The 60948-nt window shown below is 44.3% G+C and overlaps 3 protein-coding genes across 6 annotated transcripts in view; 1 reads left to right on the top strand and 2 right to left on the bottom strand.

The window, feature by feature from the left end:
• Positions 1-2104: 2104 nt before the first annotated feature.
• On the bottom strand, positions 2105-35709 carry NFS1 (NFS1 cysteine desulfurase). Its single transcript, XM_034786866.1, has 13 exons — positions 35557-35709; positions 34168-34235; positions 32511-32627; positions 30609-30692; positions 28849-29001; positions 24684-24777; positions 22605-22739; positions 16713-16870; positions 12740-12845; positions 11270-11351; positions 4855-4938; positions 4629-4718; positions 2105-3993 (listed from the first exon to the last, which is right to left on the bottom strand). The coding sequence occupies exons 1-13, from the start codon at positions 35654-35656 to the stop codon at positions 3930-3932; spliced, it is 1335 nt and encodes a 444-aa protein (XP_034642757.1). The 5' UTR covers positions 35657-35709; the 3' UTR covers positions 2105-3929.
• On the top strand, positions 35636-44395 carry ROMO1 (reactive oxygen species modulator 1). 2 transcript variants are annotated; one of them, XM_034786867.1, is made up of 3 exons: positions 35636-35781; positions 42661-42791; positions 44195-44395. In XM_034786867.1, exons 2-3 carry the CDS (start codon positions 42661-42663, stop codon positions 44301-44303), a joined length of 240 nt encoding a protein of 79 aa, XP_034642758.1. In that variant the 5' UTR covers positions 35636-35781; the 3' UTR covers positions 44304-44395. The 2 variants fall into 2 exon arrangements, with proteins under 2 accessions (XP_034642758.1, XP_034642759.1); XM_034786868.1 differs by having other exon boundaries at positions 35654-35788.
• Positions 44396-52799: 8404 nt separating this feature from the next.
• The window catches only part of RBM39 (RNA binding motif protein 39), a 48978-nt gene continuing 40829 nt past the window's right edge, over positions 52800-60948 (bottom strand). For all 3 annotated transcript variants that reach the window (XM_034787570.1, XM_034787569.1, XM_034787571.1), the window contains 2 exons: positions 53892-53970; positions 52800-53811 (listed from right to left, as the gene is read on the bottom strand). In XM_034787570.1, the coding sequence (XP_034643461.1) occupies positions 53711-53811; positions 53892-53970 (180 nt within the window). In that variant the 3' untranslated portion in view covers positions 52800-53710. The remainder of the gene's footprint in view (positions 53812-53891; positions 53971-60948) is intronic.

The following is a 60948-nucleotide window of genomic DNA, read 5'->3' as shown; positions in this document are numbered from 1 at the left end:
ATCCCTTTTTCACTTGTATATTGCTTTTATTTATTTCTAATTGCTACCTTAACTTCACCACAAAAGCAGGACGGGCTTTTAACCAAACCTGTCTTCTTCCTTGATTTTGGGATAGTAGCTTTTTGGCCATCCCATACTCTCTTCTTCAGGGGTTCCCACTTTCATTTACATTTCTAAGATTTCCCTCCCAACCAATTATACTCAATTTTCATCAGTGTTAGGAAATTAACCCTTTTGACGCACCAAGTACATAACTTGCTAGGAGTGTATTTTATTTGGCCATGATCACTGGTCCCTAAGCACCCATCAGCTTCCAGTCCAGTGATGAATTCATCTTTATCAGTCATAATGATGTCCAAAACAATTAACAAAATTATTGCTCCTGATGTGAGGTAAATTACCATCTATAATTTTTAGAAACCCTAATGATGATTTACTAGTGGCTGCAAGAGAGCTTTAAGCATTTGTCTCCCAAACTGAAGTCCACACATTATAGACAGGTGCTTATGAAATAACTGATCCTGTTCTCTGGTTTGATTCAGGGATCTGTAACAGACCCCTGCCAGCACCCCCCATCTGGGCTTTGTTAATTAGTACATTGATCCATATGCATTCAAGAGTTTGTGGTTCTGAGTTATCAATAACTCAAACAGGTAACGGTGTCTAATGTAGAGTGCCATGCTCCCTACTTTTCCTAAACAGGTTATAACTAGTGATTTTAGCATTCTAAACATGCAAATCATCCCTCTAGATTTCAGTAATGCCAATTATATCAGATTTCTTCTTGCCAGTAAGAATTTCTAATTCTTCTTTCTTGGCACCCAGACACCTTAGCACTATAAGCAATTAATAGTTTTCCTTTTTTCACTTTGTCACATTGGTTCAATTTGTTCAGAATCCATGGAACGCTATTTGAGCGTGTACCTTTTTAGCATCCTCCCCCCGCCCCCCTTGTTAGTTTAATGCCTTCCTAGTTACTGCAGCTAGTCTCCAACTGAGCAAGTTAGCTCATCTACCTGTGAGATGCAGGCCAGCCCATTCAGCTACCCCCTCCCCCGCCAAATCTGACTGTAGCCCCATGCTCCACAAAACTTTCAGCTTCACCCCAGTTGAGCAGCCAATGGCTCACCTCCACTACTTTGTTTTCTTCCTTCTTTCACTTGTGTGACTGGAAGGATCACGATCATTTCTTTTTTCCCCCCATCTGGACTCATACATTGTCATTATTTGCAACAAGGTGGGTGATGTATTGTCTTTTAGTGGACCACCTTCAGGACCTGAAGAAGAGCTCTGTGTAAGTTCCAAAGCTTGTCTCTCTCAAACAGAAGTTGGTCCAAAAAAAGATAGTACTTTACCAATCTTGTCTCTCTAATATCATGGCTACAACAACACTGCAAACATTATTATTTAACACTTTGAAACATACATCCGTGAATGGAGGGTCTCTTGTTGCCCAAACCATTTCATGCAGTACTAAAGTCTCAATCTTCTTACTTCAGATGTTACTCACGTTCAAGTCGTCAGGGCTCTTTTCAAATGATCAAGGATCCAAACCATCTGGTATTAAATCAGAGCAGGTATATTAAGTTTGAAGAGTCTGTTTGACGTCTAATCAAACTCTAAGACATCTAGAAAGGAGACAGAGCTCACAAAAGCCTTTGACTAAGCTTTGGGAGTTTTATTATTCTAGATCCTTAATGGCAGAGTAGGTGGTGGTTTACTAACCTAAGTGTCTTTATAAGTCCTCCACCTGCATAATCTGTTCACAATATTGTATGTGGGCTATTTTATGTATGTAATTTTATTGGGAGTGGTACTGTTTCTGACTGAAAAATCTAAGGGCAAAGTACAGCACATATCCATTGTCTATACTATATGTAGAGCGGCACTTGTCACCAGAGAGTGACATTCATGGAACAAATGCAGATTATTCAGAGACTTGCAGGGAGTTTCCAAGAGGAGAAATCTGAGCACATCCCCTTCAGAATAGGCTTACTCTGTTTTAAGTTGTTCATCCAAAATTTTGGATCCCAAACACAGGCCTATAGAATAATTAACACCCCATTTTATATCGGGTTTCCTCCAAATGTATAACTGAAAACAATCAAGTTTAAATCTTATTTATATTTACAATGCAGGAAGCAGAACAATTTCAGAGAAATGTTTTTATAACATGCTGGGAAGTGTTACTACATGGTTACTCAGACCTATATGCACAAGATATATATTACAACTCTTTTGAAAGCCACTTATACATCAAGACTTTAAAATTTTTTGAAGTCATTACAAATTCCCATCCCAACAAAATTAGTATCTGCACTCATTATGAAAGGGCAAATCTATTCTCCTCAGTGCAACTGATACAACACAAGCCTTCCTGATCAGAGTTTGCAGGGCTCTGCAAGGCACGCCACCTTGCAAAGTGAGATTTAAGTTCTAGGAGACAGCATTCATGTTTGGGTTCATCCTCGAGGTAGCCAGGAGATGTCCCTCTGCTGCCCCCAACAGGAGATATGCATTGTCAGTAGGATGCCTAGGATCCAGTGGCTAGCACAGCATTCATCTGTGAACCAGCTACCTTCTGAGGAGTAGTCTGCATACAAAGCTGGGTAAGACAAGGGCGCTTCATAATGTAGGGTTAAATTCCCTATCTGAACAACTTAAAAGAAGGCAAGAAACCAAACACTGAAATTTAATTCATCTTAGCCAGACCCATTTTAATGGACATTTTTCCCAATGTCTAAATAGAATGGATGCTGTTCCCATGACCATCTCTAGTAACAAAAAGGGGTAAACCTGGAGTGTCAAGAACTCTCCTCAGAGCTCATCTATTCCTACCTCCTACCTACAGAACTGGTTTGGCAGACTAGACTATGGGGAAGGCAACAGGCCCCATAAAGAAATTAGGATGCTATTGCCCATAGTCATATTCTTGATGGGTAGTGGAGAAAGGTTCCGTCACCAAGAAAAGAGCAAACAGCATTTAAAGCATTTCCATGCATTAGAGCTGGTGTCTTTTCTGTCTCACCACTCCTACCAAACTAAAAGCTTCCAAGTCCACTGAAGCCAATGTATCCTGCTCCCTCTTCCCCCTCCCACCCCCAGAAATACATTCTATTACATACAACTTTTCCTTTCTTTACTTGCAAATAGACAGACTGCATGGAAAGAAACAACTGATACAGACAGCAAAGTGCATCATCCTATCCTAGATTCTGGAAAGGTGGAAGAATGCTTTGGGTTAACACACATTGGCCTGTATGAGGATCAGGAGAGAAACAAATGTAAGAAGGTAGAACTGCAAAAATCAAACTAAACCTAACTGGAAGAGGCAAAAATCTTTTGTTCAATTGGGAAAGCGGCTCTTTAACTGCAGATATGAATGAGCCTGGAACATACAATTAACACAAGTATACACAATTCTAGAACCATAAACTAAGATTTCTGTTTCCTTTAGAGGTGCCTTATATAAGTAGAACTATCTGAACACAGAAAGCAGGTTGCTGTTTGAGACTGATGTCACTGAATCAAATCAAAATCACTAGAGTAAGTGAAACAAGGCTCTTGGCAATAAAGCTTTACCACAAACAGAACTGCTGCAGCATGTGATATGCCAAGAAAGGCGAACCTCCTAACAGAGGGACTCTTCTGCAGCAAGAGAAATCAGGGTTAAAGGGCCCAGTTTCACTCTTGCATCAGAAAATGGAATTCCAAGGAAGCTAGGTCACAGTGCAAGTTATCTTGTGCGTAAATAAGTGTGCGAGATTCAGCTTCACCTCAGTTCTGGTTTCTTAGATTCTGTGTTTAGACCCCTACCACCAGACTGACTATGTAAAAAAGCAAATGCCACATGACTTTCCTCAGGAATGTACAGAAAATGCACTTTAATCCACATCCATCTAGTCCAAGGTTACAACTCAACTGCTTTCCTAGTGCTGGGTCCATTTAATACTTTTGAGGTCAACTCCATCCTGCACCATTTCCCACAGTGGACTGTAAATAGAAAAAAATTAGATGTCAGCTGGAATGCCAAGGATAATGGTATCACAAATAAGATGCTTCTGTATCTGTCCAAGGAATCTGATGAGCAGTAAAAAAAAATTTGCACTCCCCCACAGCCCAGGCTAACTCAGTGACTGGGATCTGTGGGAGCGACATCGGGTATCAATGGTGGCAGGATTATTTCCTATACATTCACTCTCCTCCCCTCACAGCTCCCACCCTCCTGCTCTTCCTCAGTCTCGATTTCCCCTGCTCTCTCCTGGCTCCAGGCCCTCGTGTCTCACCTCAGCAGTGGGAGAGATTATTATTTTGGCATAAGGGTTCCGTTCAAGTAATATTTCTTCTCTATTTTCTCTAGTGTCCTTCAGGTGATAGCAACCCACTTGGGTGCCAGAGGAGGCCCAGGATTAACCCTGGTATTTACCCAGAGAACTGGGAAAGTAACTTTTTGCATGGATTTTTACCCCCCCCCCCTTTTTTTTTTTTTTCTGTAAAACACTCCAATTCCCACAATTTTAAACATAAGAAAAAAAAACAGAAATCAAGGGCCTTACACATTCCACAAAAGCTTAGAGGAAATGTGCAGTAATTCATTGTCTTTTAAGCTCAGTAAGGAAATGGCTCACCTCATCTCCCTCAGCCTTTTGACATGCTGTATGCACTTCTGCACTGTGTAATCTACTTCTTCTTCTGTAGTGAAACGACCAATGCCAAACCTAAAACAAAACAAAGATGTACTGTGTAGGTGCTAACATAGTGCACACATGGGAAGGTAGAACAGGAGAACAGAGTCTGCTCTGAGTGTAGGAGAGGAAACAATTTGGAAAAGACAGCAAGGGTCATATCACTGACCTTATGGATGAGTGAGCCAAGTCTTCATCAGTCCCAATTGCTCGTAACACATAGGATGGCTCCAGAGAGGCAGATGTGCAAGCACTGAGGAAAAAGGGCGAGAAAAAATTGTGCCCTTTTTTCACATAGAGCTCTTATACTAATGACATTTAACATTCTGTACTATCAGTAATTTCTACTGAAGAATATCTGATTTCTAGACTCTAAGCATCACCATAGGTCTCCATGGCTCTTTACAAAACATATAATTACCCTAGGTCCCTGGGGAGAGAGTCAGTGAAAACAAGATGGTGCAGGAAACTAATTGGGAACTGTGGCAAGACCGGGGATTCCAGAAGCAGCAGAAGAGAAGGATGGGCAGAGGGGAAGCAGTAGCTGGGAACAAGGTTAGTGAGACAGCAGTTTGAGGAAAGAGAAGAGTGCAAATATGCATATGGAGACCTCCAAGTCTGACAAAGAAATCAGCTGGAGAGGACTGCAGTAGCACCACCAGGGAAGGAGGAAATGGCTCCTTCACAGGGAGAAATCTGGTTGCTAGTTAGTTCTGGCAGCAGGCAGTTCTCCACTCTGGCTCCCAGCCATAGAGATGACAAACCAGTATTCTGCCCTGTCAATAAAGGATGAGGAATCCCCCGCAAAAGTGAAGGAGGCCAAGGCTGCAAGGATCACAGCCACTACTCCCAAGAGGCATCGAAGGGTGGTGATGGTCAGTGATTGCCTTCTAAGGGGACAGAGGCATCCATCTGCTGGCCTGACCTGGCATCCCGGGAGGTGTGCTGCCTGCCAGGAGCCCGTACCGGAGACATTACAGAGGGATTGCTGAGGATCATCCGGCCCTCTGATTACTAACCTCAGCTGCTCATCCATGTGGGCACTAACAATACTGCCAGGTCTGACCCAGAGCAGATGCAGAGTGATTACAGGGAGGGAGGGTGAAGGACTTTGGGGCGCATATGGTGTTCTCATCTATCCTTCTGGTCAAGGGCAGGGGCCTGGGCAGAGACAGACATGTTCTGGAGGTAAATACATGGCTGAGCGGATGGTGTCACCAGGAAGGCTTCGGCTTCCTCAACCATAGGATCCTGATCTGAGAAGGACTGCTGAGCCCAGATGGAGTTCACCTATCCAGGAAGAGGAAGAGTATCTTCGGATAAAGACTGGCTAACCTGGTAGATGGGCTTTAAGCTAGATTCGACAGGGGCAGGAGAAAAAAGCCCATGGGCAAGTCCAGAACATGGAGATGTGGGTGAAGGGTTGGAATCTGGGGGAAACATGGACAATCGTAGAGGAGCAAAGGACAGATAAGAAGAGATACTGAGGAGAAATCTAATGAACATCTGAGAAGTCTGTATCCTAATGCAAGAACTATGGAGAATAAACTGCAATATAAATATAAACCAGAAATACTAGTGAATACTCACTATTACGACATAACTGGCAACAGAGACTTGGTGGGATAACTCCCATGACTGGAATGCTGGTATAGAAGGGTACAGCTTGTTCAGGAAGGACAGGCAGAGAAAAGGGGGAGATGGTGTTGCCTTGTATATCCAAGATATATATATATTTGCACTCAGTTGAGATAGAAGTGGGAGGCAGACCTGTTAAGTGCCTAGGTAAGGATAAAAGGCATAAAAAAACCAAGGGTGATGTCATTGTGTCTGTCTACAACAGACCACCAAACCAGGAAGAAGAGGTGGCTGAGGCTTTTTATAAAAAACTAACAAAATCATCCAAAACACAGGACTTGGTAGTGATGGTGGACCAGACATCGGTTGATGGTGGACCAGACATCGGTTGGGAAAATAGTGCAGCAGGGCACAGATCATCCAACAAGTTCATGGAATGCAATGGAGACCACCTTTTATTACAGAAGGTGGAGAAAGTGAGAAGGGGAGGGGCTATTCTCAATTTGATTCTGACAAATGAGGAGGAACTAGATGAGAATTTGAAGGTGAAAGGCAGCTTGGGTGAAAGTCATCAGGAAATGACACAGTTCATGATTCTAAGGAATGGTAGGAGAGAAAACAGCAGAATAAAAAGACAATGGACTTCAAGAAAGTAGACCAGCAAACTCAGAGAAGTGGTAGATAAGATTCCCTGGGAAGCAAGTCTAAGGGAAAAAGTTCAGGAGAGTTGTCAGTTTTTTAAAGAGACTTTAATAAGGGCACAAGAGCAAACTATCTCAATGGGTAGGAAAGATGGGAAGTGAGGTAAGAGTCACACAACAAGCAGAAAGTAGGTCAAATTACAAAAGGACAAATATAAAAATGCAATACAAGCATGTAGGGACAAAATTAGAAAGACCAAGGCACAAAACTATATTAAACTAGATTATAGAAAGGGTAACAAAGCATTTTACAAATAACTGAGAAGCAAGAGGAAGATCAAGGACAGGGTAGGCCTGTTACTCAATGAGGGGGAAAGACAACAACAGAAAATGCAGCAATGGCCAATGTTAAATGCCTTTTTTGTTTGTTTTTAAAAAACATAGCAGTGATTGGACCACTAATCTAGTGAACATCAGTGTAAATGGGGTAGGATCTGAGGCTAAAATAGGAAGAGAACAACTTAAGAATTACTTAGACAAGTTACAGTTCTTCAAGTCAGGAGGGCCTGATGAAATACATCCTAGAATACTTAAGGAACTGGCTGAAGAGACCTCCGAGACATTGGTGATCATCTTTGAGAACTTGTGGAGGATGAGAGAGATACCAGAGGACTGGAAGATGGCATTATATTTGCCCATCTATACAAAGGGGAATAAGGACAACCCGGGGAATTACAGACCAGTCATCTTAACATTGGTATCCGAAATGATAACTGATTATTTGGTCCAACAATCACTATGTAAGCACCTAGAGGAAAATAAAGTAACAACAGTCAACATGGATTTTTCAAGAACAAATCATGTCAAACCAACATATTGTCTTTCTTTGACACGGTTATAAGCCTTGTGGATAGGGTGGAAGCGTATACTTTAGTAAGACTTTTTGACCCAGCCTCACATGACCGTCTCAGAAACAAACTAGAGAAATACAGCCTAGATTAACCTATTATAAGGTGGGTGCATAACTGGCTGGAAAACCATACTCAGAGTAGATATCAATTAAGCTGGAAGGACATATTGAGTGGTGTCCTACACAAAACTGTTTTGAGTCCAGTTCTATTGAATATCTTCAACAGTACACTTGCCTGTGGACGATACCAATCTGGGATGGGTTACGAGTGCTTTGGAGGACAGGATTAGAATTCAGAATCTTGAAAAACTGGAGAAATGGTCTGAATTAAATAGGATGAAATTCAATATGGACAAATGCAAAGTACTCCACTTAGGAAGGAATAATCAATTACACAAATACAAAATTGGAAATGACTGCCTAGGAATGAGTACTGCAGAAAAGGATCTGGAGTTATAGTGGATCACAAACTAAATGAGTCAACAATGTAATACTGTTGCAAAGAAAGCAAATGTAATTCTGGGATGTATTACTAGGAGTGCTGTAAGCAAGAGGAGAACTAATTCTTCCACTCTGCTTGGCATTGATAAGGCCTCAACTGGAGAATTGTGTCCGGTTCTGGGGACCAGGAAAGATAGATATAGACAAAGTCCATAGAAAGTCCAGAGGAGAGAAACAAAAAATAATTAAAGGTCTAGAAAACATGACATATGAGGAAAGATTGAAAAAATTGGGTTTGTTTAGTCTGGAGAAGAGAAGATTAAGGGGGAAGAGAAGGGGGAGGGGAGGCATGATAAGTCTTTAAGAACAAGAAAGGGTATTATAAACAGGAGGGTGTTAAAGTGTTCTCCTTAACCACTTTGGAGAGGACAAGTAGTAATGAGCTTAAATTGCAGAAAGGGAGATTTTAGGTTAGATATTAGAAAAAACTTCCTCTCAGGATAGTTAAGCACTGGAACAAATTAACTAAGGAGGTTGCTGTATTTCTGTCATTGGAGGTTTCTAAGATCAGGTTAAATAAACACCTGTCAGGGATGGCCTCGATAATACTTAGCCCTGCCTCAGTGCAGGGGACTGGACTAGATGACCTCTTGAGGTCCCTTCCACTCCTATGATTCTATAACCCTGCCCTCCTTGTGTTAGGTCAGATGTTGCCAGCAGTGAGACACAGAAAGAGGCAGATGAAAAATGAAGATTTAGGAGAACAGAGGGGGAGTAGAAAAGGAAGAGCAGAAGAAGAATTCTTCAGAGCAGATCAGGACAGAGGATGGCAATGCACCAAGGGACACATTTCTATAAACCAAAGATCAAACATGGCTTTGAAAACCACCTTTTGACCCCTTAAGTACTAAGAGAATCTGAAAAGTGACAAATATAAAGGCCTGTGTAGTGGGGCGGCTGCCCCACTCCCTGAGAATTTAGGCTGCAGCAAACCAGTGGGCCTACACAGACGCACAGCCAATAAGAGAAGGGCTTATTGGGAGCTAATCAGAGCCCAAATTGGAGGCAGCCAATCAGGGCCAGGCTCTGCCCTATAAAAAGGCTGCTCACTGAGGGAGCAGGCAGTCTGTCCCAGGCCTTTGAGAAGGGAAGGTCTGTCTCCAGAGGTGGGAGACTAGCACCTGGGACAGCGCAGTGCTGGGCAGGCCCAGGGGAGCAGAAGGGAACTCCAACCTGGTGTCTCCCAGGCTACAGCCCCTGAGGGGAAGGGCCTAGCCGGTGCGAGGGGCTGAAGGGGAAGTAGCCCAGGGACGTGGACAGATGGAGGGAGAGAAGGAGGACAGGACGGCTGCCACTAAAGGGTCCCTGGGTTGGGACCCAGAGTAGTGGGTGGGCCTGGGTCTCCCCCTTGCCGTACACCTGGCTGATGGGAGTGGCCGTCTTGGGCTGCACCAACTCCCTGCCAGGGGGGTGACTTTGGGGGTGCAGTTGCTCACATTGGCTGGGGCGCAGAGGGACAGCTGATTGATCCCCCCCGGAAGGCGGTGAGGATAGACTAAGGGGCACTGCCGGAGGACAGTGGCTCGAAGAGGACGCCACGAGTTGGGAGCAATGCGGGTCCACATGCCAACCCGAAGGTGAGACGATGGACGGGACACCACCAGGAGGGGACGCTCCACTGGACTGAGCTAATTTCTGAGGATGACCAGCAGGGGGCGCTGGGTGGTGAGTCCTAACACCTTTACAGCCTGGAATCCTGAGTGAGACTATACTCAGCACTGCCGCAGCTTACATCACAAAGGACATCAAAAGTGGGTAAATATCATTACCCCCATTTTACAGAGGGGAAACCTGAGGCACAGAACATGCACAAAATCCAACATGTACAAAAGAAGCTATTTCTAAGTACTAACAAAGCAAAATCTAAGTACTGAAAAGGATTCTAATATAGTAAAAATGGTCCATGTCTGTTTAAAAATAAAAAGGGGGGGGGGGAGAACCCAAATCCACATGAAGTTTGTGGTCCTTCAAGGGCGGGAAGGACTCCTAGAGTTAGCCACAGTTAGATATTGTACAGGCAGCTCCTTGGCTAACCTGCAGCCCCTGGATACAGCCAACACACCTCTCCCTTAACCTGCAACACACCCAGCACGGGTAGAGCAGGGGTTCATGTGAACAAGTTCCCACGCTAATCACCTGCTCAGTAGTTTTGCAACATGCACAAATGGAAAGATGTGGACTAAGATGACAGCTCTAACTGCAGGGCCTCTTGACAGGGTTGTATTTAGTTTCAGATGGTTTTGGAAAGTCTCTTCCTTTCGAACTGCTCTGCTTATTAGAACCAACACATTTCTGGTTGATAAATTTGCAGCTCAGACCATTATCTTTGAAAAGCAAAGTAAAAATGGCACCTTTGTATTCTGCAGACTTGCTCTCCATGTGCATCAGATCTGCTGATGTTAATGATAAAAAGATTTTACTACTGTCAGCCCTGCAGAGTCAACAGAGCTCTGAGAAAGTGCACTGGATTCTCTTACAGCTTGTGCATCAAACACAGGAATTGTTAACTACTTTCCTTAGTGGGTTTGCATATGCACTCCTACAATCTACAAATGATGCTCACCATTATTCCTGTGAAATTCTACTGAAGGCCATGAGGTTACACAGACGCAACTGAGGACAGCATTTTGCTGGAGAATCATCATTACCAGAGGTGATGAGCATAAAAAAAAAAAAAAGTCCAGCTTGACTCTCAGATTCCAGGTGGAGTCTGCAAGGCTGGCAGTTAGAAAAATCCACTTTTACTTGTAAACTGAACAGATCTGATGTGGTGACCCAAGGAACCATTTTTAGAGAGTCCCATCTCAGAGTACAGCTGCATTTCAAACTTACGGAGCGAATAAAGGGCATGGAGGTGCCTACTCCCAGATGTGCGATTCCATCAGCAGACAGCATTCCCTCTCAAGAGTGCTTTAGCAAAAGCTTCCTTTTCTGCCCCAATTTTCCACACTTACCTTCCTGAAGACAGAGCCACGTCTTTCAGAGCCATCAGCAGACTCTCTCCTTCCACATACGCAAAAGATAAATTGATGCAGCCTGCATAGTTTAAAAAAAAGAGTGTCAGCTGAACTCCACGGAAAGTCCTAATCCACATCAAAGGGGGGCACCATTCTACTGTACCAGGTTGAGCCAAGTTCCACTGGGCTCCCTGCATGCAGACTCAGGTTCAAGGCGGGGCAGGCGGAGGTCAGAGGGCCTGTAGGACTGGCCATCAAGGCTGTGGAGTCCTGCAGGATTTCTCTTCCCTTGAGCTCTGCATAGTGACTGTCCTAATCCCTATTTCAGTCACTTAGTCTGAGTCCTGGAACAGGCTATAGACCAAAGGGAAGCAGGCCAAGGACTCTGCAGCTTACTGGAACTAAACCCCATCATTCCTGAAGTGCACTGACATACCTGCAGCAGCTGCTGGGTTTATATTAACTAGGAGTTTTTACTGAATTAATAACGAAAAAGTCTGTGCCCCCGGTTATTCATTCTGGTACTAAATCCAACACATACTTCAGCTTTGGCATTTAAACTTTTTTTTTGCCTCCAAATTTTCAAACTGTCTCAGTCTTTTATACTGATAGGGTGTAATTGCACAGGGGAAGCTGTTACAAGAGAACAGAATGCTTCCATAAAAGCATCAAGGACAACAAGATGTCTGGCAAAGCCAGAGGGATCACCAGAGCTAGTCTGACCTCTTGTAGATCACAGGCCACCAACACCACCCCCACACTAAACCCAACAACAAAAATGAGACCAAAGTATGCCCACCCATAGAAGCCTAGACTAGTATGTGCCACAGGCAGAGAACAGGAGGGACCGCGGTGCCCCAGTGCCAGGGCCCCTCCAAAGGAGAGCATTAAGTGAGATATACTCAGATAATCCTGACACGTGACCCGCACCCACACGTTGCAGAGGAAGGTGAAAAAAATCCAAGTGACTGCCAGTCTGACCAGGGACAAATTCCTTCCTGACCCCACATATAGCGATGAGTTAGACCCTGAGCATGTGAGCAAAAACCAGCCATCCAAGGACCTGAGAGACAGAACAGGGTCATGGCTTCACTAACCATTCACAAAGCAACCAGTCACCCCATCCCATATCGCCACCACTGCATCCAGACAACTAGCCAGATGTGTCTGTTAAAATGAGCAGCAGTGAAAGTTTCAACCTTTACTTTTAAGGTGCTATTATTAGGGCTGAGCATCAACACATCGTTGAGATGAGTGGGGCAGTTCGTAGCTCTCAGACATACAGCATGAGGCTGCCTGCAATCTCAGGAAGTCATCACCATATTGGTTCACATTAAGGGATCTTCTAGAACGTTTTCATCTCAACCAGAAGGGTTAAAAACTTTTATTTATAAAATAACAGAAAAAGCAGAGTTTGCAGGAAGGGGTGGATTCTGTAACAAGAGAAATATGAGATTCTGCTAATACCTGGATAGTGATGCTCTGGGTCTCCATTCATAACCACATCTGGAATTTCAGTCATTATTTTTGTAATGAGTCGGTCCGCCAATACAGAGATTCGCTTATAGTCATACTAACAAAAGAAAGAGAGAGATTGATCAGTCTAATAAATGGTTGATGGGTTCAACTCTCCCTCCTTTACCAACCACACACAATTACCACCCTGGACATGGACATCAGTACTTGGAGTTGGTTGGACTATGGCAAGACAGACATTAAAGACTTATTTTTTAAAAAGCCTCATCTCTGGTACCCTTTTAAAAATAACTCTGAGTTAGTAGTTTGGTATTTGCCAGCTCAGCCTGCTGCCCAAAACAAACCAAATTATAGGTTAAGAAAACTTTACCCATAAGAACTATCAAGTGAACTTTCATATAAACACAAAAAGTTTGAGTTTCAATATTAGCACTCTTTAGATAATGGTTAAAGTGATAAAGTAGTTTGCAGTGTGACAGAGCGCTCCTGTTTTGCTACGCTCAGAAATGCCCATTACATAACGGAGATGTCCGCCTCACTATGGCAACTAGGAGGCTATCCACACTGAATTATGTGCACCCAGTTCTCTTTCTGAAGAGACGCCTGCTGGATTCAGTAATAAGAGAATTGCTGATTGTCTAGATACTACAATATGACTGGAAGGACCAAGGCCCCCCAAGGCATATCCCCTGCAATTTCAGGAAACTGACCATGTGGGATATATGCAAAGATGATTTCCTCTGCCCTTCAACTTCACCATAATTAACTGTGACAGGATGGCAATGGCCCTTTAATAGAGAAGAGGCCAGTGCACTTGACACATCAGCTGCCTCCTAATTGGGTTTATGCACTGGCACCTGGGGCACACCAAGATTCAATTCAGGCAGGTGGGAGCTGCCATAGATATAGGCTATAGTGGTTCCTGGGAGAAGACTGAAGAGTAGCAGTGGGGTTTGCCTGCTGATCTTCCCCAAGTCAGAGAGCTGAAGCTGAGGGCCAGAGAGGGCTGAAGGCAGGGGAGCAGTGGGGGTTTACCTGTTTAGTCTCCATACTGGAGGGAGAGATAGCTGAGGGCCAGCAGGAGTGAGGGATGACCTCTCAACAGAGGGGCTCTGGGGGATCCCCCTGGGAAAATCAGGGCTGCAGTCCATCTGGAAGGGCTGGGGTGGCTGTCCTGGTAAAAGGGCAGAAGAGGCCCAGAGAAGAGCCTGGGTGTGATAGAAGATGCTGGAGAATGGTATCTGCTATGTTGATGGATTAGAGGATATGAGATACTTAGGACTACATGCCTAGAGGTGATAAATGGACTATGTTTGGGGACCTTTTTTATGGGCTATTTTGTACTATGCTTATAATAAACTTGCCCCAAACAGGGTATTAGTGAGTCAAGAAAATGTCCCATGGAGTTCTGGGGACTCTGAAGAAGAGAAACTGAGACAGGCACATCTATCATGCTGCAGCCTGCTGCAGGAGGGCGCTCTAGGCAGGGCTTTGTTATGATATCAATCCACCCAACATTTCTTACATGTGTTCCTCTGACAGAAAAGATTTTCCTCTGAGCAGCATGTGGGTAATCTAACAAGCTGTTGGTCAGGTAAAACAATTTGAAACTATTAAGTGTTTAATTTTTGAAAAGTATTCCTAGGTTTTTTTTTTTTTTTTTGGAACGTCTACCTTAAAAATGGCTTGGCACAGAAACTCCAAAATTAGTCTACCTTGTTGTCCTCACTGAGGACTGGGCCTTTTGATTATTTCTGGAAAATGTGACTGATTGTCAGTGCAATCTAAATTCTCTAACTCTGTAATCAGACAACCCTATTATAGACAGTTGTATACTATGGATTTTCCTTCCAGACCTTGGAGAATTTTACCGACTCTCTCCAGTTCTCTGGCAATGACTCACATAGGGTTTATAATCTCTGAAGAAGCAGATCCTTCCACCAGATGTGGATAGCATGAGCCGCCTATTGGTTATTTTGAACCAGAGATGTACACTGGGAGGAGGAAGGAGAACTCTGGTTCTGGCAAAGCCTATCCGCACCACAGGCAGACCTCTCAAGCACTCCACATTAGGTGGCTCCCTCTGCATTCAGGGCAGATGGCTTCTGCTGTTCTACTTCAATCACAAACTTTGCACTTGTTTGGCCCCTCTTCCTCTACCACCCGCCAATCCCTCCTATAAAGGAGCAGAGGGAGAGACCAAGTGGTGCAGAAGCTAACTGTTTTTGATGGAGCAGAGTGGAGTCTATATATGTCCCCCAGGGAGAGGAAGGAGTGGAGCAGGCCCTGAGCTGCCCTGCTCTTCACAGGCAGAACAAAGGATTGGGGACCACTCCACGCCCACCTCCCCTCTTGCGAAAATATCAGTTCAAGCTGCTCTTGGGTCTCTCCCCCAGAGGCCTCTCTCTGCTCCTTGAAATGGGGTGAACTAAAGTAGCAGCAGCTAGGAGCGTTCTGGATGCCAGAATGGCACCAGCAGCAACAAAGGAGCCAGCAAAGGCAGAGGCCAGGATACATTTCATTTCATTTAGTTGAGGACAGCATTACTTTGTGCCAGGAGGGGCAGTCTTAGCTTGTTGGGGAAAATCCCCTCCAGGGAGAAGGGCAAACGTTCCCCCGAGGGGCAAGGGCAGGGAGTAATTCCACACTTTGTCATTTGTCCCACATTTGGGTGGCTTGTGCTGTACATTGGCAGGCTTGAATATTGAGAGGTTTGACTGCAGGTTCTGGTAGGCACGCCCTGGGCATGTGGTGATTGCTCTTCCTAGTTCTGCAGAATGTATAATCAGAGCTGAGACTGCAGAACATACAAATTCTGCAGGAGTGTAGCCTCCAACAGAGCTTCCGTAGACTACAGAGCTTAGTCGATTCAAACTTTTTTATATGGTTTAGGCATTAGAATGGGACAGATGGCCACACTGTTAGCATGGCTTACACAAGCCAATATGACTTGATTCCCATACCAGGTTTTCTCGTGTTAACTTTGATTTGTAATAAGCTCAGATATTACATGCATTGTAAGAACTGAGACAGGCTGAGCAGACAGATGAGTACAGTAAACACACATACCCACTTGATATTTCACTAACTTGGGTATAAACAGTTTTGAGACTCATACCCCCTATCACCACCACACTGGCTGACAGATACCCCCACCCCGCCACCCATGGCCCCCCACTAGTTGATCTTCAATGCAACCAGGATTTTTCCAAGGGGCGAGATGAACAGAGTGGGGTGAATATTTGAGAGTGGAGTCGTATTTTAATGCAGACACGATAGGTAACGTTTTCAAAAGCACCCCAGTGACTTAGAAGCACAAGTCCCATTGACTTACAGTGAGGCTTAGACTCTTAACTGCCTATAGCACGTAATGGAATTTAGGTACATATGACAGGGTACAGTTATGTCTACTTTGTATTACTCTGTAATAAAATACTGAATTGTTTATGCACAAAGAGCCCCTTTTACTATCAGTGAAGGTATAAGGCACATAACTTCATGCATGGGGCACATTCACACTTCTTTGGGGATGCTGTGCTCACATACATATTGTCTAAAAATGTAAAAGGAAACAAGGTTCTTCCAGATTTTGGGGGGGGGAGGGGGTGTCTGCAAAACTGTTGCAGAAAACCAATAGATTGAAACCAGTCTAAAGCAGAAGTGGTTTCAAGATCACCTTCCAATCCCCCAGAAATGTCTGCAGGGAAGACTTCAAGGGGCTCACTCAAATCTACATCAGGAGAATCACTTTAATACTCAGTCTCAACAGTGAGAATCAGAATCCAGCCTGCCAATATTGCAGGTGTACATGCTGGAAAAGGACTTCTTTGGAGTGAATTTTGGTCCCATTAAAGGGGTCAATGGAAAGATTCATTACAGCCCATGCATAATGGGCAGGAAAGAATCTAAGAACATGTCATGTACTATTATATAGGAAAATGAGACAAAATTGATCTCCATATACCTCCATCTCTTGTTGAGACACTTCACACGCTGCCCCAAGGCCAACTGCTAAAGGTGTAGGCACAGTCCCAGATCGCATTCCTCTCTCCTGGCCTCCCCCACTCTGTAAGGGTTCCAACCTCACCCGGGGCCGACGGCGAATATAGATAGCACCAACCCCTTGAAAACAAACAAAGAAGCTGGGCATGTTCAGTTCATATATACTTTTGAAATTACCACAAAGGATACCAGCACTGAAAGAGACCACCTCCTTCTCCTTCAAGAACTGCTCATCTGGATCCCTGTCAGGGATCTGGGGGGAGGAGAGAGAGAAGCACCCACAGGTGCATGAACTCAGAATCTTCCAGAAACCAGTGTGCACTGAAGCTGTTCCTCCTCTGGACAACTGTCCCCTCCTTCATGGTTCTGAGTGTCTGAGAGAGAGAGAGGCCTCAACCTCTCCCCAGTTTGCTTTGGCAACAAAAGGTTCAGTGTGCTCAGAGCACAACATCCCCAGTGCTACCCTAATCATTTCCCCACTTTTGGATGTTACTGCCTGTATATGGTTAACTAGAAGTATTTTGTTGCCCATGCTGTTGTGGGCACAGTCTGCTTCGGCTGCTTTCCCAAAAGTGGTCTTGCTAGACTGATTTTTGTGTGTAGATATTCTTACTTCCTTAGCTCCATCATCCAATCCTTTCCGTCCCAAGGCAGAACTCTCTGACTCTGCAGGCCAGGAATCTTTCCAGAGGGTCTCTCACTTTCTGTTTCTGGGGGCAGTTCATCAGATGAGCTGCGCTTCAAGGAGCTAATTTGACAGTTTTGAAAGACACTTTTGCACCTCAAGCCACCCTTCCCTCGTTGAATCAACTTCTAGTCTCACACAGGGGAGACTGGTGCATTTCCCACCATTGTGTTTCCATGGCACCAAACATTGCCACCAAAAGCACAGCGGTAGTGACAATTTTTCCTCAGAGGCAGTGGCATACACATCTGCCATCTAATTGGTTCTATCTGTTTATTGAAAATATTTGTCCAGCCGACAATGCTGTAGTGTTTGAACACCTTACAATCTTTAACATATTTACCTTTCAAACACCCTGCGAGGTGGGGCAGTGTTATCTGCATTTTACAGATGAGGAGCTACGCACATAGAGGTTAACTCCCCTGCCCAAGGTCAATTATTATCTCACCTACCTTGTGTTTCTATCTTTTATTGCACCGACATCTGTTGGTGAGAGAGACAAGCTTTCAAGCTACACAGAACTGAAGAAGTTGGTCCAATAAAAGATATTACCTCATCCCCTTTGTCTTGCTAATATCCTGGGACTGACAGCTACAACAACTCTGTGTTGCTTGACGTTACACAGGAAGGCCATTGCCGAGCAAGGAACAGAATCTATGTGCCTTCCACCCCTAATCTAGTACCCTATGCACTGGCCCAAGCTTTTTCTGAATAGACCACATTTGCCCCACGGTGTGTCTTCAGTCCTCAGGAAAGCGTGCTCATCAAAAGGCAATGTCTTGGCAGACTTCTTGAGCAGAGTTTACAATCAACAGAATGAGTGGCCCCTCAAAGATTCAACTTTTCATCACCCATTCCAAGGGTGATGGGCAAGCCACACCTAGATCTCAATGCCACCAAGAAAGCATCAGGTGTCTCCAGTTCTGCTGTAGGGACAGGACCCAGTATCACCAGTCACTTTTTCTTCTGGACTGGGGTCAAGAGTCCTATGTACATTTACAGAGTTAGGCAGGATGGGTCCAGGATGCTGCTGGTAGCCTTGGTAGTTTTCGTTTTCTGACCCTCCTGGGACTGCGGTAAGAATCACAAGCCCTGGACCCCAATCAATCAGGTCTCTTCTCTCCGGATTGGTGATATTCTCCACCCAAATCTAAATGCTCTCTGACTAACAGCTTGGCTTCTGGATTTCTGGGATCACTATAATAGTCTGCTAGTGTTTAAAAGATGCTATTGGAAAGCAGGAAGCCTTTAGACCACACAGACCTACTCACTAATAAAGAGGAAGACATTCTCTATCTGGGCAACTCATGAGGGAGCAGATCTGATATGGTCCTCCATCGCTTTTGTCTTGGAGTGTACTTGAAGAAAATTCAGACTGTTTGAAGTATATGTGGCTACATCTCATCTCTCTTCCCCCACCCATCCAAAGGCACAAATTGACAATCTTCATTCCCCTTACAATACCCAAATTTCTGAAAGGCTTCCCCCATATATTTCCTCCAGCACACAAACAACCTCTGCTATGGGATCAGCATCTTGTTCTCATAAAGCTTGTGGGACTGTTGTACAAATATTTTTAAAACTGTTGTCTGTACCATCTCTCTGAAGACAGCATTCCTCATAACACCAGCCAGAGCTATCGAGATACAGATTTGATGGCAGATCCTCCCTACATCACATTGCATAAGGATAAAATAGTCCTGCACTCTAACCCCAAATTCCCATCTAAAATGGTCTCTGGTTTCTGTTCAAACAGGCTATTAGCCCATCTGAATTTTTCCTCAAGCTTTTCATTCATACCCAGGGAGGTCAGGCTCCACCCTGTAGCCATCCAGAGGCTCAAATTATACATTAGAAGCAAGAGGAAGACTAAGGACAAGGTAGGTCCATTGCTCAATGAGGGGGGAAATGGCAGATGTGCTAAATGTCATTTTTGTTTCAGTTTTCCCCAAAAAGGTTAGTAGCGATTGGACATCTAATGTAGTGAATGCCAGTGAAAGAGAGGCAGGATCAGAGGCTAAAATAGGGAAAGAACAAGTTAAAAATTACTGACAAGTTAGATGTCTTCAAGTCACTAGGGCCTGATGAAATCCATCCTAGAATACTCAAGGAGCTGCCTGAGGAGATACCTGAGCCATTGGCGATTCTCTTCAAAAAGTCATGGAAGATGGAAGAGATTCCAGAGGACTAGAAAAGGGCAAATAAAGTGCCCATCTATAAAAAGGGGAATAAGGACAACCCGGGGAATTACAGACCAGTCAGCTTATCTTCTGTACCTGGCAAGATTATGGAGCAAATAATTAAGCAATCAATTTGCAAACACCTAGAAGATAATAAGGTGATAAGTAACAGTCAGCATGGATTTGTCAAAAACAAACTGTGTTAAAGCAACCTAATAGCTTTCTTTGATGGGTTAACAAGCTTTGTGGATGGGGGGGAAGAAGCGGTAGATGTGATATATTTTGACTTTAAGGCTTTTGATACTGTCTCACATGACCTTCTCATAAACAAACTAGGGAAATACAACATAGATGGAGCTACTATAAGGTGGGTTCATAACTTGTTGAAAAACCGTTCCCAGAGGTTCACAATCTACCCGGAAGGGCATATTGAATGGGGTCCTGCAGGGCTCAGTTCTGGGTCTGATTCTGTTCAATATCTTAATCAATGATTTAGATAATGGCATAGAGTGTACACCTATAAAGTTGGCGGACGATACCAAGCTGGGAGGGGTTGCAAGTGCTTTGGAGGATACAATTAATATTCAAAATGATCTGGACAAACTGGAGAAATGGTCTGACGTAAATAGGATCAAGTTCAATAAGGACAAATGCAAAGTACTCCACGTAGGAAGGAACAATCAGTTGCACACATACAAAATGAGAAATGACTGCCTAGAAAGGAGTACTGCAGAAAGGGATTGGGGGTCATAGTGGACCACAAACTAAATATGAGTCAACAGTGTAACACTGTAGCAAAAAAAGCAAACATTCTGGGATGTATTAGCAGGCATCTTGTAAGCAAGACACGAGAAGGAATTCTGCTCTACTCTGCGTTGATTAGGTCTCAATGGGAGTATTGTGTCAGTTCTGGGCGCCACATTTCAGGAAAAATATGGACAAATTGGAGAAAGTCCAGAGAAGAGCAACAAAAATGATTAAAGGTCTTGAAAACATGATCTATGGGGGAAGACTGAAAAAATTGGGTTTGTTTAGTCTGGAAAAGAGAAGACTGGGGGGCACGATAACAGTCTTCAAGTACATAAAAGATTGTTACAAGGAGGTCTGAGGAAAAATTGTTCTTCTTAACCTCTGCTTCTTTCCTATCCTCAATAGGGTTAAATTGCAGCAAGAGCAGTTAAGATTGGACATTAGGAAAAACTTCCTAACTGTCAGGGTGGTTAAGCACTGGAATAAATTGCCTAGGGAAGTTGTGGAATTTCCATCATTGGGGATTTTGAAGAGCAAGTTAGACGAACACCTGTCCGGGATGGTCTAGATAATACTTAGTCCTGCCATGATTGCAGGGGACTGGACTAAGTAACCTCTCGAGGTCCCTTCCTGTTCTACAATTGCATCGTCTCCATTCCTGGACTATGCAAGGCCAGTATTTAGCGTTCTACACGCACTTATACACAGCTTTACTCCTTTAAATTTGCCTTCTAGACTGCTCTCCTGAATTGGGTGTTCCATGCTGTAATCACTTTTCACCAATGCTCCTCAGCTTCACCTTCTGGAGGGTCAATACAGCTTGTTCCACTCCAAAGAGTGGGGATCCACATGGACAATTGCCAAATGAGAAAAATTAAACACACGGTTCTCAGAGATGATCACCTTCTACACTCCCTCCCTATTTCAAGGATTTGAGTTAAGGATTTCTAAATCAGTGGAAGGAATGGCATACTTGTGTTCTCTTGGATTGCTGACACTGGCCCTATCACATTGTGGCTTTACAGCAACACTGTCAACATCAGAGCTACTTCACACCTATCTAAAGTCTCCTTCTAAGTCACTCAAGTGGGGCCACTGGCTGCAAACCTAAATTTGTGTGTCTGACCTTCTCCCCCAAATCCATTCACCCCCTAAAATCCTTCTCCCCCAAATCCATTCACCCCCTGATGGCGGCAGGGATCCAGTCCCAGCGGCGTGGGGGAGAAGTAGTAAGGTGTTCAGAAATAGTGCACGTATTAGTGGAGGAAGCTGTGGAATAAGCAACAAAATATTTCCTGTGAAACAAGAGGAGGGGTAGAACCTGAACCAGATCCCTCCCAGGGCAACAGTGATGGAGCAAAGCACTTTGAGTCTCCAGGGGGCTCCAGTTACCTTAGAGCTCTCAGTCAACACAACACAGCCCTGTCTGGACCTTTACCTCATGTGGAACATGAGCAGCTAACACTACATGAGCCTTGCAGCCTGTCCACATGCTTGATGGTGGGCAGGCACAATCCAGATGCCCACTGCAGGTTTGGCAGCACAGCCTGAATGGGCCCTTCATGACATTTCTGTCAGAGGAATTCACTTTCTACAGCCCAAGTAATGCAAAGATCACTAGAACAGTAGGGTTGGAGAAAACTGTTTCTGCTTTGTTTTATGTTGGGCACTTCGTGTTTAGTTAGTTCCACTGTTTAACCTGTATATTCGGACAGCCTCCCATTTATGGGAGGGGAGAGAAACATTTTAATAAATAGGAAAATATGATTGTCAGAGCACAAGAACTGACAGACTATGGGAAAGGTGTAGCACCGAACTTTTAATTCTGTCTAGCTGTTGAGTGAGTCACTACTATCAGCTAAAAGAGCACTCTGAAGAGGTACTGTGCACTGATGGAACCTGTTTGCTTCCCAACAGCAGAAAGAGAGTATGGATTAAGGCTGTGGCAGAAAGGAGACACACAGGCCTTAGCACACATGTGCTCTGTCAGAGACTTCATGCTAGTCACAGGGCCCTTTGGAAAATTTTGCCTCTTTTTCATTTAAAAAAATACTAGACTATATCATCCAAGTATGCTATGATTGGTTAAATGATTACTGATAAACTCTATTCATTCAAGAAGAGTATGACGGGTTTATAAGTTATCTGAACAATTCACAGAATGCATGCTGAAACAAAGTGACCCCAAGACAAGCTTGGAAACATCAATCCCTTAGAAAAACAATCAATCAATCAATACCTTTTGGACCATAGATTTTATGGCCACTGATGCTCATTAGATCAATTTTCATATCATTGACATCCATAGGGATTTTACCAACTGCCTGTGCAGCATCGGTGTGGAAGAAAACCTTACGAGAGCTGCAGATCTGACCTGGGATAAGAACACCACAACAGCAAAAAACAAGACAGTTAGTTACTTATCTCATTAAATGCATTAACGTACCTGAAAAGTGTCACCTTGCAGGGAGCAGGAGCAGTTTTGTGGGGAAAAGGGAGAAGAAAGGAGTATTCTTAGGTTGTTCTAATTTTTTAGTCAGTTGTCTATGGACTGTTTTGCAGCTATTCCAGCGGACACCCAAGCTTAGTTGTACACGGCTCGAGGCTAGAACTAGCTGAAATTTAGAGGCAACAGAAAGGCTACAAGTTGCTTCCTTATCATAGAAGTTAGAGACAAAAATGTCATCTTGTCAAATGCAGGACTGTCCCCTATGGAACTACAGTGCATGGCTGAGTTTATTCTTTTGTCTTAAGCGATGAGGGCTTCTATCACTTCCCTTGGAAAAGTCTACTCACAACCTGGCAGATCTGCCTTTAGAAGTTCTCCTGGTAGTCCACCTAGATTTTTCCACTTCTCAATTCCCTTTTATCTTAAGAATATCCCATTCATCAGGCTAATATAATTTCTCTCCTTCATTGGTGTTCATACTCATCAAGTATCTGTATGCTTATGATCCATTCCCCACTGTGTTGTCACTTAGCCACCTTCTGCAAATTTAGCTTTTAATCTTTACTCAAAAAACAGAAGCAATACTCTCAGTTCCCACCTCACTGTGGTTGCTCTTCTCTGAACTTTCTTCAGACTCACAGTAATTTTCTGGTGCCCAGAAGTGAGCAATATTCCAATTGTAGCTGCACCATATCCGCAGAGAGAGAAACTATTACCACCCTATGACATGATGGGCCTCCGGGCAGAGTGACCAACAGTGATCTTTTTTTCTTGCCAGATCAGTGTAAACTCTCATTTGATCCGCAGCTGACTCATTTCTAGGTCTCATTTTGCACGACTGTTCCCTAGAATTCTCCAACACACAATGTGTGTGTATTTCAGATTATTGTGAACAAGTAGTAATTTTGGCTGCCAATAGCAAAGCTTTGCTTTAAATTGCAAAAGCCAGGTAGGAGCAGAAAACAGTGCACCTCACTCTCATTATAAGGCTACGTGACTGTAACAACTCCCCATTAAAAATATCAGAGGCAGTTTTAGTTTACATTTTTAAGCGATTTAAGAACATAGTTTGAGACAGCAAAACCATCATCAAAACAGTCTCAGACAAGACAGGCCAATGGATTGCTTCTGATCCTTCAAAACAATGTAGCTTCCTTAGGGCCCAGTTTCATTACACCTGATATTACACCAATATGCCTTTTTAGTACTATTAGCCAAAATATATTTCATATACATACTGCACGTTATTGATATGTATTACACATCAGATCAACATTATATAATCTTAACTTTAAGTTGTATTATGCTCACTCACATCAAGAGATCCCCCCAACACCCTGCAAAGTTAAATATAACATCTGGCATTAGTGAATATAAACCCTATCAAAATCAAGATACATGAGTGTTCTATCCTGGTACTAAGTTGGGAGTGCCTTCATGGCCCAAGTGGTTTGGAATACTGTGTTCAAAAGCAAGAGATAAAGGATACACTGGTACCAAAAAAAGAAGCTAAAAGCTAATTGATTGGTGAATTTTAGCCTTGGGTGACATACAGAGTGGTTTTAACTTGTAAACAAGTAACTATAAATACAGCTAGCTTGTGGGGCATATTTTGGGGAGCATACCTTCTATATAAGGTCATTTGGCATGCTGTGAGAAACAGCTTCCCAGAATGATTGGTAATGTAGTGACTCTTTTTCCTGTACTGTCAGCCAATTTTATTGCTAAAACTGGGTAAGTTTGGTTATTTGGTCTCCTGAACATTTTTCATAATGAACCACATGTGTAGTAGTATATACAAAGCAGAGGATACCGTTTTTCAAGTCAGAGTTATTTATATTAGGTTGCTGGAAGACACTGCCTACTTACCAATGTCACTAATTGGCTGCTTTACACCTATTTCATTGTTCACAGTCATTATGGACACCAAGCTTGTGTCTGGTTGGAGCGCATCCTCCAGTTCCTGGTGAAAACATTGAAAAGACACAGATGTAGTGCCCAACGTAACTAAAAGTACAAGCAAAAGCCGCCTACAGTTTAGTGTTGGGATGCTGTTAAAATTGACTAAAACCCAAGGCCTAAAAACCAGAACATCTAAAATATTTAACAGGAAAAACACTGATATGATTTGGCTATCCAAAAGTACCAAGTTTTTGGACTTTGAGTAAAATAAAAACCCTGACAAATTTGTGTTTACAGTAGATAAGAAATGTTGATATTGAACTAAAGAATCACATAGTGTACTTTCTGAAATTCCCCTTTTAACAGATTAAGAGGGAGGATAATATACTATGATAAACACATACTGATCTAACATTGAAATGAAGGATCGCTAATAATAAAATAAGATTAATTGTTAGCTATATATTTAATAAATTGTAATTATGGATATAGAGGAAGTATTAGACAAGGCAATACACAGGCCAAGGCTTTGCCTGGCACGAGGGTATTTTTTGTTAATTTCTCTTTTATATAATTTGCTGATTTGTTTAAAATGATACTGTTGGCAAGATAAGTAATGTATCATGCTGGAAGAAGTAAGTAAGAGGTACGAACATGCACTGATAAACACAAACTCCCTTTTTCTGGGACCGAGGGCAACATGATCCCAAAACTGCAAATTCAGCAAGAAAATTATAGACATTAGGTGATTAATGCTTGGACATGAATATGTATGGGTTATGTACAATTCAATGGATATGTGTTGAATGCAGACTGGAGGAAAATTATGTAATGGAGCATGTGAAAACGTATCAGAATACATGTAAAAATGAACCCAAGGCTGGAGAAACGCCATATCAGAAACTAATGAACAAAACTGAAGGACCAGACCAAGAGATCAGGGGAGGTGATGACCACCCTGGAAGGAGGGACTTTTTGGTGCCCCAAAATGTGCAACTTTGGCCCATTTAACTATTCCATGTATATCCAGACACAATAAGTATTGACAATAATTCTGTCTGAAATTGTATTAAAATAAAGGCAAAACTAATAAAGCCTCAATTGGGTGGATGTGTGACTCCGTTTCCCATCGTACAGACCCAACACTTAGCTTCAGTGTTGATAGCAAAATTACATTCGGTTAAGAAAAAGTTCCTGTAGTTCTTTGGAACTACAAATGAAAATTATGGAAGTGTTGGAATAAATCCTGATTCAATTTACTGACAGACGTTCTAAAAGGAGATAGAGCAGGCTCAGGCATAACACCACCAATCACCAACCAGCACATCTATCAGTTAAAAAAGACCCCATTTTCACAATTAGCAGTAATACTAGTTATACATAAATAAAAGCAGCATGACGGTTTAATTTCTAGATCATTTAATATCCACATGAACAACAATGTATGACTAGGTCACAGCCATGAAATCTTTGCTACGCTTGTCACGGTTACTTTCATGCCAGCTTGTTTCTAGTGTATTTTATTAATTAAAAAAAAAAACCAACAAAAACACAGATATAACACGTCTAAAGAAATGGCAAGTCCTCCGAATTCAAGAAAATTATTGCAATACACAAGGAAGGAGAAGGGGGGGAAAGGAAGATTACTGTCAGCAAAGTTATCTGAGAGCAGGAGTAACAATTATGCATTACATGCAAAAGAATATGAAAGTCATCACTCAAAGCTGGGTATCTGGCCCAGAGGTAAAGTTGACAGCCCTGTGTAGCAGAATACACCCCAAGTATTAATGGGTATCCGGTGGCCCGAAACCCAAGCATTGCAGCCTGAGGCTGGGAGGGATGAATTCATAGATTAATAAATGTTTAAGGCCAGAAGAAACCATTCATATAATCTAGTCTGATGTCTTGCATTGCACAGGCCACAGAATCTCACCAATAATTCATACATCATGGCCAACTGCACCCCACTGTATGCCATTTACTTAGGTTTTGTGTAAGATGGGAAATGGCCTGATTGGAGTGTGTACAACTGAATGGGAGGTGATGGGTGGTGGAACACAAAGCCCAGCATAGATGCTTATCATTCAGGTTCAGAGGGGGAAGCCTAGGAGAACCAACACAAAAGATTTAATCGCCTGTACTGATGCTGTGGAGGGGAACCATCGTTAGAAAGCAGCAGCCATACAAGCCAAGAGTCCATTACAAGAGGATTTTAGGCAGTTCATAAAAACAAAAGAACAGCCCTACTGGGTCAGACCAATGATCCATCTAGCCCAGTATCATGTCTTCCAACAGTGGCTCGTGCCTCGATTCTTCAGAAGGAATGAACAGAACAGAGCAATTTATAGAGTGATTCATTCCCTGTCGTCCAGTCCCAGCTTCTGGCACTCAGAGGTTTAGGGACACCCAGAGCATGGGGTTGCATCCATGAACATCCTGGCTAATAGCCCTTGACGGACCTAGCCTCCATGAACTTGTCTCATTCTTTTTTGAACCCAGTTGTACTTTTGGTCTTCACAACATCCCATGGCTATGAGTTCCACAGTTTGACAGTGCGCTGTGTAAAGAAGTAAATCCTTTTGTTTGTTTTAAACCTGCTGCCTATTAATTTAATCAGGTGAGCGCTGGTTCTGGTGTTATGTGAAGGAGTAAATAACACTTCTCTCAGCTCTCTCTTTGAAACTCCTGGCAGCTTCCCTGTTACTTGAGCAATAACACAGCAAAAGAACAGAACCTTGAGAGGAAAGAATGATGTATGTGAAAGGTAGAAACTCCTTCATGCTCAGTTAGAAAAAAGGAACCAATACTGCGCGAGCGTGCGCGCGCACACACACACACTTTCAATACATGAAGAACATTAGAGGGCAACTGAGCCATATTGTGTTAGCATGGGTTACAACTGCACCTTCTGAATTCCTCTAGTACCACAGTAAGCATTCGGTGTTGTACCCTGCTTCATCCTAAACCCTCTGTCATTGCATCAACATAACTTTTATGCTGCCACCATGGCTTATGTTATTAGTAACATTTTGTGTCAATTGTGTCTGGTTTTAAGATTAAGTTAGATAGATTTATGGAGGGAATGGTTTAATGGTAAAACATAGTAGTCGAGGAAAACCAAGCAATGGTAGGTAAATTGTACAATGGCTGACAGGGGTCAGGCTGGAGACTCTTGCCTATATGCTCGGGGTCTTACTGATCGCCATATTTGGGGTCGGGAAGGAATTTTCCTCCAGGGCAGATTGGCTGAGCCTCTGGAGGTTTTTCGCCTTCCTCCGCAGCATGGGGCAGGGATCTCTAGCAGGAGGGTTTCTGCCGATTGTAGCCACCTAAAACAGGATTGGGGACTTCAACAGCAGAGTCCAGGGAAGGGGTAGGGACGGTTTTGTGGCCTGCAGCATGCAGGGGGTCAGACCAGATGATCATAATGGTCCCTTCTGACCTTAAAGTCTAAATTAAAAAAAAACTCTATGACAACACTCAAACATTACTATTTTAAACCTTAATCATCATTCATACAAAACAGGTTGCTATTTTAACATTTTCATAACTACTCAAAGCAAAGAGCCACATGCATTTAATTTCAGACTGCTCTAATATGTGTTCAAAAGAAATCCAAAACAAATGTTAGACACTGGAAATGTTTTGATCACATGGTCCTTTTCTGAAAGTTATAGCTAACTTCATACATTAGGTTTTTTTCCCTTCAAAATTCCCTAAAAATTTCAAGCAATTCATAAACTACAATAAGCATCTCAAACTCATCCTTTAAATCAAAACAAAGATTTAAAGAATGTTTCCTTTCCAATTAAAATGAAAATCTATTGTGGGACTACCATTCCACCACAATATCATTCTGTCCTCTGTCTTTTAATGACATTCATTCTCTTACTATAGATATTAAAGAAATAAATCAGAAAGGCAGAGAAACAGTTTTCTCCAAAGTGGCACGCTGCTCTTAAAAACTTGGCTGGTATGATTTCCATTCTTTTGTCTTTTGATAATTAGGAACAGATCATCAATAAAATTGTTTTTAGTGTAACAGCAATGCTTCAGCAAAAGTGATGCTGAGGCCTCTAAGGTGATAGTGCTATGTGGAGAATTTGTACGTGTTTGATAACAAGCAACTTACCTTTAAATCTATGAGCCCATTTCTTTTAACAGGCAAGTACGTGACACGAAAGCCTTCAGCCTCCAGATAACGGCAAGAGTCCAGTACACACTTGTGCTCTGTCTGAGTTGTAATTATATGCTTCTTTCTGGATTTATAGAATCTTGCAACACCCTGGCGTTCACATTAAATGAAAAATAAAACTGCTATGAAATTGCTTAAAAGATAGCGATTTACATAAATTCAAAGGGGCAGGACATCAAGCAAAAGGAAGTTTCTCCCAAGGTCACTCAGCATGGCAGTCTGAAAGGGCTATTATGAACAGGGCCCTACCAAATTCGCAGTCCATTTTGGTCAATTCCACAGTCACAGGATTTTAAAAATAATAAATTTCATGATTTCAGATATTTAAATCTGAAATTTCAGTGTTGTAATTGTAGGGGTCCTGACCATTAAAAGAGTTGGGGGGGGGTCACAAGGTTATTGAAGGGGAGGTTGCGGTACTGCTATCCTTATTTCTGCGCTGCTGGTGGCAGTGGCTCTGCCTTCAGAGCTGGGTGGCCGGAGAGCTGTGGCTGCTGGCCGGGAACCCAGCTCTGAAGGCAGAGCTACTGCCAGCAGCAACGCAGAAGTAAGGATGGCATGGTATGGTATTGCCACCCTTACTTCTGTGCAGACCCCCTTTTGGGTCAGTACCCCCAGTTTGAAAAACACTGGTCTCCCCCATTAAATCTGTATAGTATGGGGTAAAAGCACACAAAAGACCAAATTTCATGGGAGGAGACCAGATTTCACGGTCCGTGATGCATTTTTCACGACCATGAATTTGGTAGGGCTCTACTTATGAAGAGAATTAGCCACAACACTCCAGTAAACTTTACCTACTGGTTTATTATATGCAAATCAACATTCAATCTGAAGAGGGAGTGAGGAGATAACCCAACATCCCAGTCCCTCCTGAGACAATCACCATCTTTTCCCAATTATTTACTCAATTATAATCTACAAATATTACTTGCACTAAATTAGACTATTTGGTTCTTTAATTGCTTCCAAAAATATATAGCTTTGAATTCTGAAAGTATTTATTAAGAAAGGATTTATAATTTTCTGCTTCTTTGGAGGGAGATAACAGAATGAAAAATCTTCTAAATATTAACAAGGAAAATAATCACCTGTGGGTTAAAGGATCAAAAACTTTGGAAAATGATTGATAATCAAGATTTCAGCCACTCTTTATGATCAAGATTTCAGTTACATGAGCACAAAACTTCATGTGGGACAAAAGGATTTTTAATCCCCACGTGCATATATCAAAAACAATTTTCATCAAGCTTGAAGGGAAAAAAAGTCACCTTTGCTTTAATACCAAGGATGGACAATTTCAGGCCCAAAGGAATTTGGCTGGAACAGCTAGGTTAATTGTGGGGGATTTCAATACAGTTCAAAGATTTCTTCATTTTAAGGAAAAGGCAAAGTACTGCACCTGCTTCAAACCCTGGGTCATGGCCAGTCTGCTCCCACCCACTAGCCCACCACTCCCTCCAGGTATACTGGGGCATGGCAGTCCATTCCTTCATGGAACAAGTTGGTCAAACTAGGACTGTATCAAAACAAGCATACCAAGCCTTCCACTAAAATCATTATCAATTTATTAACCGTTCAGAGTCACAGATGGATCATTGGCAGCTTGACAACTTAACTTGGACTTAAACCCCAAACCATTACAGATTTCAAAGTAATTTAGTATACATCAGTTGTATTATAAACCAGCCATTTACCTTAATTGCTAAATTATTTGATTCTGTGGCACCACTGGTAAAAATAATCTCTCTAGGATCTGCTCCTATTAATGATGCAACTTGCTGTTTAAAAAGAAATAAAAATGATTCGCTATTTCAAAACATGAAAATTGAGTTCATCACACACGGAGAATATGTACAGCATCTCCCAGAACATCTCCTCTACACCGATACTAGCCCAACCTGGACAGGATTATAGATACTATCTTTAGAAATAGCATTACACACATGTACTTCCTCTTTTAATGTGGAAGAGGATTTGCATAGGTCATTCGCATTCAATACTACTACTTGTTGTGAACATAAACCCTTCTGAAGGGATGGGAAAACAAAATATGCAACAAATATTCAGTGTATTCAATATGCAATATATCCCATATGCAACCAAAATACACCCAAACTTTAACTTATGTAAAACTCACCAAAGCAAAAATCCATTCACCTAGCTTGTTGTATTAAAACGTGAAGACCGTCTAGTTAATGCAAGGGCAGATACATGCCCGAGGGGGAGATTTTCACAGGTGTCAGAGGGACTTAGCACGACAAGTCCCATGGACCCCCCTGAGCAGCTTTGGAAAGCCTCCCCCGACACACATCCAAGTCACCACCACTTAAATTATTTTAATATAAAATACAGTAACTCCTCACTTAAAAGTCGTCCCGGTTAACATTATTTCATTGCTGATCAATTAGAGAACATGCTCATTTAAAGTTGCGCAATGTTCCCTTATAATGTTGTTTGCCAGCCGCCTGCTTTGTCCACTGCTTGCAGGAAGAGCAGCCCGTTGCAGCTAGCTGGTGGGGGCTTGGAACCAGGGTGGACCAGCAAACCCCCCCACCCGTATCAGCTCCCTGCTCCCCTAAGTTCCCTGTGCGGCAGCCGCCCAGCAGGCTATCAATTGCCTGGCAGTTCAGCTGTCCCTCCCCCCACTGCCATGTGCTGCTCCCGCCCTCTGCCTTGGAGCTGCTCCTGGGAGCCTCCTGCTTGCTGTGCGGGGGGTGCTAATGTCAGGGTGTCCCCCTCCCCCCTGTTCCCCGCTTACCCCATCTCCACAGAGCAGGGGGACACATGACAGGGCTCAGGACAGAGGGAACATGCTGGCAGCAGCTGCTGTCTCAACTTGCTGATCTACTTAAAAAGGCAATGTACTTAGAGTGGTCAGCATATTTAAAGGGGCAATGCGCATCTCTCTCTCTCTCTCTCTCTCTCTCTCTCTCTCTCTCTCACACACACACACACACACACAGGGTGTGTCTCTCTGTCTGCCATGCTGTCTCCCCTCCCTCCATTTGTGCTGCCTTGTAGAGTGTGAGGCTACATTGACAACAATGTGTTAACCCTTGAGGGCTCAGCCCATTTAGCAGTAAGGCATTCCCTGGGAAATATCTTACCCTCTTCCACCCTCTGACTTCACCATCTCAACCAAGCTTCACAATCATCATTGCTGTGTACAGTATTAAACTGTTTGTTTAAAACTTATAGTGTGTGTGTGTGTGTATATATAGATAGATAGATAGATAGATAGATAGATAGATAGTCTTTTGTCTGGGGGAAAAAATTTCCCTGGAACCTAACCCCACCATTTACATTAATTCTTATGGGGAAATTAGATTCGCTTAACATCGTTTCACTTAAAGTCACATTTTTCAGGAACATAACTACAATGTTAAGTGAGGAGTTACTGTATGTGTTTTGTTTTGAGTTTGCCAAACTATACATAACATAGTAAATTCTTAAGTTGCTAGAGATCAAGTTGCCAAGTCCCACCTCCTAGGAACTAAACCAGAATTATGCGGGTTGGGGTATTTTTATTTTTTAAGCAACTAGTTTATGAACAGGAAAACATATTTATGTTCTGTGGTGGGGCTGAAAAGCCTCACCTGCCTGGCTCGTTCCATAGCAGACTCACTCTCCCAGCCATAGGCATGAGTCCTGGAATGTGGGTTGCCATAGTAGTGCATTAGATAAGGGAGCATGCTGTCCAAAACTCTGGGGTCCTAGTAGACAAGAGACACTTTTTTAAAAGCGGAAAAAAAGCATTTTGTTTTTCCTCCCTCTTTCTTTCCCCTGCAATACGTATGCTCTGCTTTATCCCAGACCAGCAGCCAGCTTATTCCAAACTACTGTGGATGCAAAAACATTTTACATACACTCTGTATTAACCTATCTGGTGACTGGCAAACGTATGCTAATAACATCCTGCAACAACGTCCAATGCAATCTCACAAGCCAAACCTTGAACTAAATCAGAAATCTGTCTCAGAAGAGCAAGGACTTTCTAAGCAAAAGAAACACAAGACCCCCTAACAGTCACAGGAAATGATGTAAAACAGAATTTTGAAGTTTTACATTTTATCCAAGATGACCCTTCATCACTTCAGAATTTATTTAATTCAAATGACATGACAAGACAGTACTTGATAACAGCCACCACCTCAAGGTACATTTATTGTAAGTTTCCCCCAGGAATATAAAGAGGTTTCTAATTATTAAACCTCACAATATATAAGTGTTGATGAATGACATTCTGGCCGTAACAAAATTATGTTGAGTGGAGAAGATGAGACTTCTGGAGAAAGACCTGCTCCTCAACTGTTACTAAAGTACAAGGTTAGAATTTTAGTTGCAGACGATTGTTAAAATTAGTTTGGTGTACCACTGAATGGAGATGCTGATCACCACAGTGACCACAACAAAGATGGTGACTGCCTTAAACTGGGTAAACAACTGGACTTTCTTTTAAGCACAAATAAGGCAGTCTCTTCTCAATCCCTCCATGTTTTCAATGTTCCTTGGGAAGAGTGCAGTGAGAAGGAGTGGGTGCTGGGGAAAGCCAAGATGTAATTGGATATGAGATTATGTACACTATGAGAACAAGAAGCTTGAGTTTGATGTGGTAAGAGAAGGAAGCTAATAGAGAGATTCAGTGTGGGAAGGAATGACACATCAAGAACAAATAAGGAAGAGTAGATATTGGGCTTCGTTACAAGGTGATCATTCTTCTGGCAAGAATACAGCTCTTCCCATAGTTACTCATGAGCACTCTGATTTGCTAATTGAAATCTGCATTCCCCATCATTAAAGTTAAGATTTTGTCACAGTTATTTTTAGTAAAAGTCACAGACAGGTTGCTGGCAATAAACAAAAAAAGTCTGACTTTTACTAAAAATAATAGGGGTGAGGAGTTGATGGGGGATGACTGAAACTTGAGGGGTGGGAGATTAGAGCCCAACCCCTGCCGCAGTGGGAGGGGTCTGCATCCGCCCCCCGCCCTGAGCTGCCCGAGAGCTTCGGCACAGGGCTGAGGCGGACAATGTCACGGAGATCTCTGGAAGTCACAGAATCCATGAGATCTCTGATTTTGCCCCAGATCCCTAAGTGGGACCCTCAGGAATTGAACTCACAACCCTGGGTTTAGCAGGCCAATGTTCAAACCACTGAGCTATCCCTCCCCCCGATCCTTACCCATACCTCATCTGGTTACAACTATAGGGTTCATTCTAGGGCACTAGTGTATGTTCACATCATTTTACCAACCAGAGGAGTAGTTGCCTGGACATCCATATACAACGGCCGGAGCGTGGATTCTTCACCAAGGCCTTTTTCTAGAGAGGAAAAAATATATAGACTACAATGATAGCTGCCCAACAAGCACAAGGGACAAGTAAGGATGCAATGCGAAGGAGAGGAGAAAGGTGAAACTTTCCAACAACAGGAGCGGACAGTGGTGGAGGAGAAGAAATCAGGGAACCCATAGTGAGCATGGAACCTTTCTAATGAGAACATGCACCACATTGGGCACTCCAAAGGAGAACCAGTCACGACCTGTACTGCTAGGATAGGGGGGAAAGATAGGGTTACCATACGTCTGGATTTTCCCAGACATGTCCAGCTTTTCCCGGACATGTCCGGCTTTTTGGGCTCCAAATCCCCGTCCGGGGGGAAATCCCAAAAAGCCGGACATGTCTGGGAAAATCGGGACATGCGGGGCCCGTGGTGCTGGGCCGGGGGCCGGCGGTGCCGAGCCGGGGGCTTGGGGGCCGGGCCGGGGGTGCGGTGCCAGGCCGGGGGCCCAGGGGCCGGGCCGGCGGTGCGGTGCCGGGGACCAGCAGTGCTGGGCGGGCCGGGGGTGCTTGGCCGGGGGCCCGGCACCGGCAGTGCTAGGCGGGCCAGGGGTGCTCGGCTGGGGGCCGGGCCCCGGGCCGGCACCCCAGGGCCCGAGCCGACCCAGGCTGGAAACGCCGGGGGGGCCAGACTGGGCCGCGTCTCCTCCCCCCACACCCCATTTACCTGCTTCAGGCTTCCCGCGAATCAAATGTTCGTGGGAAGCAGGGGAGGGGGCGGAGTTGGGGCGGGGACTTTGGGGAAGGGGCGGAGTTGGGGCGGGGCCCCGTGGAGTGTCCTCCTTTTGGAGGCTCAAAATATGGTAACCCTAGGCAAAGACACCCCCTGCATTCTGGCAAGTGACCTTTTCAGCCAGCCCAGGGGAGCAGGCAGCATGGCGTACAAGAAAAGAAACATCAGGAGGGCTGAATCTTTAACATCCTTTTCTGCCTGAGGTGCTTCTAGGGCCGCCATCACTCCTGTGTCTGACAAGCCAGTCACAACACTTGGGTGGGCCATTATCCCCGTGTAACAGGTGACAACTGAGGCACCGAGAGACTTGCCCAAGGGCACTCCGGGTGTCTGTGGGGGGCGGGGAACTGAGGCCAGGTTAGCACTATACCCAATGGGATCCCTTCTCATGGGCCCCCTCCCGTGCCCACCAGCCATAGCAGTCCGGGCACCACACGGCGGCCGGGCCAAGCCCCCCGCGATAGCTCGGCGCCTTTACCGCCGCCCCTGAGCCCCGCCAAGTCCTCGGGCTCCCCTCCGCGCCCGGCCCCTTGGCCCAGCCCCCCCCCCCGCGCGAACACGCCCCCTCACTCTCGTGGCGCCGGGCAGCCCCCGAGAACCGCCGGGCCGGCGCGCCCGCGAGCCCGCGGGCCCCCCGCAGCGTCGCCACCCTCCGCAGCAGCAGCAACATCCCCGCGATAGCCAGGCCCGGAAACAGCCCCTGCCCTTTCACCCCGACCCGCGTGTCGTCATCGCAGCGCGCCGGAAGTGACGGAGGACTGGAGCGTGCTTGCCGGAGGCGAGGAGCGAAGCGAGGAGCGAGGTGAGGGCTTCCCGGGCGCCCCCAGGAGCGGGCTGGGCGGGAGCGCGCCACAGAGCGCCTGGGATCAGCCGGGCCTATGGAGCTTCCTGCGGCTGCAGGGTCCCGGGTCCCGGGTCCGCGCCGTGCAGGCGCCAGGGCTTGCCCCAGCCCTGCCAAGCTGGGGGCCTCGCTAATGTCCTGTGGCAGCGACTTCCGCAGCTGCCCGCCGCAGCCTCTCCTCTAAAGCCTCCGAGTCCCTGTGCTGTGTGACAGGCCGAGCAGGGGCCTGGCCCCCTCTGGGGCGGGGACATCGCTATGCGCCTCGCTCATGTTCTGTTCCGATTGTTTCCTCTCTGAACTAAACTGTCCAGTCTCCTTTCCCCAGAGAAGCGTTATTCCTTGCTGCTGTAGCTCATTACTTTTTTCCCTAGTCTTGATTATTGACCATGCCCCTCTTGGGACAACATAGGGGAATGGAAGCAGCCTCTTCTTTGCTCTGGCCTAAGCTATTCACAACGTAGCTGCTCAGAAATGTCCAGTCTCTGACCGTTTTCTGTATATGCTTTTTTATGTGAGGGAAACTTGTTGGAGAAGAACACTCTGTGTTCTGGGCATCACACAAAACGTCTGGCTGCAAAATGCTTTATGGCCAAGGAGACTATGCTTGTCCTGGTTAGAATAATACCAGAGTTTAAAAAGCAACAGGTAGTTCAAGGAGTTTTTTGCAGCCTTCAGATGAACAGTTTTGGTTGCTGCATAATCTGGAAGGAGGCAGTTTTACCTAGCATGGGGTTTTTTTTTTTTTGGGAGGCGGGACAAAATAAAACTAGTAACCTCTGTCTGTTGGCCAAATGTATTTGCCAACTGTGAATGCAGAATGTACAGAGTTTATGACACTTCGTAGGAACTGAGAAGTATAAAACCTAGACTGATGTTTGTGTGGATGAGCTTCTGTCACAATCTGAGCCCTGTTTGTAACAGATTATGAATATATAATATTTATGATTTTCACTGACAAAGTGTGAGTGCTTGAGTTCTAGGGACTGGAGGGGGCAGGGAGAGTTTCTTAGTGTCCATTTGGATGATGAAAATGCTTTTTCAAATCTGGTTAGCTAACATAATTTGAAACATCCTTTTACATCTAGTGCAGGCTCCCCCCAGGTTATAATATGACCAGCCAAATTAAAGGTGCTAATTTGTATCTTTGCTAAATGTAAAAGGAGGTTTGAAATTATGCTAGCTAACGCAGTTTTAAAACACTATAATTTATTGTCTGGATAGGTCTTTAATGCCAGACATCTGTTATGCTGTTCACCATCCTGTTAAATATATGAACTAAGTAATACTATTATTTATCATTAATAGTCCAAAATTATGCAATAGGTGTTTGTTTTTGCATCTATCATGTTGGACCATTCCAGTGCATTGGCACACCCTAACCCATTGTAAAGTCTGCCTTTTATCTAATCCTTCCTCGCCTTTACCTTTGCTCATTGTTTCAAAATGCCATTTGTCTGCACCGTATTGGACAGGGGAATTCCAAGCTGTTAGAAATTCTCTCTAATCCAATAAACGCATGTCTAATTGAGTATCTATTAAATGTAGGGATTAGAAAAGGGATACAGAGGCTTTCAATCACAAGGTCATCATTCATTTTCACCTCCGGTTGGTAGTAACTGAAAGTTATTACCATCAGATGACTGACCAGTGCCATATGTGAAATGAGTTATTAGTCTTAGTCCAGTTCGTACTGGACATGCACCACCACCACAGATTGAAGAGGCATGGCAACTGAACTCAGCTCTAATTCCTAAAAGTGGTCTCTCCAGCAGGCAGCGGCATATCAGTGGGGCAGTGTGGAGAATAGTGCACTGCAATCAGGATGGATTTGATTTAAATCCTAGTCAGGAAGACTCGATATAATCATGGATTTCTACATAAAAGTGCGTTCTTGTTGGTTGTTATAACCTTAATACGTATTCTTCACAACTCAGAGATAGATACAGGTTTCATTTTTAGAAGGTACACACTATACATTTTTAAAGTGATTCATTTTGAAAACTTTTCAGATTAGTTTTACAGCTATATCAGAAAATGAATGCTTGATTGGTTATTTCATTTACCAAAGGTAATTGAAGCTGATATTTATGAAGTCCCTGGGAGGTGAACGATCTCCAATTCAACAAGTTAATCATTAATATTTGGAGGATTTTCTTGCCATGCTGTATTAGGAGGAGAACATCACCAGACAGACATTTAAAATGTTTTATTAACTAAAACAACAACGTTATGTATACTGGATTTTTTTTCTTCAGCAGCAAACATAATATTTTAACAAAACAAGCATTTGAATTTTTGAATTTAGTTAAACATTCAATTTTTTTAAAATCAGGTTTGTTTTTGTTAAAATTGTTTTTAACTAAAATAGTTAAATGAAATATTTAAAAAAAAATTAAATCGACTATGTCAGCCAGGTCAACATGAGAAACTTAAAACATTGGCTTCTGCAGTTAACTTGGTTGTCTTCACCTTCATTTTCCTGTTTGTTCATAATCTGGAAAAGAAAATCAAGCTTTCCTGCTTTTTCAGGTCCCAAACAATTTCTCAATTTCTAATGAATTAGTCCAAAGGAAGAAAATATTCTTTCTACACTGGCAGAGAAGCTACTGCTGTTAAAAGTGAGATTATCACTTCAACAGTCTTTGAATCCAAGTGCTTAAGTGACTTCCACCAGTTCACTGGTGTAACTTTCTTTAAAACATCATCAGCAAACATATATTTCTTGAATGGTTCACCCTTAGCTCTGAAGTTTGTTTATAGTTGGCATTATGGCGGGATGATTGCTGGATTTCCATGTCATAGCCAACTCCTCTTCTTCAGCAGTTAAGGTTTGACCCTGGTACCGAGTATTGAGAATATTTGCAAGAAAATGAGCTGCAGATAGTGCTTGTCCAATTCGTTTTTTTAATGCTTGTAATTTAACTCTCTCGTTGCATATTTCTCTTTTTAAGATCTCACTCAGTTTCTTCCAAATTTCAACAGTGTCAGCAATAAAACAGCTATTGCCCTGCATTTTGTTCAAGGCTACAGAAATAGGCTTCAGGGTACTCAGCATGTGTTCAACATTTCTCTTAAGCCCAATGTTGAGAACTTTGGCTGTGACAGTGCCATCTATTTTTTCACGATTTTGTTCAACAAACTGTCATCAGATTAGGCCAGTTCTTGATATAGTGCTCAAAACAGTCCACTACTGAGTTCCATCACACGTCTTGTAGGAGAGTTAGCTTGGTTCCTCCCACTTTTTTCAGAGCAGGTGCATCAAATGAGCACTGCAACCGTATGTTATTAGCTCTGGACTCTCTTCTAAATACTTTCTTCTCATCTTGGATACGTTTGCAGCATAGTCTGTGACCAAGCTGCGTACTAGGCATTTGACATTTTTTTCACCATTTGTTATAGCTTTTACTGCTACTTCTTGTAAGTATTCTGCTGTGTGTGCATTTCCTGGTGTATCAATTGTTTCTGTAAGGAAGACATTCCCTTCTTCTGTTGTCACACAAGCACATACAACATGATCATTATGGACATTGCTCTACCCATCAAGATTCAGGTTAACAATTTCACCCTCTAGACCTTTTGCACACTGCTCAGTTTCTCTTTCATACACTTTATCCAGCAATTTGCCTGCGACATCTGCTCTGTTGGGTGGGCTGTATCCTGGTCTTAATGACTGAACCATATTAATGAAGTGTGGGTTCTCAATCATACGGAAAGGAGAGTTTGTTGCATAAATAAACAGGGCAGTTTTTTCAGCAGTTACCTGTTTTTCTAATTTGCTGGTTTTTATCACAAACTTATCTGTGGTTGTTTCTGGATGATGGAGATTTTTTTTTTCTTTTTGCTACAGGTGATATACTGTGGCTATGTGACATACATGATGTGACTGAAACACTATCATTGGCAGATAACTCTGAAACTATAGAAAATGATGGTGATCTCTTGAAGGTGGATAGTCTTCAGAATCCTGTATGTTGAGGATGGATTCTCGTAAACAAAATAAGTCAATGCAGTTATTTAATTATTATTACCATACTGCTCATTTAGTATTACTCATTGCATTCACTGACACTCAGTGCTACTTTAAAGGTGAAATTGTAAGAGGAAGATCTGCCTATTTCAGCTATTTATTTTTTTAGATCAACTGCATCTAAAATGATAGTACCATAGAGTAACAACTATATTTTTTGCTCAAACATGAGAATTCAAGAATAGTCCAGAAGGAAGACAGGCAGTCCTTAAGAAAGAAGTAGGAAATAAAAAAGTTTACCAACCTGAAGATCCTGCATGTTCAGAGACGTTCCTTTATCATCTTCAAAGGAACTTCCTCATGAGAAGTATCACTTCTCATGATGATGTTGTTTCATTTAGGCAACCAGGCCTTGCATTTCTTTGTTGCACTGTTTGCGTTTTGCATGCATGCCTGTCTTACCCACAGGTAGAGGAACTTGATTTAAAATATTCTCAAACGGGGTCTCTCTTAGAGCCTGCTGCCATTATAGGTTTTCACTTTTAGTGAGAGAATGGATGGTAGATCTCAAATCAATGAAGGCTACACTCAGAAAGTCCTCAAGACTTATGGAATATGCTGCTCAAACAGTTTCACTTTTGTTTCTACTGCCTGTCCCTCACTTCTCACATTTATCTCCAGACTTCTTCTTGTTCAGATCTATTCCGCCCCAACTATCTTCTATTCATTGAACTTTTTGAAACTTTGCACTTTTAGAGAGAGGTAAGGGATTGATTGGGTACACAAATTTGCAGAGGGACAATAGAGTTGAAGTCTGTTATTTCTCACCTCTATATATTATTTATCTAAAACATTTTTGCTGTTAGAAGCATGTTATCTCTGGAGACACCAATCCACAGTTTGAGAACTGCAAACCTAAGCATCTCTGATGGTATCTTCTAGACTGAGCACTGAGTTTCATTGGGTAGATAGAAAGATTAACCTAAGTAATTTATACAGAAGCCCCTGGAACCCCGTAAAATTGGGTCCCTAATCCATGAACTATTGGAACTCATTTACAAAACTTTTCTTAAACATTAAATGAATATGTTGTCTCATACTATAAAATTAGAATTTATAATCCCTATTCCATGATGCGATATCTTTGAGCTATAACGTAACTTAATTAAAATTATCTTTAGATAGGTTTCTTTCCTCAAAAAGCATTTTATCAAAAAAATCCAATTTAAATAAAAAAAAAATCATTGATTTTTATCCACCCTGACTGCAATTGCCCAAACTGTGTGTTCTGGGGATAAAAAGAACCACAATCGCCAGAGCTGTCAACCAGCACCTTTTGCAAGTACTGAAATTTGCATACACGGTTGAGCACAGGGGAATTTTAATGTGAATCTTTGTTACAGAAAGTGAAGTCCTGTCAGATTTTTCCCCCCTGCTCTGAATGGGGGGAAAAATCGACATAATACAAATAGCCTAGGGGCTAGGAATTTGGGAGTCGGCTGTTTCATGCATCAGCCAGTAGGGTGTGTGGGAGTGCCTTGGATGCAGTGTGTTCAGGGAGGGAAGGATTTTTCTTTCAACAATCCCTCCAGGCAATGCTTATCAAGGAGAGGCTCTCTCTCAGACTGAATGGAGTCCCCTCAAGTCCTTTGTCAGAAATATAGGGCTTGTCTACACTTCCTTTTTGTAGCTCTCTAACTTGCTGGCTAGGGGGGTGAAAAATCACCCACCTGAGCGCAGCAAGTCTGAGCGCTTTAAAGCACTAGCGAAGACAGGCTCCCAGCACTTGGAGCTAATCCTCTCATGGAGGTGGATTACCAGGAGCGCTGGGAAAGCTCTCTCCCAGCACTCGCGCGCACGCAACCACACTCGCACTTCAAAGCGTTGCCATAGGAGCGTTCCCACAGCAGTGCTTTGAAGTTTCCAGTGTAGACATACCCACAGTGACTGTTAATGGAGGTGTGAAGGTTTGTGTGGGAGCAAAACAAGTCTATCATCAGGACAGTCCTCCTTTTGCTCCTGTCTGTTCCCAGTATTGGGCCAAGATGCAAGGGTGTGAAAACCTTCTCTGTTCCGTGACAGCGTGTCCTCTGTTTAGGAATGGGAACTGTAAGGTGGAGAAACAAATTAAAGCTGAGGCTCCGGAATCCGGTTGCTCAGTGTTTTGCTAGTAAATTCCTATAGAAAAGTCTTTTTACGTGCTAATAAGTGGTAGCTGAATGAGCAGTTACTGTGACTGCACAGAGAACTAGCTAGTCACATCGGCATGCAAATACTCAGTTTGCACATGCCCTCTCCTAAATTGTATGAGACTCAGGCCATGGCTATGTCTACATTGCACAGCTTCCAGCAGCACAGCCAGGCTGCCAAAGCCTTGTCATTGTAAGGCGCGCAGCGTAGCTGCCCTTTGTTGCCAGGAGAGAGCTCTCCTGATGACAAAATAAAACCATACCCAACAAGGGGCGATAGCTTCTCCACCGACGAAGCGCTGTCCACTCCGGTGCTTTTCATCATTAAAGCATTTGTCATTTAGGGGTGTGGTTTTTTTTCACACCCGTTAAAACTTTTGTCACTCAATGAAAGTGCAGTGTAGACATAGCCTAAGTCTACCCTACCACTTTAGTCGGTGTAACTTCTGTCGCTCAGGAATGTGAAAAAAACCCACCTCTGAGCGACACAAGTTACACCGACAGAAGCGCCGCTGTGGACTCTCTAGTGTAGACATGGCCTCAGGCACGTAGTGTCTTCACAGCTGCTGCTGTCCAATCCAGCAGGAAGCTTGTCATCCACAGGAAGAGGTGGTAGGTCTGGGCGGGTGGGGGGAGGGTGGTTCTTTTTTGTTTTAAGTGTCTTGCTTCTTTTCCAGATGCCTGTGACTGTGGGGCCATATGGACAGTCCCAGCCCAACTGCTTTGACAGAGTGAAAATGGGCTTCTTGATGGGCTTTGCTGTTGGCATGGCGGCAGGGGCACTGTTTGGCACATTTTCCTGCCTCAGGTATGTCGGACGCAGTTAATTGTAAATGTCAGTCCTAGGAGAAACTGGGACAGAGGGAGGGGATCTAAAGACCTTGTTCCATTTTGTAACATAGATGGAATGCTACCTGTGGCTCTAAACCAGGCTGAAGATTTGGAGCATCCAAGGTGTAGAATTAGAAATTGGACAAGCTGCCTTTGCTTGCCATGTACAAACATACAAAGAGCTCTTCTCTTAGCACTGGAGGTTGTATGTGGCATCTGGCAGGGTCTTCTGTTGTCTTTACGTCCTGTTTTCATTGCATATCAATGACTCATTCGTTGAGAGCAGTTATCCTGAGGTGTTCAGCGTTTCTCTGTACGGGCAATATTATAAATTATAAAGAACTGGTAGACCGATGGGCTCTTTAGTATCTTACACCAAAAATATATATGCGCTTATTTGAATTCTCTTCAGCTAACATCACTGATATATGGCACGGACTACGCTGAATGGGAGAAACAAGAACCATGAGTTGTTCTAAAAGATGTGTTTAAAAAAAACAAACGCAACCCCCCATATCCCTCCCATTGATCCTCTTCAAATCCTGGTGAATGTTTTCATAGGCACCACAATATTGGCAGGAAATGCAATCATGGATGATCTGAAGGAGCAGTAAGAGATTGCTTTTTATCCGACTTGGTTAAAAGGATATTAGCTGCTTCAATTTGCCCCAAAATTTAACTCATGTAAAACCAAACGTTTATAAAACTTATGGCAAATAAATCAGCACATTTTAAAAGTCCAAATGCACACAAGTGGTTATAAACAATTAAACTTTCCGTGCAAATATTGCAGCAGGAGGAACCTGAGAGAGAAAATCACTTTGCTTATTTTTATTGTCCAACCTCCTGCAAACAGAAACAAAAAAAATGCAGCTGTAGCAAAGATTCAGTTGGGCTTCAAAAGTTTCCACTTCATTTTTAGTTGATACTGTCCCTTTAAATGTAGTAAATCTCACTGCCTCAAGCACATGCAGCTAGACAGGACCCAGATGCAAGGGTCCAGAGTCTCTCCCCTCTGGCACTCAATACATAGTGGTGAATTCTCCATCTTAGCCTGTATAACTGACATGTCACAGACACAAAGAAGCAAGCTGCCCCGCCCCGTCCTTCCAATGGATCATAGACACAAGGGAGTGCATCCATTCTCTCCTCCCACTCATCCTATGCACCCTGAAGTCACTTGCTCCAAAACCTAAAAAGCACGTTGTCTGTACAGTCTAGAAGTGAATTAAGCCAACTCTCCTGCCAGGCACCTGATACAGAATGTCTGATGATAAAATCCAATATGCTTTCCAATCTGTCAGGGATGGATTGTCACTTCAGCAATAGAATGGCCTTGGTCAGCCTGTGTGGAATCTTGCACTGTTTTCTCTCTTTCAGGATTGGCATGAGAGGACGAGAACTGATGGGTGGAGTTGGCAAAACCATGATGCAAAGTGGTGGCACGTTTGGGACATTCATGGCCATTGGCATGGGAATCCGCTGCTAACCTGGAGCATGGGATTTTTTTAACCTGAAGACTAATGCCCCTGTTCAATCATTCCACCTATGTAATATAATAAAATCTTTGGGTATCTAAAATGTTGAGTGCTCAATCCTACTGAGATCTTACAGTGCGGTATAAGACTCTGCTAGTGCGCTCTCAACAAAATGAACTGCAATGTTTTCTACTGAACTCTACACTGCCTGTGTTTATGAAGAAACAACAGCCCACAGCAGAGACAAAACTCGGTGCCCCTTTCCACATGTGGAGAAGAGGGAATTCTATAGGAATAAGGAAACCTGATCAAAGAGAGAGCCACCCAGTTACTTTCCCAAAGTCAGCTGGCTCTCAGCCTGGGCTTGGCCATTGTATCTTTAGGTCTCTTGCCTCTGGGTCCCCTCTGGAACCCCCACTCCTGGGCAAGCTCACTGTTCCCAGCAGGAGTAGGGCTTATTTCCAAGATCCTTCCTGAGTCTAATTATCTCCAGTCCTTGGCCCTGCTCCTCATGTCCAGCGCTGATAGGAGAGGTGTCCAGAGCCTTTCTCGGGGCTGCAGGGTGTCTGCCCTAAACAAGGGGTGGGAAAGGGAAAGCTAGTCACTGCCTAGGGCTGGGTTTCCCGGCTACTGGGCTCCCTAGTGGTCTCTAGTAGCCTCTCTTCTTGGGCAAGCTTTCCCCCCTGCTCCATGGCCAGCTTCACCTTTGTAAGCTTCCCTTCTCCAGGAAGAGCATGCTGTGCACATATGCTTAATGGCATGGCTGGAGTGTGGGATGCTGCTTAGGCTTGCTGTCAGTGGAATGGGGGTGCGTCCCATCACACACTTGCCCCCTCAAGTCCAGAAAGCTTTCTTGTTCAATCAGCTCACAGTCTTCTAGTGAAAAGAATCTGTATTTGCATGTTCCTTCCCAGCAGTGCTGCACCTGGAAGCTGTAGGGCTGGAATGCCAGATACCAGCACATAACCTGGAGGTGCGAGTCCTTCAGAGAGTGTAGCCACCGTGAGGTACATGGTTTGTGACTAGGGAGAAGGGACTACCCAACAGATAATACCCGAGGGCTTCCATAGTACATTTTGTTGCCTGAGCCGCCTCCTCAGTCATATAATATGATTTCTCCCTGGGTTCACAACTTTTTGCTCAAATGTAGGAGGGGGTGCTCTTTGCCTTCAAAGTCCTGGGAGAGCACCACTGCCCGGGCCAACGTTGGCTGCACCTGTATAGAGAATGAACCCCTGGAGAAGTCTGGGTTGGCAAGGACAGGCTCCCAGCTCAGCTGCACCTCCAGGGTGTTAAAGCTCCATTGCAATAGTCATCCCAGCCAGTCTTTTTGGTGACTTTGCCCTTTAGCAGCAGTTCAGTCGATGCAAAGTAGGGGATGAACCTGTGATCGTGTCCCTCCAGGCCAAGGAAGTAGTGTCTCTCTCTTCTGGTCTGTGGTGTAGGGCACGAGTTTACCATATGGACTTTATCAGTGGTTTCATAAGGCTTCCTCCTACCCAATATCCTAAATAAGTCACTTCTATCATGGTCTACTTACTCTTGGCAGGGAAGTGACTACTACTCTTAGGTGACTGAGGTGGTCTTTCCATGTGTGAACGTAAGAACGGCCATACTAGGTCATACCAAAGGTCCATCTAGCCCAGTATCCTGTCTTCCAACAGTGTCCTATGCCAATTGCCCCAGAGAGAATGAACAGAACAGGTAATCAAGTGATCCGTCTCCTGTTGCCCATTCCCAGCTTCTGGCAAACAGAGGCTAGGGCCACCATCCCTGCCCATCCTAGCTAATAGCCATTGATGAACTTATCTAGTTCTTTTGTGAACACTGTTAGTCTTGACTTTCACAACATCCTCTGGCTAGGAGTTTCACAGGTTGACTGTGTGTTGTGTGAAAAAAAAAATACTTCCCTTTGTTTTAAACTTGCTGCTTATTAATTTCATTTGGTGACCCCTAGTTCATGTGTTATGAATAAATAAAACTTCCTTATTTACCTTCTCCACACCAGGCATGATTTTATAGACCTCAATGATATCCCCTCTTAATCATCTCTTTTCCAAGCTGAAAAGTACCAGTCTTATTAATCTCCCCTCATACGGAAGCTGTTCCATACCCCTCATCATTTTTGTTGCCCTTTTCTGAACCTTTTCTAATTCCAATATATATTTTTGACATGGGGTGACCACATCTGCATGCAGTATTCAAGATGTTGGCATACCATGGATTTATATAGAGACAATATATTTTCTCTCATTATCTATCCCTTTCTTAACGATTCCCAATATTCTGTTCTGTGTGGTTATAAATTACAATGTAATCAAGGTAAGCTGCAGTGTATTGCTGTTAGGGTCGAAGCATTCAATTAAGCAGGTGCTGAAAAGTTGCTGCAACCCCCTGCAGGCCAAATGATTTTAAAGTTGGAAATGGCCAAAGGAGGTAGAGGGGGATGAAGACCGGGATCTGCCAATAGCCTTTTGTAAGATCTATCAAGCCAGGCCCAGCCGCTCTTAACAGCTCAACCACTTGTGGCATTATGTAAGCATCAAGCTCTGTGGCGAACTGACCTTAAGAAAGTTGATAGAGAATTGGAACGTGCCATCTGCTTTGGGGACCAGGACTATAGGGCTCCTCCAGTCACTCTTGGACTCTTCAATGACCCCCATTCTCAGTATTGCCTGCACTTCTGCTTAGACCATGTCCCACATCCTTTTGGGCAAGGGCTGAGAATTTTCTCTAACCCGTTGTCCTGGTAGCTCTCCAGATGATGATGTATGACATATGTTCTCCCCAGGCTCATGGGGAATACAGTATCAAAGTCTTACATGAGAACGGCCATACTGGGTCAGACTAATGGTCCATTCAGCCCAGTATCCTGACTTTCGACAGTGGCTGACAGGTTCTTCAGAAGGAACGAACAGAACAGTCAGTCATCAAATGATCCATCCCGTCATCTGGTCCCAGCTTCTGTCAGAGTCTAAGGATACTCAGATCACAGTGTTGCATCCCTGCCCATCCTGGCCAATAGCCACTGATGGACCTATCCTCCAGGAACTTATTTAATTCTTTTTTGGAACCGGTTATAAATTTGGCCATCACAACAGCCCCTGGCAAAAAGTTCCACAAGTAGTACTTACTTTTATTTTAAACTTTCTGCCTGTTAATTTCATTGGGTGACCCCTAGTTCTTGTGTTACATGAAGGAGTAAATAACATTTCCTTATTCATTTTCTCCACACCAGTCAAAATTTTAATAGACCTCTATCACATCCCCTCCCCAGTCATCTCTTTTCCAAGCTGAATAGTCCCAGTCTTTTTAATCTCTCCTCCAACAGAAGCTGTTCCATACCCTCATTTTTGTTGCTCTTCTGTGTACCTTTTCCAATATATCTTTTTTGAGATGTGGTGACCAGATCTTCACGCAGTATACACTATGTGAGTGTACCATGGATTTATATAGAATAGGGCCGTCAATTAATTGCAGTTATCTCACACGATTAACTTAAAAAAATCACAATTAAAACATTTAATCATTAATTGCACTTTTAATCACACCATTCATAAATTTCACTGTGTTCTATTGCTTAAGTATTTTTGGATATTTTTCTACATTTTCAAATATACTGATTTCAATTACAACACAATAGAGTGTACAGTGCTCACTTTATATTTTTTTATCACTAATATTTGCACTCAAAATGATAAGATAGTCTTTCAATTCACCTCATACAAGTACTGTAGTGCAATCTCGTTATTGTGAAAGTGCAGCTTACAAATGTAGATTTTTTTTTGTTACGTACCTGCACTCAAACCAATGTAAAACTTTAGCACCTACAAGTCTACTCAGTCCTACTTCTTGTTCAGCCAATCGCTAAGACAAACAAGTTTGTTTACATTTATGGGACTGTAACAAGATGGCCAATGTTAATATGGTGGGTCCTGTGCTTTTCTTGGTGGGGGCTAAGATGCCACCCCTTGCCCCTGCTCTTGGGGCCCCGAGGGCCCCGTTAGTGGCCTGGGAAGGTGGTAAAGGAGGGAAGCAGGGGAGGGGATGGGTCTGCTCCTCACTCTGAGCCCTAGCCCCTGCAGTTTCTTATCCTCTTCCCCCTTTGATGGGATATCTTTGGTCCTTACACACTGCGGGAGAGTCTCCCTCCCCTGCTGGGGCAGGGTCTTACTTCAGTTCTCTGGTCTTTTAAATCTCTCAGCACACCTCCAGTCCTCCTCCTCCTCTCTGACTGCCTGAAGCAGGGGGGTTTTATTAGGTTCCTGACAGGGCCTTAATTGACTGCACATGCTCCAATTAGCCATAGCCACTCTCCCTAGTCTACAGGGAACCATGCCTTATTTAGCCTAGGGCTTATATATTTCCCCTTTACTACTCTCCCACTGCTCCCTGGCCCTCCTGTATCACAGGGACATAATGCTGCTTGATTATTTACATCACCTGAAAGTGAGAACAGGTGTTCACACTTTCGTAGCCAGCATTGCATGCCAGATGCAGGGGTATATGAATGTTTGGCATATCTGGCATACAAATATCTTGCAAGGCCAGCTACAAAAGTGCAAACACCCGTTCTCTCTTTCAGGTGACATTGTAAACAAGAATCAGAGGGGTAGGCATGTTCATTGTTTTTGTGGATACAGACTGAGTCCAGTGGCATCTTAAAAGACTGTTAATTTAGGCATAAGCTTTTCGTGGGTAAAAACCCCCACTTCATATGCATCTGAAGAAGTGGGGTTTTTTACCCACGAAAGCTTATGCCCAAATAAATGTTAGTCTTTAAGGTGCCACCGGCCTCCTCGTTGTTATTGTAAACAAGCAGCTTATTTCCTACAAATGTAAGCAAACTTGTTTGTCTGAGTGATTGGCTGAATAAGGACTGAGTGGACTTGTAGGCTCTGAAATTTTACATTGTTTTATTTTTGAATGCAGAGGTTTTTTTGTCGTGTCTCCCCCCCCCATAATTCTACATTTGTAAATTCAACTTTCATGATAAAGGGATTGCAAGTACTGTAGTGCAATGGGGGAATTGAAAAACACCATTTTTTTTACAGTGCAAATATTTGTAATAAAAAAAAATCAACTGAGTACTGTACACTTTGATTTCAGTTACAACAGAATACAGTATTTGAAAACCTCCAAAAATATGTAATAAACAGGATCCTATTACCAGCACAATTATTGACAGCCCTAATATAGAGGCATTATGATATTTTCTTATTATCTACCCCTTTCCTAATGGTTCCGAATATTGTTACCTTTTTGACTGCTGCTGCATGTTGAGTGGATGTTTTCAGAGAATTATCCAGTGACTCCAAGATCTCTTTCTTGAGTGGTAACAGCTAATTTAGACCATTATTTTGTATGTATAGCTGGGACAGTATTTTCCAATGTGCATTACTTTGCATTTATCACCACTGAATTTCATCTGCCATTTTCTTGCCCAGTCACCCAGTTCTGTGAGATCCCTTTGTAACTATTCACTGTCAGCTTTGGACTTAACTATCTTGAGTAATTCTACATTGTCTGCAAACTTTGCCACCTCACTGTTTACCCCATTTTCCAGATCATTTAACAGCACTGGTCCCAGCCTCCCATCTGTTTGCTCTACTGGCCTGCAGTTTCTCCAGCAGGATCTGGAGATTACCTCCATGGGACAGGGCTCCAGTAAGGATCTGACCATAGAGATAAGTCTGAGTACATATCAAAACCTGACTGGCACAGCTAGAAAAGTTGCCACCACAACCAGTAGAGGCACAAGATTCAGGGCTGGGGTAAACACTCACCACTAAGGTCCCCAAACTCCCTTAGATCACCACCCAGTTTCACTGGATCCCATTGTTTATGGTTCTTCTCCCTGTGCTTGCGGGACTTAGAATGTGCTGTCTCCTCTTGTGCTGAGCTGGAGGGAATGCCCAGTTTCTTGGACCTGGAGGAAGCCACGGTCCCGTGCTTATTGGACTGCTTCCTAATCTCCCAACTGGGCTCTACTATAGGGGTGGGTCTGCCAGCCAGAGTCAGATGTAGCATCAGGAGTTGCATTCCTCACTGAATCAGGCCGATGTCTGTGGGAGGGGTTCCCTGGCCTGGGTCCGAATGCCATCTCCATGAAATACTTCCCAGAGACAAAGTGCTCAGCCTTCTTGGGTACATCTGGGGAAGGACTGGCAAATACTGCACCTAGCTGACAGAGAAGAATTGAGGCAGGAGGCAGAGAGTTTGAAGCCAGGAGTTCTGCACATAGTCTGGTACCTGAACAGGGGTACAAGGTAACTCCCTGAAGTCTTCTCTGTTAAAAACTAAAAGAACAGGAGTACTTGTGGCACCTTACAGACTAACAACATTTATTTGGGCATAAGTTTTCGTGGGCTAAAACCCACTTCATCGGATGCATGCAGTGGAAAATACAGTATATCAATTAAGGTGGGCTATTATCAGCAGGAGAAAAAAAACTTTTGTAGTGTTAATCAGAATGGCCCATTTCCAACAGTTGACAAAGGGGGGAGGGGAGAGAAGAGAAGAGACGAGAGAGAGAGAGCTCAGTGGTTTGAGCATTGGCCTGCTAAACCCAGGGTTGTGAGCTCAATCCTTGAGGGGGCCATTTAGGGATCTGGGGGGAAAAAAAAAAAATCTGTCTGGGGATTGGTCCTGCTTTAAGCAGGGGGTTGGACTAGATGACCTCCTGAGGTCCCTTCCAACCCTGATATTCTATATTTAAGGTGTGAGTAACAGTGGGGGGAGGGGGAATAGTTTTTACTTTGTGTAATGACCCATCCACTCCCAGTCTTTATTCAAGTCTAATTTAATGGTGTCCAGTTTGCAAATTAATTCCAATTCTGCAGTTTCTCATTGGAGTCTGTTTTTGAAGTTTTTTTGTTGGAGAATTACAACCTTTTCCCCCTTACTGTTACTCACACCTTCTTGTCAACTGTTTGAAATGGGCCATCCTGATTATCACTACAAAAGTTTTTTTCTCCTGCTAATAGCCCACCTTAATTGATTAGTCTCGTTAGAATTGGTATGGCAACACCTATTTTTTCATGTTCTCTGTGTGTATATATATCTTCCTACTGTACTTTCCACTGCATGCATCCGATGAAGTGGGTTTTAGCCCAAGAAAGCTTATGCCCAAATAAATTTGTTAGTTTCTAAGGTGCCACAAGTACTCCTGTTCTTTTTGCCAATACAGACTAACACAGCTGCTACTCAAACCTGTTAAAAACTAGGAACTACTAAAACGGGGGGGAAATAAAGCTACCAAAGCTACAGTTAAAACCATTTATAACTGTAATCAGAGATGAGGACGCTGAAGATTCTGATCCAGACCCTGTGGTGGGGTAAGGAACTGGAGATGTGGGTCTCCCCACTCCCCTTGATTGAAGCACGAGGCAAGTCAAGGTGCATGCGCGGATCAACCGACACTTTCAAATACTCTAACCCTGGGTGCACGGTGCGCATGCGTAAACCACAATGGAGTACAATAGGGACCATCACTCAAAGAAAAAAAACTGTCCCCCTTTGCTCTGCCTCATCTTTCCCTCCTATCAGTTCAGTTTCTCTTTGGTTTTATCCAAATGAGTTTGCATCAATTTAACTTAAAGCTGTGGTTTCTTTTAAAACTGATTTGGTTAAATCATTCCAAAACTAGAATGAGTGTCAACACAGGTTAACAGTGGCACAGCTTAAACAGATTCCTCATCAACTGAAGCAAGCCTGCTGTAAACTAAAAATAGCATCCACACAGCCTTTTGCACCACTTTGAGGTCACTTCAGTTAAACTGACATGACTTCCGTGCATAGATGAGCCCTTAGCCGGAAATGAGGAGCACCGCTACTACATAACCCAACTCTCCACGTGCTCCAGCAGACCAGGGCCCAAATTTACTTTTACTGCGTGTAATAGGTACCCAAGTTACAAAAAAGTCCAGTGACACTGCTACTTTTGGAGATTTGAAATGCTACTTCGTCTCCCTATGCAGTACTGCAGCATATTAATAAAATTATTGAAGTAGGGGTCGAAAACAAGAAAAACTACCATGTTGTTAGACACCCATGGTGTCTTCAACTCAGCACATGAAAGGCGTGTTTGGTTACCAAGGTCAACTGTATTCATCCCTACGCTTATAGCATGCTCTTCACTGTACTTGATAAACAATCCTCAGCACCCCGACAACTAGTTACTCCTGGAGAAGAGAAACATTAGCGACTTGCCTAAATCCACACACAGTGTCAGTGGCAGAGCTGAGATAGGAGCGCAAGAGCGCTCGACTCCCAGACCTTGCTCAAGTCTATGAAACCTTGACACCTCCTCAACTACACGGTGGTTGCGTAATTAACACACACCAGTTGTTGACATGCCAACTTACAGCCAGGGAGAAAATACTCTTAGAGTCATGCTAATTTCCTAGCATTTGAAAGAGAACCTCACCATCCTCACTCCAGTCTTTCAATTTAAATGCTGCTTGTAGCTCTAAATCAGACTGAGCTGGAAAATAAAGCTTCTGGAGGCCTTTTTAAGAGAATTTTATTTTTGAGTGGTTCTTACAAAGATTGTTGCAATATGAAAGTCATTTGTTTGATAGAAATATCAAGCTGTCTTGTCAAACACACTGAAGTAACCCAAAAATATATTTCAGAGCTCACAGAGCTTAAAAAGAGCAAAGATTATATGCAACCAGACAAAACATATTTCTGCATTTTCTACTTATTCTTAGTCTTTGCTGAGTATCATTAAACTGTGCACACTACCTGTATTCAATTCAACTTGTCTCTGGAAATGCAGAGAGTGTTTTGTTTGGAACCCTAGACACACCTCACACAGTATTTACAAAGAAACTTTTACAGATACATCAATCAAAAGTTGCCATCAAGAAATAAAACGTTTGAATCCTCCCATTCTCATCAACTGTTCAGCATAAAACAAGCTGAGTAGCTGACCAAAACCAGATCCTTCAGTAGCCTTTTGAATTTTCCATTTATACAAAACACTAAATATATCCCTTCATAAATTCTATCAGATATTGACCTTTAACAGAAAACCTATATTTAGTGAAATGTAAAATGTAATTACTGCATTAAAAGAAAGGCTTGTGAAACATTAAAAATGTCATTATGTCCCATCTGCCTTTTACAGAAAATTCGTTTCTATGCGCTACTTCTCAGTTCCTACTGAACACCTTAGTAAATGTACAAGAATTACAAGGCAGAACAAGAAGTCAACAGCTTTGTACACAGTGGGAATGCTAGTTAGGGAGAATGAGCACACTGCATTCCTGCTTACTCAGTTTTTATTTTTTAAAGGTAACGGGAAGTGTACACAAAATGACATTAAACCCTTTCCTTTAGTTTTATCTAAATAAAAGATAACTCAATCTTCCTCCAAAAAAATAGTTATATACAAAACTGACGAAATCCATCTTCATCGTCGAACAGGAACCAGTAGTTGGGTTGCAGTCATGGAATCAGGGAAAAGATTGTGGTATGTTGGAAGAGGTACATATGCTGCCGTAATCATTTTACCTAATAAAAAAAAGAAAAAGATGTTTTTAATGTCTTGAGTCTATAATGAGAACTCAGGTCTTTAAGCAGCCTTTACTCACCTGCAAACCACCTTCCATGCAATGCATTGACAGCTGCAATGGCAGCAGCGATTGAAGGGCATTTGACGTACACATTGCCCTAAAATTAAAAAAAACAGTGTTAGTCTCTGAGGTGCATGACAACTTCCCCCCCTCCCAATTACATTGGTTTTTCACATGTATGTTTGAAGGAACCTCCTATACACCTATTGGAGAACTAGCAACATCCGTGTCAGCAGGGATATTCTTAATTCTTGGGAAAAACAGTTACCCACTGTTCTTTGAGATGAATTGCTCATGTGCATTCCATTCTAGGTGGGTGTGCGCCCACGTGCACAGTTGTCAGACACTTTTGCCTTAGCGGTATCCATAGGGTGAGCTGTGCTGCGTTCACACGTTGGTATATCAGGCGCCGGCAGCCGTACGCCCTCTCAATTCCTTCTTGCTGGCAACTCTGACAGAGGGGCAGGGCAGGAGGGCAGGGAATGGAATGGACATGAGCAACATCTCGAACAACAACAGTTACGAAAAAGGTGGGTAACCGTTTCTTCTTCTTCAAGTGCTTGCTCATGTCGATTCCATTCTAGGTGACTCAAGCAGTATACATGGAAGTGGGCTTGGAGTTCACAGTCTTGCGTTTTGCAGCACTGCTCTACTGAAGCCAGCATCGTCTTGAGCTTGTTGGGTAAGCATGTAGTGAGACGTGAACGTGTGAATGGACGACTAGGTAGCAGCTCTGCAGATATCTTAAAATGGGCACTTGGGCCAGGAAGGCCGCTGACTAGGCTTGAGCTCTACTTGAGTGAGCAGTGAATCGCCGGCAGAGGCACCTTCGCCTGATCACAGCAGAAATGGATGCAGGCAGTGATCCAAGATGAAATTCTCTGGGTGGACACCGGACGACCGCTCATCCTATCTGCCACCACGACAAACTGAGTCGACTTGCAAAACAGAAACAAACAAAAGGAAGTATTTCTTCACACAACGCACAGTCAACCTATGGAATTCTTTGCCAGAGGATGTTGTGAAGGCCAAAACTATAACAGGGTTAAAAATAACTAGATACATTCATGGAGGATAGGTCTATTAATGGCTATTAGCCAGAATGGGCGGGAATGGTGTCCCTAGCCTCTGTTTGCCAGAAGCTGGGAATGAGCAACAGGGAATGGATCACTTGATGATTACTTGTTCATTCACTCTGGGGCACCTGGAATTGGCCACCGTCAGAAGACAGGATACTGGGCTAGATGGATCTTTGGTCTGACCTAGTATGGCCATTCTTATGTTCTGACAGTTTGGTCCTTTCAATGTAGAAGGCTAGTGTACTCCTGACGTACAGGGAGTGCAACCTACGCTCCTCCTCAGACTTATGAGATCCAGCCAGTGCCATCGGGGATGACACCGACAGGTTCATAAGTGTGCTGAACCAGTACTGGTGACGCCAAGCCGGGGAAATCCGGATGACCTTGGTCTTGTCCTGCTTGACCTTGTGGAGTAGCAGCACTGGTGAGAAAGCATACATCAGAGCCCCAGACCACAGGAGTAGAAAGGCATCTGACAGGGAGTCCCTGTTGATCCCTCGGAACAAGCAGAACAGGTGGCACTTCCTGTTCTGGCAAGTCGCAAACAGGTCCACACCTGGGGAGACCTCCACTTCTGGAAGATCTGATTGACCACACTGGGGTGGAGAGACCACTCGTGGCGAGATGAGAAGATTCTGCAGAGGCAATCTGCCAAAAAGTTCCTGGTTCAGGTGCACTTCATAAGATGAATGGCATTCTACACACAGAGGGCTTCCTGGCAAAGGGCTAACGACCTGGCTCTGCCGTGTTTGTGGATATAAAACATTGTCAGTCAGAACTTGAACCACCTTGCCTTGCAACTGGGACCGAAAAGAAGGGCAAACCACCCTGAGCTCCCTGACATTTGTGGATGGAACGGTAGGCCCCCCCCGACCAGTAGCCTTGTGTACTGAACCCTCCCAGGTGGGCTCCCCATCCTAGGTCCAAGGCATTGGACACCAGAGTCAATGATGGGGATGGGGCTGCGAAAGGAACTCCCTACAAGACTGATGCGGGGTCCAACCTCCACACAAGAGATGCCCGAACGTAGTCCAGCACCTTGATTACCAGGTCCAGGTCGTGCCTGTTGGGGATGTAGACCGACACCAACCACGTCTGCAGCAAGCGCAGCTAGAGCCAGGCAGGACACCACATAAGTACAGGCTGCCATATGAGCTAACAACCTTAGGCAGGTCCAGGCAGTGGTGAACATATCTCCTCACATGGGAGATTACATCTGACATGGCTTGGAAGTGGGACTCCGGAAGGAATGCCCTTGCCCGTGTGGAGTCGAGAACCACCCGATGAATTCTATCCATTGCACTGGTACAAGGATTGACTTCTTTAATTCACTAACAGGCCCAAGTTGCGGCATGTGGCTCGCACCAGACCGAGGCTGCTCTGCATGTGATCCCGGGATCTGCCCTTGATGAACCAATCATCAAGATAAGGATAGACCTGGACCTCCTGGCACGTCAGGTAAACGGCTACTGGGACCAGGCATTTTGTAAAGACCCGCGGGGCCCAGGATACTCCAAAGGGGAGCACCGCAAACTGGAAATGGTGCTGGCCCACCACAAAGCGAAGGAACTGCCTGTGTCCTGGGAAGATAGAGATATGGAAATAAGCGTCCCCCAAATCAAGAGTGGCATACCAGTCTCCCAAATCTAGGGAGGAAATGATGAAATTTCACATGGTATCCCTGGCCTCCAACTTCTTGAAGTATTAAGCTATCGCAGATCCAGAATGGGACATGCCCCCCCTTTTGCCTTCTGGATAAGGAAATCGTGGGAGTAGAACCCTTTCCCCCTAAGTTCCTGAGGGACCTCCTACACCACCCCCAGTTGCAGTAGGTTGTTTACCTCCTGAATGAGGAGTTGCTCATGAGAAGTGTCCCTGAAGAGGGACAGGGAAAGGGGGGGAAGGGAAGGGTGGCCAAAAATTGGAGGGTGTAGAGTGATGACACGAAGTCTAACACCCAACGGTCAGAGGTGACCCTCGACTAGGCTGAACGGAAATGCCGGAGATGGTTGAGGTAAAGGCAGCAGATCTGGGGAGCTGACTGGTGCGTCGCTCTTGGGTGCTCCCTCAAAACGACCACTTCTGGCCCCTGTGGTGTCTTGCGGGGCCAGGCTGTGCCGGTGAGCGGGAGGATGAAGGGTGGCGGCAACTAAAACCAGTGTCCCTTCTCCTTGCAGGTCCCTGCTGAGGCTACCAGTGCCCTGGCGACGGGAGTGGCCCGAATGTCCTTTAGACCGCGCAGCCTTGTGTCCGTTTGGTCAGAGAACAGCCCAAACTCCATGAAACGGGAGGTCCTGAATAGAGGCTTGCATCTCTTGGGACAGTCCACCAGAGCCTCTAACTCTTGGGCTGCCTTCTGGGACATGAAGTCCTTAAACTTGAGGAGGGAGTTCCACAAGTTAAAATTATAACGCCTCAAAAGGGCTGGTAGTTTGCCACCTGGAACTGGAGACTGGCCATGGGAATAAATTTTGCGTCCAAAAAGGTCCAGTTTCTTGGCCTCCTTATTTTTGGTGGTGGATCTGGCTGGCCCCCGTTGTCCTTTTCGTTGGTTGCTGACACAACCAACGACCACAGGTGGGTGATTAAGTATTCAAAATCCCTTTGCGGGGACAAAATACTTCTTTTCCGCCCTCTTGGAAGTGGGCAGGATGGAGGATGGGGTTTGCCAGATGGTCTTGGCAATATTCAGGACCCCTTCATGCACCAGGAGTGCAACACAAGCAGGGGTGGACGCAGAGAGCACACTGAACAACACGTATAACTGCTCCACCATTTCCTCCACCTTAAGGCCCAAGTTGGCAGAGCAGCACTTGATGCTCTCTAAAGTAATCCGGAGGGCTAGCCCAGGAAGGCCCCGCTGCGTTTGGAGAGGAGGATGACTGGACTACCGGCGGAGGGCCCGCGGCATCTTTCCCCGCTGGGAAAAGAGGTCTCGGGTTGGGCATCTGTTCCTCCACCGCAGCGCCCACTGATGCATCCTGAACCAAGCCTTGTGCTGACTGTGGTTTGGCCGATGCGGCGACAGAGGACTGGCGGGACTGGGGCATCGGCATAATGGATATGCCCAAGGGGTTCCAATAGGGCCATTGTGTCGACCACTGGCCTTGCTGCCAGGTCTGCATCACCACAGCAGATGCACCTTCCAGAGCCCAGTCGCAATGCTGTGTAGGCGAGGGGCTGAACTCTCTCTCCATGCCAGAGAAGTCCTCTTCCTCCAGAGACCAGGGTGGGGCCGTCAAGGCTGGGGTCTGGCGGCTAACTACCACCACGGGTGACTGGTGCCTGGAATGGTCCAACCAGTGTTGGGAGTAAGGGGAGCAGCGTCAAGTTGGGGAGCATCCCCGAGGTCTTGGTGAGGGTCAACTCTAAGATAACCGGTCTCTCTCTCTAGGTGAGTCCCAGTATGAGGGCGGAGACCAAGAACACGGTGCCAGTGACCTGTAGAAGCGAACTGATGACTTGGGCCTACGTGGAGACCAATGGCGTTGCAACACAGGGCTCTGCCTTAGCTCCAGAAACCAGCGGCGCTCGCTTGCCTTCTGGGAGGCCCTCACAGCAAGCCTGCCCTTGTAGGGAGCCTTAGCCGGGTCCATCGTCACACGTGGCAACAGCGAGAGCGCTTGTTGTTCTCCGGGCACCGGGAGCTGAGAGGGCATTGACTGCGCCATCAGCCTGGGTCCCCAATGCTCCCTGGAATCGGTGGCAGGTCCCTTAGGGGGGGTAGTACTCGCCAGGGCAAAGCCCCCTGGAGGCTCCAATGTGGGTGGGTGGGCAGGCCAAGCAGGGTCCTTTGATCTGGTTTGTTCAGTGTCAAGTCCCTCTTCTTGGGCACTGGCGAAGGCGAAGAGTGCCTGGAAGATGATGGAGGTGCGCTACATGCCGAAGCCAAAGCACTGGGTGCTGCGTCCGGCCGTGCCGGCTTCAAGGCTGTGCAAGATCGGCCTCCATGAAGAGGACCCTCAAGTGAATATTGCCTTCTTTCTGTGTCCTGGGACAAAAGTTCTTACAGATGCGACACTTCTCTTTTAAGTGGGATTCCCCATGGCACTTCAAACAGCTGCCGTGCAGGTCAGAGCAGGGCTTAAAATTCAGAGACCTGGGCATGCCCCGCCTGGGGCAAAGTCGCCGCTGGACTCCTAACTAACTACAACACTTTACTTACTAAACTATTATAAACAAACTATTTACAGCTATAGTGCAGAGATCAAGTAGGAGAAAAACTGCATGAGCGGTAAGAAGGAATGGAGAGGCCATAGGGCCGGTGGCGCCTGATATACCAATGCACTCCAGAGAGTGCCACAGCCGACCCTATGGATACTGCTAAGGCAAAAGTCTCTGACAACCGTGCACGTGGGTGCGCATACACCTAAAATGGAATTGACATGAGTAAGCACTCGAAGAAGAACGTTAATTGCTAATTCAGAACTAGCACAAAATAAAAACTAAAATAATGGATGCTGTTCATTGTAGACATGCACTACCAGACTAAACACCTCTTCAGCCAGCATGAAGATACAGTAACTCCCAAAGAAAGATCGAGACCAGGCAGTACTCAAAACAGGAAGTAGCATATAACAATACACTAGCTGTGGCCTTTGCATAAAGCTTTTTACTTCAATTTTTTAAAAAGTTGCCTAACCCTTTTCAGTTACTTCTCGGAGTACACCGTTTAAGAGCCAGACAACCCCTCCTTCAGGATAATCACTACGTTTTACAAATTACTGCCAACATTTCAAGGATAATGCTTTAAGTTAACCTGTGGAGATGTTCTGTTGGTTTAAAAAAAATAATAAGTTCACGGAGGACTAGCTAATAGCCATTGATGGACCTAAGATTGTCAGGGACACAATCCTACGCCCTGGGTGTCCCTAAACCTCTGATTCCCAGAAGCTGGGCATGGACAACAGGGGATGGATCACTCAGTAATTGCCCTGTTCTATTCATTCCCTCTAAAAAATCGGGCACCAGCTGCAGTCAGAAGACAGGATACTGGGCTAGATGGACCATTACTCTGACCCAACATGGCCACTGTGTTCTTATGTAAGTATATGGTTGAATTTTCACCCACAGCTCCTGATCACATCAGAGCTTCATGGGAGCTCAGTGCCTCGAAAAGTGAGGCTGCTAATACAAGTACTTCCTCACAGATGTAGGTGCCTAATTTTAGACTGGCAAAAAATGGGGAGGAAAGACTAGGGAGAAGTGCAAGGGTCCTAGGAAGGCTTTGGAGGTGGGGTGAATAGGGTAGACTAGAGTCTTATTTGCATTAACCATGGATGGAGTTTTCTACTTATAAAATTACACACTAGTCCAGCTAATATCCAAAAAAGTACAATACTTTAAAAAAAAAAAATACAACTTAAAAAACCCAGTGCTGGAAAGTCTGGAAACAAACAGATAAGGAATCCCAGGCAGTTTTCTGCTGCCATATAATCTATTCTACATAGCTGAGGTCATCAACTTGTGGCCTGGGGCCCGGAGCCAGCTTGCCAGAACATTTTATTTGGCCTGTCCATAGGCAGGGTCGCAGTCCCAGAATTATTATTTTGTTTTAAGAGCTGGTTACTGAGGACACAGTTTTAGTGAAGCTGCTCATGCCTCAGACTGTTCTACTTGGCTCCACTTTCCTAACACAGACTCCAACTCCACCCCCCCGCACCCAGCTCCAGTTACTGCATTCCCATCAGCTGATTATTTGGGAGCTGACAGCCAATCAGCTTCTGGCCAAACCTCCACCCCAGCAGTATCAGGGCACACCTCCGCCAATGGGAGAAGAAACCAGAGCTGGGTGGCATGAGACAAAACCAGAGCCTGTGTCAATGGGGAACAGGGCAGGAGCCCATAAGCTCAGGTGCAATGACACTCATTGGCATAACCACCTCTGTCATTCACATAGAGAAAGGTCACCACCCTATGACACCCAGCTCTTGTTACTGCCTTGCCATTGGCTCCCAGCTCCCACAGCCAAATTGTGGACAATCTCCCTCCACCCT

The sequence above is a fragment of the Trachemys scripta genome, chromosome 12, assembly GCF_013100865.1.
Source record: "Trachemys scripta elegans isolate TJP31775 chromosome 12, CAS_Tse_1.0, whole genome shotgun sequence".
Lineage (NCBI taxonomy): Eukaryota > Metazoa > Chordata > Testudines > Emydidae > Trachemys > Trachemys scripta.
This window is presented reverse-complemented; position numbering and strand designations above follow the sequence as displayed.

What these genes read in the sequence shown, in the direction of transcription:
- NFS1 (XM_034786866.1), bottom strand. Translation starts at nt 35,656, where the DNA reads ATGTTGCTGCTGCTGCGGAGGGTGGCGACGCTGCGGGGGGCCCGCGGG. An exon ending in CAAATAATTTAGCAATTAAG is followed by an intron (nt 29,002 to 30,608) that starts GTAAATGGCTGG and finishes TGTGAACGCCAG; the next exon opens with GGTGTTGCAAGATTCTATAA. An exon ending in CCCAGAGCATCACTATCCAG is followed by an intron (nt 11,352 to 12,739) that starts GTATTAGCAGAA and finishes TAAACTATGCAG; the next exon opens with GCTGCATCAATTTATCTTTT.
- ROMO1 (XM_034786867.1), top strand. Translation starts at nt 42,661, where the DNA reads ATGCCTGTGACTGTGGGGCCATATGGACAGTCCCAGCCCAACTGCTTT. An exon ending in GGCACATTTTCCTGCCTCAG is followed by an intron (nt 42,792 to 44,194) that starts GTATGTCGGACG and finishes TCTCTCTTTCAG; the next exon opens with GATTGGCATGAGAGGACGAG.